This window comes from Stegodyphus dumicola, chromosome 3 (assembly GCF_044657685.1).
Source record: "Stegodyphus dumicola isolate Sdum_Otavi_A_Nest chromosome 3, ASM4465768v1".
Taxonomy (NCBI): domain Eukaryota; kingdom Metazoa; phylum Arthropoda; class Arachnida; order Araneae; family Eresidae; genus Stegodyphus; species Stegodyphus dumicola.
In genome coordinates, this window is record NC_140770.1 from 181,336,887 (window position 1) to 181,408,975 (window position 72,089).

The 72,089-nt window shown below is 33.3% G+C and overlaps 2 protein-coding genes across 2 annotated transcripts in view; both read left to right on the forward strand.

Annotated features, from left to right (window-relative positions):
* Positions 1–18,917: 18,917 nt before the first annotated feature.
* On the forward strand, positions 18,918–36,383 carry LOC118188431 (uncharacterized). The gene is made up of 5 exons (XM_035358871.2): positions 18,918–19,075; positions 26,484–26,625; positions 29,301–29,446; positions 31,720–31,855; positions 36,026–36,383. Exons 1-5 carry the CDS (start codon positions 19,045–19,047, stop codon positions 36,282–36,284), a joined length of 714 nt encoding a protein of 237 aa, XP_035214762.1. The 5' UTR covers positions 18,918–19,044; the 3' UTR covers positions 36,285–36,383.
* A 21,507-nt stretch (positions 36,384–57,890) lies between these two features.
* LOC118188427 (lipopolysaccharide-induced tumor necrosis factor-alpha factor homolog) overlaps positions 57,891–72,089 on the forward strand; it is a 15,397-nt gene continuing 1,198 nt past the window's right edge. The window contains exons 1-3 of the mRNA XM_035358865.2: positions 57,891–58,080; positions 66,007–66,187; positions 69,426–72,089. The exon at positions 69,426–72,089 is cut by the window's right edge and continues 1,198 nt beyond it. Coding sequence (XP_035214756.1) covers positions 58,062–58,080; positions 66,007–66,187; positions 69,426–69,531 — 306 coding nt within the window. The 5' untranslated portion in view covers positions 57,891–58,061 and the 3' untranslated portion in view covers positions 69,532–72,089. The remainder of the gene's footprint in view (positions 58,081–66,006; positions 66,188–69,425) is intronic.

Here is a 72,089-nt window from a genome sequence, read left to right on the forward strand (position 1 = left end):
TATTGATTACACTATCCACAGGTAATTGATCTTGAGTTTATCACAGCTTCTGTTTCTGTTAAGACAGCTCTCAGCTCTTCCGCTGAGAGAAAGATGACGTTTCAATTATTTTCTTGAGGCTTGTTTCCTCTGTTTTCACTATATGTTTAGAGTTTCACTATATGTCTTCTGTTGCTCAACATTGTTGTCCGAAAATCACACTTTCAATTTTTCTGCTGCCAAAATTATTCAAACAACATCTTCCATTGGAGAACGGGATTTTCTAGAGGCATTTCACATTCAAAAAAATCTTTCTGTTCTAGTTAACGATCCTAATTCCAATCCATCTTTGCCTTTGGCCTTTAAAGAAATTATGTTTTAGTTCTGTTTTCACCAACAGATGGCGACACTTGCTTATTCTTGTCCAGTTTTTCTTATCTTATCTAATCATTATTTGCTATCTTGTTCATTTGCGGTTTTGCAGCTGAGAATGGTGTTTCGGTAAAAACCATCGAAACTAGTCCTGTGAAAATTTTGAAAATATAACGCTGATTTTTGTTGTTTGACTACTGAATTAATATTTATTTGGCGTGTTATTGTGTCTTCATGGTAGTTAGCTTTCTTCCATATTTCCTTCAGTTCTCGATTTGCATTCAGAATAAATTGTTGAAAATAGCCCATGTCGTGAAATGAATTTCCGAAGTCCAAACAAAAAGTTTCAGTGCTTATATTGAGAAGTAGTTCCAAACGAATGGCCTTGTATAAATGCGTAGGTACATATTAAAATATAAGGTTTTTCTTTATTCTTTCTTCTAAACAAGAGTCCAGAGAAATCGACGCTAATTACATCGAATGGAGGAGATTATTGAACACAATCTACTGGAAACGGTATGAGGTATTTCTCCCGCCTTCTTGGCATGCCTTCGTGGTGTGGTGGTCTGCACGCTGGGTCCAGAGGTCAGCGGTTCGATTCTTGGTGAAAGCGTTGCATATTTTACATCTTGTCTGCTTCCAAAATACCTAATGTGCCTACACTATGGCCCGAACTGAAAGGGTGGTTTCTGATGACTCTCCACACCAAGGATTTGGCGACTGGGTCCATTAAAAACCCCCAGTCTCCCTTTGAAAGGAGGAGTATATAAGGTATTTATCCCGCCTTCTTGGCATGCCTTCGTGGTGTGGTGGTCTGCATGCTGGACGCGTATTCTAGAAGTCCGCGACTCGATTTCCGGCGAAGAAAGTTGCTCATTGCTCTTTCCTGCTTTCAAATTACCTAATGTCCCTACAACGGATCTGCTGTAACAGGCATTGCAGGCCCAACATTATAGCTTCGGCCTACTAAATATTTGTTCAACGCAGATTTAACGTTATGCCTTCCTCTGAGAATCCAAACTGTGTTTCATAGTTCAGTCAGTGTGCCAGATATTTCTGAATATAGTTACCTTATTATGCGCGTCTATGATTAAGAGTACTGCATACTTAATTCCTCCAGTAATTAACCATTTTTTCATTTTTTACATTGTGATACTTGTAGTCTTCCCTTCATGCATATCTGTTTTTTTCCATCTAGTTCTGGACCGAACTTGAAAGGTGTTGAACTTTTACTTTCGACTGATTTTTGAGTAATTGCTTTCTTTCTTCTTGAAAATGCTTTGATTGGATAGTTCTTATCCAATAAATTTCTGCTTCTGACAATTCTAAAACTGTTAAGAGACCTTTTTTTCTTCTAATAAATTTTTCTTACAATATTTATAAAGCGTTTCATGTAAGCTGTAATTCGATACCATACTTAAATTTTTTATATTATTCTATATCAACATTCGATACAATACTGATAATTTGTTATATTATTCTATATCAACATTCGATACCATACTGATAATTTGTTATATTATTCTATATCAACAGTGGCTTTTTATATTGGCATGATATTACATGTAAATTGCACTGTAGGTTTATCTTCTGTTTTTCTGGTCTTCTGAATTAATTTCATTTAAGTTTCTTTGAGGCTATAAACAATCTAGTAAAATTAGCTATCTTTAGCAGGATCTTACCATTACGTAACGTCTTTCATTAATTTCTAAACCTTATTGCCTGTTGCATGTATATCTACTGGATTGTCCGTTTCCTTGCAATGATTCCAATTTTGAGGATGGGTAGTTCCAATCTGAGAAAAGGATTCTGAGGAGTTTTTTTTTTTTTTTTTTTTTTTTTTTTTTAAATTTCAGCTACGCTAATGGACATAAATATTTTGAAGTCCTTCGCTTTTCCTTTTATCCTGGAACAGTCTGACAAAAAAATAAAATATTGCTCACTATGAAAATATCTTTTGAGTAATTACTACACTCATTAATTCTAATCTTTATAGTATCAGTTTTTTATAGAAAAAACTCTAGTTTTAGGCATGAAAAAACTAGATCTGATATTCTTTCTATCTTAAAATCTGATGTAAGCAACTGCACCATAAGCTCTAGGATTTGATTCACAAAATATGAGTAACTGTAATGTATATTCAATTACCTTCACATTCGTCGGAAAGTATTTCCTTGCAACTTGCAACTGAAAATTCTTTCTGGAGTTCTGTTTCGGAGCACCAGATCTACCAGTTTTCTTTAGTTCAAGGTAACTCTTCATCGCAATGAATTCCATTCCCACAATTTTTGGAAATTCATTTTCATCCTGATAATAGAGACAGAAAGAAAAACCAACCCCGTGGTTAAAGGTTCTTCTAACAGTTCTTGTTATTGTACATCTATATCATCAGAATTCAAAACAATGTTTAATCGGTTTTTGACGTCAAACCTAGAAACAGATTTTTAAGCATCTCATAACATTCCCAATACGTTTGATGAAACATCTGCACCATTTGATGTACGTGTTTCAAAGTCCGAATCAGCCAATAGGTTTCCAAGTTTTACATAATTACTTCTCCATTTTCGAAGTTTCATTCCTGCTTTTTTGATACCATAGTCTGCTTCTTTAGGTTTTCTAAAAGGCTTTTAAATTTAAAGGTGCCTTTCGAGGATTGTTCTATACTCTCAAATGACTGGTTTCTTCTTTACATCTTCTTAAGAGAGAGGTGCCCACTTCTAACACCTCTTTTTACCTGACCTGTCCCAGAATTTCCTACTTGTAGAGATATAGCGACCTTAATGGACTAGGGCTCCATGCCAGACTTGATGTCACTAGTACTCTAAGCGGCAAAGCCGTATATAATACCAGATAAATGGAAAGGCAGTATATAATACGGCCTAGAATATTTATTGTGATAGCTTTAAGAACGTATATATACGTGCATATTAAAGTATGTCAACGAAATTAAGGCAATATATTAAACGAAAAATAATCCAGGTATGAAATACCAGGAGGGGTTTTGCATTAAAATAAAAAACATAATTTGTTCTCATAGTAGTTTTGGGAAATTTATGCTTTCTTAGCGAAAACCCTGGCCTCCCAGAAGGTTAATGCACGCTGAACAAAATAAATACTCTAATTACATAATCAAGTACTATGTCGTTTAACGGCATAAAAGTTTGCATAAATCAGAGTTTTCTTTCTTCGTCAAACAGTAGAAACTTGACGTCATTTAAGAGCTATTTCATTTGCAAAAGTTCAGTATTATGTAAAAGGGTAGATATACCATCCTCAGACATTGTACCATCTTAATACCGTATGGCTTAGTTCTTGGGATCAATCCAAGTTTATTTATAAGCAACTGAGTTTTCTTTCAAAAATACTAATTTTGGTTCACATTTGTAAACTAAAATTTACTTTATTTGGAAGTTAAAGTCTACAACTAATAAAGTCCACAACTCTGATTAAAGTCCACAATTTTGGTTGTCCACAACTCTGGGTTGTCGTTAACACTTTCAGTATGGGTAAAAACGAAGTAAATTGAATCTAATTATGTCATTAAACCGGAAACAAAATCGATAATCTTGAATGATATTCACCCTGAACAAAATGTTTTTGTGGCTAAGATTTTGTAACGAAGTCTTACTGGATATATTTTTATATTTAAAAGTATTTACTTTCTGGCAAATGAGATTCATTTCGTTTTGATTTTACGGCATGTCCTATTACTGTTATTCTCATATTTACGACAGTTACATGGACTTCGTTAATAATTGAGAAGAAGTAAATCTTCCGATCTATACCAGCTTCTTATAGAAAGAAGTATTTTTAAGTAGAACCAATCAGTCTTGTCTACACGACTCCATCAAAAAAAAATACTGTTCGTTGATTTATCGAAAACGCCTGCGTTTATTTAATACTTTCCAAATCAAGCAAATCTTCTAAATAAAGTTACCGAAGTATAACAGAAATTCGGCTTCCAAGATTTATTATAGAAAGAGTTTTTTTCATCTCTACAATTGATTTTATACACTATAAATAGATGCATATGATACTGAAAAGTGATTTAATCGAAGAATAGAAGTTTAATTAAAATAGCGCCCACCTAAATTTCAGGAATATAGTAAAATAATTTTGCAGAAGTTTCCTTTATATTATTATTCACTTTAATATCAAATTCGTTTCCCAAAATATTTTAAAATTTCTTATTCATATAGCTAGCTAGCACTTATACTCTTGCCTGAAATGTGTCACCAATTTCTTAAAGTTCAAAAGGAAAAATACCCTTGCCTTACGAATCTTCTGTAACACAAGTGCACTTCAACGATACTAAAGCATTAAGGCAACTTTACCATACTAAAGCAAAGACACGCTGAAGTTAAAGTGCTTTCTTTTAAAAAAGAAAGAGCAAGAGCAGGTGGCAGATTTTGTATCCGTCTAACATATATTCATATTTTTCTCGACATTTCGGCATTCAAGAGCAAGGATGGATCATATGTGCTTTCTAATAGAAATAAATTGATGACAAAAATGAAACTAAAGAACCTGAACCTCTCATCAAATTTGTTTAAAATATGAGGTGAGGTGCGTAATGAATAAATAAATGTCATATTAAGACACAATAACACGCCGAATAAATACTGATTCAGAAGTCAAACAACAAAAATCAGCGTTAATTCACAAAATTTTCACAGGACTAGTTTCGATGGTTTTACCGAACCATCATCTTCAGCTGCAAAACCGCAAATGAACAAGATAGGAAATAATGTTTAGATAAGATAAGAAAGCCTGGACAAGAATAAGCAAGTGGCGCCATCTGTTGGCGAAACCAGAACTAAAACATAATTTCTCTAAAAGCCGAAGGCAAATTTGGATTGGAATTAGGATCGTTAACTAGAACAGAAAGATTTTTATGAATGTGAAATGCCTCTAGAAAATCCAGTTCTCCAATGGAAGATGTTTTTTGAATAATTTTGGCAGCAGAAAAATTGAAAGTGTGATTTTCGGATCAACAATGTTGAGCAACAGAAGACTTCTGTGTTTCCTTTTTTCTAACATATGCCTCATGTTCTTTGACGCGAAATTTTAAGGCTCTCTTAGTTTGGCCAATGTAAATTAAACCGCACTGGCAAGGAATCCTATAAATATCCCAGGAATTCATATCCGGAATGGGGTCCTTGAGTATAGAAGTTGGAATTTTATTGATGGGAGAGTAAACAACCCGAAAGTTAAATTTCTGCAAAATATGTGCAACTTTATAGCTAATTGATGGAAAGAAGGGAATGACAACAGAATTTTTATAATCTCCTAAAATAAGAGTGTGGCTTTTAGTGTGTTGAGATGAGAATTTTTTAACTGCTTGATTAATAATGTTGGGTGAAAAGCCCCTGTCAATAGCTATTGCTTTTAAATAATTTAGTTCTTCATCAAGGGCTAGTTTGGAGGAGCAAACTTGAAGAGCACGGAAAAAATAGGAATAAAATGAAGCTAACTTTTGTTTAGTCGGATGACATGATTTAAAGTGTGGTGGAAGGCAAACCGATGAAGGTTTACGGTAAACTGTAGTACTGAAGTTGGATGTGTTACGTGTGACCAGAATGTCGAGAAACGGAAGAGAATTGCAAGTCTCAAGTTCAAAAGTGAACTGAATAGCAGGATCAATAGAATTCATTGTTGAAAGAACTCTATTTAAATCATCTTTATTACCTTCAAACAGAGTAAAAGTATCGTCTACGTAGCGGAACCATGCTGGGAAGTTTAAAGTTTCAAACAATTTTGATTCATAATAATGCATGTAGATATCAGCCAGGATGGGACTGAGGGGGCTTCCCATGGCTAATCCCTCAGTTTGCTTGTAATATTTATTTTGGAAAACAAAATGTGTTTGTTTCAAACAGAGTTGAGTGAGAGAAATTAGCTCATCAATTTCGATGCAAGAGAAATGAAATTCGCGAAGTCTGGTTTCTAGACATCTTAATGCACCCTCCACTGGGACATTGGTGAATAATGATTTTACATCAAAAGAAACCATGAGTAAATTACGAGGAGAAATGTTTTTAACCTTTTTTACAAACTCTGTTGAATTTTTTATGGTGTAAATGTTATTGTCTAATAGAGTTGAAAATCTAGAAACTAAATATTTAGCTAATGGATACGAGGCAGTACCTAAATTTGATACAATAAGGCGGAAAAGAATACCACTTTTATGAATTTTGGGAAGAGCATATAATCTGGCACAATTCGCAACAGATGGGATAAGCGAATGTTTTAAGTTGCTTGAAATGATTTGCGAAGATTTGATCGCAGTTTTTATTTTGGATAAGTCCGAAGGTGAAGGATCTTTAGGGATCGGATTATATGGTCCTTCGTTTAAGAGTTTAGTGACACCATCGATGTAAGTGTTCTTATCCATGACGACTATCTGGCCACCTTTGTCGGCCTTTGAAATGACAATATCCGGGTTAGAATGAATCTCGCGCATTGTAGCTCTTTCTCTCGCAGTTAGATTTGGTTTCAAAGGTTTATTATTGAATTTCACATTATGAGCGATAAGATGCCTAATCATTTCTTTCTGTGAATCTGAAACTTTGCTGAACTTGAAAGCTTTTTCGATAGGAGCCAAAATCTTTGGAATCGAGGGTTTACAGGTTTGTGAGAAGTTAAAATTATATTTTAGAATTCTCTCTTGTTCTTCTGAAAGACTAACATTAGAAATATTAACTATTGGCTTGATGTTTACAATGGGAAGATTTTTTGAACTACTTGAACTGGAAGACTGTAAAAGAAGTTTTTCGAATTTAACTGCAAGGGTGTTTTTATGACGGTTAACTGCATTCTTTGTTCTAGACCAAGACTTTTGTTCAAGGGCAGTGAATTTTAGATAAGTTTTAGCGAGTTCCAGATGAAGCTTATAGAGTTCATGTTCAATTTTGGACAATTGTTGACGTGTATCCCTTATCACGGACCGAAGTAAGGCAAGTTTGCAATTTAACAGAATTCTTGAAACGCGACTCGAAGGTTTTTGATTAGATTTGATTTGAATAAAATTGGGGATCAATTTTTTACATTTACATTTAAGTAAAAAGTTAAGATGATTCAGGAATTTTTGCCGTTTCAGGCGTAATTTAGTGAAACGATTAACGGATGAAGGCATGATAAACAATGCAGAAAATCAAACTAAATTAACTGAGCAATAATAAAGTACACACAAAATAGCAGAAAAATCCCTCACTGAAATGAATAGAAAACAAAATGTTTGTAAGCAAAATGCATGAAATCAGACAAGCAAAGCACAATATCCAAATGTACAAAACATAAACATAACTTGAAAATTGCAAAAATGTACTCACCGAAACTCCTACAATCACAAAATGGGGGCCACACCACGTGCAAAAAAGAAAGCAAAATGTAAGCCTGTTTGGGGCTTCTATAATTAAGACACAATAACACGCCGAATAAATACTGATTCAGAAGTCAAACAACAAAAATCAGCGTTAATTCACAAAATTTTCACAGGACTAGTTTCGATGGTTTTACCGAACCGTCATCTTCAGCTGCAAAACCGCAAATGAACAAGATAGGAAATAATGTTTAGATAAGATAAAGCCTGGACAAGAATAAGCAAGTGGCGCCATCTGTTGGCGAAACCAGAACTAAAACATAATTTCTCTAAAAGCCGAAGGCAAATTTGGATTGGAATTAGGATCGTTAACTAGAACAGAAAGATTTTTATGAATGTGAAATGCCTCTAGAAAATCCAGTTCTCCAATGGAAGATGTTTTTTGAATAATTTTGGCAGCGCAAAAATTGAAAGTGTGATTTTCGGACCAACAATGTTGAGCAACAGAAGACTTCTGTGTTTCCTTTTTTCTAACATATGCCAGTGCGGTTTAATTTACATTGGCCAAACTAAGATAGCCTTAAAATTTCGCGTAAAAGAACATGAGGCATATGTTAGAAAAAAGGAAACACAGAAGTCTTCTGTTGCTCAACATTGTTGGTCCGAAAATCACACTTTCAATTTTTCTGCTGCCAAAATTATTCAAAAAACATCTTCCATTGGAGAACTGGATTTTCTAGAGGCATTTCACATTCATAAAAATCTTTCTGTTCTAGTTAACGATCCTAATTCCAATCCAAATTTGCCTTCGGCTTTTAGAGAAATTATGTTTTAGTTCTGGTTTCGCCAACAGATGGCGCCACTTGCTTATTCTTGTCCAGGCCTTCTTATCTTATCTAAACATTATTTCCTATCTTGTTCATTTGCGGTTTTGCAGCTGAAGATGATGGTTCGGTAAAACCATCGAAACTAGTCCTGTGAAAATTTTGTGAATTAACGCTGATTTTTGTTGTTTGACTTCTGAATCAAATGTCATATTAATTCACCAATGGGAAAGAGTTATTGCACTGTAAGGAAACGTGTTTATTTAAGCTTCTTTTTAAGCCAATTTTAAGGACTTAATTCAAGGTAATTTCCTTATAATTATATAAGCAATTGCTACTAATAACTCATGCTCAGATTTCCAAATTAAGAAGTTTAATTGCTTAGAATTCAGAAAGGTAGACAAACGGCCATACTAGACACAAATACGATGCACAATTGTACGAAAGCAATACACTCCGGGATGCAGACAAACGATCACAGCGATATACAAAAGCGATGGTGATTCTCGCAGCGATACATGAAATTTTAATTTTTAATTTTACATTTCCAAATCCAGGGCTTATTTGTTAAGAACTACGCAAATGTAATTCTTGATTTACTAAACACCCATATGCTATGAGAGTGTAATAAAAACTATAAAAAGTAAATTTTTATTTTTATTAAATGTTGTTACGTTTAAGAGTTACCGTTCAGTGCTTCAAAACACGATAGACTTAAAATATTAATCCATATAACAAGGTGCTTCTTAGGCAAAATATGAGACTGCCAGTGAGATCAAATTTTTATATGTCGGTTATACAAAAAATCTATGCAAAAGCCTCATGCGGTAAACATATAGAAATGCCAAGAATTAGGACATGCAATGAACTATCATCATTTCCTGGCTTTATCCAGGCCCATCAGCGGCTGACCGGTAACGTCGCTGAACACTGGTAGTTCGGTCCTAGGTTCGAATCCCTCGAACGGGCTGGCTGCATGGGTGTTTTCGTGGTTTTCCCCATGTGTAACGTGTATACTAGCCAGTTTCTCTTAAAAAGACCTCCACGAAGGCATCACTCCCTTAAGGCAGATAGCCCTCGAGTACTTTGCCGTAATCTAATAAACCAACCAAAATCTGGCTTTATCCACTCGACCATTTTTAGTCCGGAGAAGTTGTAGAGTTCATCATTCTTTTTGTGTAATAGTCTAAAAATGTGAGAACAGTCTTTGTAATACCGCTTTGAAAGACTTTAAATTATCAAATGTAAAATCTTGTAGAGACATTAGGATTTTTTGGGGGGCCGAAGAGATTAAAAATTAGCAATGCCTTCGCTGGGAATCGAACCGCGGACCTCTGCAATAACGGCCCAGCGTGCAGAACCTCTACACCACGAAGGCACACTAGGAAGTCGGAAGAAATACCTTATAAACTTATAAAAAACCAATTATTTTGAAATCAAAAATTAAATGTTTTGTGTTCAAACTCAATAGCATAATGCATTAATAACTCTATAATATATTAAATCTGTAACACATCGCATTATCTATAACACTGGTTTTACTAAAGGGGTTCAATGCTTTGAGATAAACTTTTGATATGCCTAATAATTATAAACAAATCCTTTGGAAATACAAACATCATATTCAAAATACTGAGGTTACTCGAGGGTCCAAAACTCCAAGATTGTTGTCGTCTCCAAACTATATTAAAGAAATGAGATTTATAAATGCCAAAACTGTATGCAAAAATATATCACATTAATATTTCGTATTGACTAAAGAAAAACTCATAATTATACTTAGTTATATTTATAAACGATTCTAAGGTAAAGAAAAAACGAGTAAATCAGCAACCCAGTCTTTTTTTTTTCATCTGAGGTGTTATCTAAGGAAACAATAAAATAATTTAAGGTTATGACTAATAATAACAAAAAGAAGAGATGAAATATATTAATCGTTTCTTTAAAACGCTAATTAATTTCTAATGGCTCACAAATCACACAGATGACAACAGGTTTGATAATTTGATTCGTACGTTTTTTTGAATTGCATAGTGATTTAGTTTTAGAATAGTATTTCTTTTTTCGGCCACATTTTTTAACGTGTTTCGATTTCTTTTGCATTAACTCCTTTGAATCAATTCGGTGCAATATGACAAATTTTAACTATCAGTGATATAATTAATTCCATTGGTTAAATCAAAATTAAATACCCATGTCAGATAATCATAAAGAAAATATAACCGAATTCACGTTACGTAGAAAACATGCAATGAGCCGTTTCAAATCACTCTAATTTAATATCTGCATTTTAGCTGCACATTTTGCGCAAGAAGACCTTCGCATTTTCTATTTTTTTTAAATTTTCAAATTTCCGCTTCAAAATCATTGATTTAAATATATTCGTTAATGCCTATTATTATGGTTAATGGTTACCATTTATGCTCCAATGATCTTCACTCATTATTTGAACATTATTTAAATTAGTGATTAAATAGAAAAATTATAAAAATTACACCTTTTCGTCAGATATTATTTGAGTGGAACTGATTTTTTATCATTTCATTTGTCAAAAAATATTAAGATATTATTTATTGCTAATTGCAAATACCTGGTTTTAGACACTTGGTTTTCTTAAATTTTTTGGTATGAAAGACAAAATAAATAAATTAAATTAAATTAAAAAATTAAAAATAATTTAACTGAATATTCTGTGTAAATTTTTTTAAAAATATTTTTTCGCTGCAGAAAATGCGAGATATTACTAATATCTTATGACAAGACTCGAACAATGGATTTTCCATCTCCTAGCAGGAGGTGTTAACCGGGTTAGCATGCATGGGAAAAATGCGAAAATTCCTGCCATTTTGCCCCCAATGAGAGACTGGGAAGAGGTATAAAGTTAAGTTTAATAAATGAAGGTGATAGCGAATTATCATTCCCCGCATTTTAGTTAGCCACCGCAGAGTCCCTTAAAAAAAAAATTAAGATTCAGGAACGCAACAAATCGCTGGAATATGAACCATAGATCTTTCAGCTGCAAGCTGGATTCTGCTTGTGGGTTGATCACTTACACCACGACAACACGCACGGAATAATGCGATATTTTTTACAATTCAGAATAATTATTCGGTAATTCTTTAATGACGTTTTAGAGAATATTTTTATGCATCATTAGAAAAAACAGCTCGATTAGTGAAATAATATGTGTGTTTTATACAAAAGAAAATATGCAGATTAAATTCATACCTGTTTTATTTACAATTTTGCTACTGCTGTTACATAATAGTGCCCAATACCTGCAAAACTACTCAAGTAACCTTTCATAATTTAAACATAAATATCATTACTGGTATCATTAATAATGGCAAAGTCAAATTTCGGTACGTGTCAGGGAACTTACTAGCATGGCTTTTAAGAGAGAAATAGAGCATTTTTAAGATTAATGTGATGACATATCTCCTTTTATAATTTTGTTATAGCATAGTTTTAAGTCCAAAACTATATATTGAAATATAAAATATATCCTGCTGAAACATTCTGCATTTTAGAAGGGTAAACCTCGTAGAAGGCGTTTATTTATATTATACACGTGATGAAAATACCTGTGACCTATAGAGGCAAATCAAGTCCGTACGTAAATCATCATTGTTTCCAAATCGTATATATCAAATATATCCTTCATGATTTTTTTCAGTATAGAGATTTGCATCTTAAAATAACATTTATTTATACAAGGGCAGATCAAAAAGTAAGTTGAACTTCCAAGTTATGAGCATTTATTAAATTATCAATACAAAAGCTACACGGCTATGACAGCATACAATGTAAGTTCACTTTTCCACATAGTTCCCAAGTCACTCTAAGCATTTGTCCGAACGGACAACAGCCTCCGGATTCCGGATGCATAGAAATCTCTTCCAACGCTATGTACCCAAACAGAGACAACTGCTTTTACCTCCTTATCATTTTGGAATCGTTGTCCACTGAGATGCTTTTTAAGCTTACCGAAAACATGAACGCAACACCTCACAAATCTCGCCAAACGTGCGACTTGCTGCAGCAATTTAAGCGAGAGGTATGGCAACATCCTCCATACAGTCCTGATTTAGCGCCATGTGGCTTTCATGTTTTCGATAAGCTTAAAAAGCGTCTCGGTTATCAGGTTCAATGTTCCTTCTTACCTTCTTCGGGAACATACAAGGACCTGACTCGGAACAGAGAGCTTACTAAAGCTATGTTCACTAATTGTGGTAAGTAGACAGGATACAGACGAAGGGTATACAAAACCCTTTATTTTTCTCTATATACAATAACTTCCGTACTTCGGAATACACTGACCCGCTACTCGGGGTCTAACGTAAAAGTATAAAAATAAAACTAAACTCTAATTTAACTTTAGAATAATAAACGTGGAAGATTGGCCTTATATTAACAGGAAGGCGTATGTAGTACAGATAACTGAGAACACTATAATACGTTTAAAAGTTATCAAGAGGATTAAAACCTCTGGCCTGGAAGGCAGGCAACAAGCAACTGCGTAACTTCTAAGGTAAGCGGCCTGCTTCGAACTCACTGCTTCCTCTCTCTCGCTTGACAAAAAGCCACAACTTAAATACTTGGCGTTCGCCAGACAAACTTTGCATAAAAACCTTAACGCTTATAATTCTGGCCGGAAGTAGAAAATAAGAAGTGATAGTAAAGATTCAAAATAAAAATAAACGTTAGTAAAACTTAAGATCCTTACACGATGAATAACGATTCTGAAATGATGAGGATGTAAAAGCAGCTGTCTGCGTGTGGTTACATAGCGCTAGAGAAGATTTCTATGCATCCGGAATCGAAAAGTTAGTTGTCCGTTCGGAGAAATGTTTAGAGTATCTTGGGAACTATTTGAAAAAGTGAACTTACTGTATGCTGTCATAGCCGTGTTGCTTTTGTATTTGACAATTTAATAGATGGTTATAACTGGGAAGTGCAACTTACTTTTTGATCTGCCCTCGTATTTTACACGGGAAAATAGGCAAATCGAGTTCCTACATAAATGATCCATGCTTAATACCTCAGAGTTGCCAAACCGTATATATACGTTCAAAAATATTAATCATATTTTCTTTCAGTACAGAGATTTGCATCTTAAAATAACAACATTTCTTTGTGTTAAACATGTAAAAATTATCAAAATACCTGTTACCCTGCAGAGGAAAATCGAGTCCATGCATTAATGATCCCTACTTAGAAAGCTCAAAGTTGCCACACCATATATATATATTCGTTCAAAATATGAGTTATATTTTTTCTAACCCTTCGAGCCCTGAAACGGGTTTAGCCCTGAAATTTCAAAGTTCCCCACGATATCACGAATAAGTGGTACTTTTTTTTAAATTTTAGTTAAAAGACTAATTTCTCACTTTGTAACTTGATTTCTTTTCTTTCAATAGACATCCAAATCCAAATCGGATACATTAAAAAGTGGCAGAAATTTTCATGTGTAATGAATAAAGTAGCCAGCTTCCGGACCTGCACATTGCTTTTGTGGGGAAATGCACGGATTCAGGATGAAAAACTTAGATTTAAGGACAGTTAAAATGCTTTAGACACGCAATATATGGTTCATTTGATGTTGAAGATTATAACGACAACTCTGAGTTTCTTCAGAATGGAAGTTTCTGTAGCCTGCTCAATATAGAGGCAAGTGATATTTATTTAACAATATCAATTATTGGCCATATGTCTTCAGAATTTCTAGGCTTAAAAATCTTCAGGTTCTTAACTGAATTTCCTCCATGCAGATGTGTTCCGAACGGGCAGAATACCAGCAACACAATCTGATGCCTAATAACATCCAATCACAACAAAAAGATTGCTAGTAATCTATTATAAAAGTTTAGGGTTTCAAAAGCGTACAGGTTTAAATCTTCTGACCCTACTAGATAAACAAACCAGTTAACGCTATAGTCTGAATTAATATGATGATATACTATGAAAGTTAAAAGAGATTTTTTATTAACTCTTTTAATTTAGCAGCAGTCACTACTTATGCCTACAAAACAATTTTTGCCATTTATGGGAATTTAAAGGTACGCTGCGAAAAAAAAGGGGAGGGGGCAGTTACGTATCTTTCGTTCTACTGGGCCGATTGACGAAATTCAAATTGCATTTTTCATGTTTCGAAAGCGTGACTTAGTATATATATTAGATTTAAATATAACATTATTTTAACTTAAGTAATTTGACCCCAAAATCGGACTTTTCCTGAAATAACATAAAAATTGTTTCATATTTCGATTCTACGACTAAAATTATGCCTAAATGTTAATTTTGTAAAATTTTGTGCGAAATTTATTGAGAAATTAAAAAATTCATCTTGACGAATTTTTTTCAGTTTGTGCCAAGTGTTTTCGCCAATTCACTGGGCGAATTTCTTAATATATGGCAACCTATTTTCCTTTCCCTTCCATTGTACGTGAGCAGAAAAAAAGACACATTGTTCCTACCTTTTTACATTGTGCATGAGAGGAAAAAAAGCGACATCGTTCCTACTTCCAAATAATTTTAACGAAAATCCCTAAACTACATTTGATGTTATTATCGCTTTTAACAAATATGCCAAATTTCAAAACGCGCCAATATATAAACTCACGTACATCTTCGGAAGGTTTGAATAAACAACTGTAATGTTTTGCAAGTTTGCTTAGAAATACATCTACATTAAGAAATACATCTACTTTATGAAATACATCTACTTTAAGATGATAGTAAAAATTTTATAGCTTATAATACAAGTTTTCAAAGGATGTAAAGTTTAGCTATTATGATACATCGTGTATATCTACCATTCACTCCACATCCAGTATGTATTAAAGGTACAATTTAGGACTGGGTTTTTTAAACTGTGGGTTGCGACTCCCACTGGGGTTGCGGGACCTACAGCAGGGGGTCGCCAAAAGTTTTAGCAGTTTCGATATTTTTTAACTTATTATAATAATTTTAAAATTACCAAATATTTTTACACAATGTATCTGAAAATAGATAAATATAAGCCAATACAGACCAAGAAAAAAACGACGCATTCTTTTTACAATATAAAACGTTTCTTTTCCTTGCTTTTCACGTGACGCTGTCTTTTCGTCTGTTACTTTTTTAACATTTTCATATTGTTCTATGTCTTAAAATTAGGAATTAAAGTTAATGACCTAAAATTGTAATATTATATTACAGTACAAGTGGAAAAACTGACAGTTTCATTGACGCGTGTGTCGGATTTGCGCAATACTTATGGGGCCCCACAAAATGTTTGTAAATATTATGGGGTCCTGGGGGTCGCGAAAAACTCTCAGTGATAAAAAGGGGTCGCGACTGAAAAAAATTTAAGAAACCCTGATTTAAGACATAAGGAGATTACAATCACAATTTCAATACAATTTGAAATTCACAAATTAAATTGAGAACATTTGTTTTGATGAAACAAAACAACAGGTAAACATAATGAGATAAATATAATACGCACTGGTACCGCAATATTATAAATGAACTAAATAATAAAGAAATGTTCATGAGCACAAATCTTCTGAGAGCAACGTAAAAAATTAGTGTGAGTAAGAATCTTAAACCAACATAAATGAGCATAAAAATCTTAAATTAACATAAAAAAGTAGTGTGAGTAAGTAGTGTTAGAATAAGTCAAGGATTTGGGAATTCAAAAAGTAATTTGATGTGACGCAAAAAAATCCTGATGTGGAAGTGAAATTGCCTCCCTTCTACTGCCTCTTAAAATATACTTATTTGATGCTACATTTCATTTAAACTTACTTCCTGGAATTTTATTAGAGATAAATTTCTCAAAGCAAACATACATAAAAACTTAAAGCATCTTCATTAAAAATTGTAAACTGCAGAAAAACAAAAACATACCAAATACAGTTAAAACAGTTAAAAAAATTGTGAAGTTAAAATTAGAATTTCTACGGAAAAACAAACCATTCAAACAGCATGTACGAAGGCAGGTTTTTCGGTGCACAAAACTGAAAGTTTACGTTTTGTCCCGTTTGGAAAAAAGGCATTGAACGTCCAGAAACTGACTTAATCCACTATTCTACTGAGTTTTAAATGTAGACAAATGGCGGCCTCATTAACCTAAGCAGCCCTTAAGCAACTTTTAAATTGTTGCTAATTCTACAACTATTGCGTTCGCATTAACTAAAGGCATAATAATCTTAATCGGAACATAAAAAGTACATAATTCGATCACTTTTAAAGCGAAATATGCACAATTTATCAACATATAAGAATAAAAAACTAAGTTCACCGAGCCAGGTAACATAGTGGAAACATATGTATCACAATTTCAATACAATTTGAAATTCACAAATTACACTGAGAACATTAGTTTTAATGAAACAAAAACAACAGGTAAACATAATGAGATAAATATACTCAAATATATATATATATATAAATATACGTATTTATATACTATTAGTGCAGCCGGTTGCAACGAAAAGGGAGGTGCACACTACAATGTCTCTTCTGAATTCATTTTAAATCCATTTGATAATCCTTTTGACAGAAACACTCTTTTATTCTGTCCATACGTATAGATGTCACGCAGAAACTTCGCTCAAATGGTTTCGAGAGCGTTCGAAATTTATTTTTGTTCAAATATGATACCCAAAGTTTTTCGCGGTTACTATACTAGTTACTATACTTGTACAAGGATGTAAAAACGACGATACCTTAAACCTTTTGAATAACGTAGTCTTTGTCGATAGTCTTCTTACCTAACATGGGCACATGGAAGGCCGAATTTTAAATTTCAAATAGGTTTTAATTATCTATTTCATATTTTGTAAAATTTTAAGGAATATTTTATTAACAAAATCTAACATTTGAAAGCGAGCAGTTGCAACACCGTACGGAATAAAATGTACGTGGAAGACTCCAGCGTGCGAGACTGTCTAAATGCTGCTTTTTATATCTCCTAATTTTACTGGTGAACTGAATTTTATGTGGCACATGTGCGAAGATCGTGATATTTAATAAATAAAGTTAACACGCAAAGGATTAATAATAAAAGTACAAAAAAAATTTTCTCTCCACTTTACTAAGGCTGAAAACAGTGATATAAGAAACTGAGAAAAGAATGAAAAAATATAAAAATGTACGCCAACAACTTAGAAGTACATCGGGAATTGTAATTTTTTTTAAATTAAATAAAAATGTTGTTATTTTGCGTTTGAATTGTACATAGCGTAAGTATTGAGAAAGCTATATTTAATAATGCAGCTAAAAAAGCAAAACCAATGGGTTAGCAGTAGTGAGCGCAGCAGCAGACCAATTATACTGAGAGCCCAGGCAGAGCGTAAAAAACTTTAACAAAAGCTTTTGGACGACCGTTAAAATCTGAAACCTTTCGGGCATTTATTTTTTTTCTTTCATTCCCTCCTTTTTGTGTATAGAAATTAAAATATTTTATAAAAACTTGATATTATGCTTTATTTTAGGTATTTTCTTCCTTCTTCCAGCATGCCTCCGTGGTGTAACGGTAGCACACTCGGCGCGTATCCGAAAGGTCCAGGTTCGAGTCTGGGCGAAGGCAATTCTCATTTTTTTGCTTCAAAATAACCAAATAATTCTACAGCTTTTAAGCAACAAAATACGAGCTTCTAATTTAAATTGATATAGTTCATCACTGGGTGCAACGATTTTTAACAGACTGCTTAAAAATGGGTTTTAAAATGTATTAAAAGTAACTATGTTCATTTATGCATTTAATAATAAAGTATTAACATTTTCCAAATGGGCTACTGAGTTTAACTTGAAATTATTTGGGGTTCACATTAAATACTTCTGAAGCCTATTTTTGTGGAGCATGTATAAAAATCCATGATCTTAGTTATTTTGTTTCAGTAAGGCGTTAAATTTACAGGTATGAAAGTTATATGTATGCAAAACTAATTATGTAGCAGATTTATGATACAGGAAATAAAGAACGAAACTACAGTTTTGCTTTTACTCATATAATAATAATAAATGGACTCATTGCGAAACAAGATCCTTTACTAATATTCCCGCAAATTTTCCTATCGCTATATCTCATCTTGTTACATAAAAAACATAAAACATTTCACATAAAGCATATCGCATATCACATAAGCATTTTAAAACACTGTTTAAACATTTTACTTTGTTGTACCTTACTATATTATAAAAAGGTCTTTACTAAAATTCCAGAAACTTAGTAATTAACGCCACTTATGATATTAAACTTAGTAATTTACGCCACACGATATGAAAGTCTGAACTGAACATTTTCCTTTTTGTTTGTGTGCCTGCTATTAGTGTCAAGCTCAAGCTCAGCCCACGCGGTTTCATTGGACCTAGTTGGGAACTGTGAAGGCTTCTGGTGCAATCCCTTCTTGAATGCTTCAGTGATTTTACGTCAGGGAAAAATTATTTTAATTTTCCTTACTGTTTGTAGAAAACCAGGCTACAATCGTATAAAAGGATAAAAGAGTTGCCTAAAACTGATTACGTCTCCTCACTCGTGAATTTGTGATAACTCCTAAGATGAAACTGCTATCCGTAGGATTACTTTTAGGTAAGTGGTATCCAACTATTATAAACGTACTAAAAATAAACTACTTCTGGGAACGTTAGGAATGATTGTTTACCAAATGATCATAAAAAATTATGTTTTGGGATTTATGTTGTGCTTTTCCAAGTACATTTATGCCATAAAATATTTTAGTGCATTTTACATATGACTTTCAGAACCTTACTTTTAGAATATATATATATGCTGGTTCATAGCGCTTAATTAGCAATTCTTACTGTTAAGTAATATTTTTAAAAATTAAATGATTACCCTTTACAGCTCGCTATATTGCTTAAAGTAATGTTATAAACTAGTAAATTAAAAAAAAAATCTGAAGGATTTCAGATTTTATACTACGCCGAAAGGGGCGTTTTTTTAATTCAATTCAACAGCAAAATACAAAATATTTTAAAGAGCATACCTTTAGAATTTCCGACACACAGTCTCGCGAGCTGGAGATAAAAATGTATATTTTCTGCACATTGTTGCCATTGCTCGCTTTCAAAGAATTAAGTTTCTTAATCAAAAATTCGTTAAAGTTTTATAACATATGAAATAGATAATAAAACAAATCCAAATTTCAAATTTGGGCTTCCAGTTGCCCGTATTCGAGTGAAGAACTACGTTATTCAAAATTTGATGGCTCTAGGTAGCGCAGAGTTTTCTCCCTATGCGAGAAACATACATGCATCCGCGCATATTGTTCATTACTTAATATCTTTAAATATAGTGCAGAGCTCTGATATTTGCTAGCAGCAATTTGAAAAGTGAAACGCTGTGTATAATGAACCATCGCAAATTGCCCTAACAAAATTAATATCCCTTCTGTGCAAATTGACCCTTTAAGCTAATTTATGTTGCTATATTTATTATAAAATTGAAGTCTAAAATCATAAAAATGCGTTTATATAGACGAATGACAAATAATAAAAAATTATATCTATTCAGAAATGTAGCATTTTCTTACTAAGCGAATACTGTTAAACTTACCACTCTCGAAAAGAATATTGAATTTAGAATTTATTATAAACTACAACTGCATCAAAATTATTTTGTCATGAGATATTTTGAAGTTCAGGAAAAACACGTAGGACCTCAACAGTAATGATTGAGGTTGAACATGAAATGAATGAGGTTAAAAATGTCTTCGATTTCTTCAAATGAAGAATTTAAGATGTAAATACTTATTAAAATGAGAATACATTTTAAGGAGTTTTTTAACAGAATAAACAAAGCAATAACTAATGCAGCTTTTAAATTTCTCCTGTAGTTTTTAATTATTTGCTCGGTGTGTTCTTTACTTATTTTTAGCAATTTGTTTTAAATTCCATTTTTGATTTAAAATATAAGATTTTATATAATTTTTAATGAGAAAAGTGATTAGAGATCTGAAGCTGGTTGAGAAAGAGTAGACAGAAAAAAGTGCTTGAAACTTGCAGTTCACTTTCAGAATGGACATCAGAAATTTACTTTTTCTCTGCTGACTGTTATCAAATGCCGTACATTAAATATCTATCAATTTATATGATAAAAAATAAATTTTATAGTTTTAAGTACTTCAGCATGCAGCATTTGAAAGCACACCGGTTATTTGAAATGATTGCACACATTTTTAGGAATGCGAACCGAAACCTATAAAAAAGACAAGAGTAACTTTTTAAGCAGTCATCATTATACAGAAGTTAAAATTCCGGAACCAAAATAAAATATGTTACTTTATTTCAACTCATTAAATGGTTATTTCACTTGTTCTTATACTGAGGTTTACGCTGGCTAATAAATCATTATTATTATTTAGAAACTAACCGCTTGGGTATTCAGCAGCTTAAAAAACGTTATTATAAAAACACGAAAATGTATATTGTAGAATCATTAGGATTTTGGAAGTAGGAAACGGGGAAAAAGAGCAATGCCCTAGTCGGAACTCAAACCTGGAACTCTCGAATACTTCCCGAGTGTGCTACAGTTACATCACGAAGGCATTCATAAAGGAGGGGAGAAAATACTTTATATACTCCCCTTTTTGAAATGGTAATTATGACCCAGTCGCAAAATCCTGGTGTTGAAGAATCATCACCCACCACTTTTAATTAGGGCGCCACTACACAGTGATTAGGATTTTTCAAGTAGAAAATGAGCAATGCTCTCGCCAGGACTCGAACCTTGACCTCGCGAATACGTGCCGAATGTGCTACGGTTACACTCCGAAGGCATGTAGAAAGGAGAGAGAAAATACCTTATAATATCATTACTGGAAAATTCCAGCTAATTTAATATCACGAGTGCAACTAATAATTAAACTAATTCAAATTCTGCATTTAGGGCTTATAAATCGTTCTGTCTATAAATTAATAACAAAAAAAATGTGAATAAAAAATTAAATCTGCACACACGATAGCGCACCATTACGTAACTTACCGCGTGGAAGATAAAAATATTATAATTCGTACAGTGGTAATGCATTTCTTTCGGATCACTGAGTTACCTGATTAAATCAGAAAGATAAATATGTTGCGTTTTGCGGTGTGGCAACACACTTCGTTTATATCGCTGACAATTTTGGTTAAATTTGAAACGCAAATATATCATACTTTGTCCTGTGACAATAAAAAGCTTTTATATCGCTTACGTTTTAAACAAAAGTGTCTTTAATTCACACAAAATATGAAACAAATAAAAAATAAATCCGAAGTTAAAAATTCGGATGTTGGGCTGCTCAGGATCGGATGCAGCACTATGTGTACTCAAAATTTTGTGGTTGTATATGCCGCCATTTCTCCACGATATGGTTAATAGCAAAAGCCAAATATATTGCGTTTTTAAAGGGGCAACACACTTCTTTTATATATCTGAGTTTTCAAATTAAATTTAAAACATAAATATCTTACTCTTTTCAGAGTGGTAATGCAAAAAGTTTAAATTGCTGAGTTTTTAATCAAAAGTTTCTTAAATTCTCACAAAATATAAAATAAGTAAAAATTGGGACTTCGAAGTGCACAAGTATGGGTAGATGAAGGACTAAGTATCCTGAAAATTTTGTCGCTTCAGGTTCTGCTGTTTCTGTTTTACAATGTGAGAAACATACAAGCACACATACTTGCGCATTATTCATTACTTAATAGTAGAGATAAATAAGTAGTTCTCTGCATTGCGCACAAAATTCAGAATTTTACACTTTGCGTCAAATCAAGGCGCGTAATTATTAAAATATAAAACTGCTGAAGAGGATGCACATACTTAAACAATATATTTATGCTTTCTGACACTCGGTTTATTTATGAGATATTTTACTATGCTATAGGGAATAGAGAAAATTAACAGCGTTGACAAGCATATTGATATTAATTAACTTTAATGAAATTCCCTTTAATTCTTTATTAATTTATTTGAATGTGACAAAGCATGCGAGGGTATCTGCTTGCTTTAATTCTTTCGTTTGTCGGTTAGTGAGATAAACGTAACTATCAGCTATCCGATAAAATATGCAGTTGGTTGTTATATTAGCTTAATCTAACATGTTAATCTGGGAGATAATTTTTTTTAATATTGAAAATGAAAAAAAAAAATTAGCGTAACTGGAATTTTTATTTACATATTCTAATTCTAACATGGTAAAAATAGACTATGCGAAATGTAATCTATTTTAGTTAGAAAATGAAATGCAAGAAGAAATAGACTGCATTTATAACCAGTTTATAGAGTTTTCTAATACAGCAATAACGTTTGAAAGACTGAATTAAATTTAGCTTTCATTCTGTCATATTAAATTAAAGCGTTTGTTTGTCATTACTAAATAGAAAAAAAATATTAGCATTATGAAATAAACCATCATATTATTCTGTATTTTATAATGTCGCGAAATATAATTGACTTTAAACTACATGTGGGTTATATCCGTTAGTGTAAAAGGAAATTACGAAATTGCGTAATGACATAATTGCATCATATTGCATAATTTTCAATTCTTAAGTGTTTAAGTTTTGATATCACGCTGCTGAATAGAAGCATTACCCATAGCATAAACTCAAGATTAACACATTTCTTGAGTGCTTACGTAAGATACTCTTTTACTTTTTTTATTATTAAAAACAGTATTCATTCAATGAAATGAGTTAAATTTGTATTTGCAAATATAAAGATTTATATATTTTAATAACAAAGAAGAAAAATTTTCTTACTTTATACTGTAAAGGTGAATTAAATCGATACGACTGTTTCGCGGTGGTCTCTTCTATACGGTAGTGAATAATATCAATCATCATAAAATTTTTGGTCTTACATTAATATCCATATCGTTACTGCTTATATTATATTTAATAACTTTTGCCTCTTTTCTAGGTGCCATTCCAGCACATCTAGAAGTTACTTTGTTCAGAATTTACCGACTTAATTATCCGACTTAATTATTATTTGAATCTCCGCTCATACTTACTCATACTCATACTTTCCGAGTAACTCGGCAAATTGTTAGTTTGCGCTTGATTGCAATGCTCAATCCACTGCTTTCTCGAGCTGTTCAGGTGGAGTCGACCAGTATCGTTTGGTGTTGATCAGATTCTCAGCTGATCACAGCACACACGTCAGCATCAGCTGAAAGTATAATTTCAACAACGCATTGTGAATTTTAAATTCTATATTAATGAATTTTATTTCAAATTCATTTTTTTCAATCGATACGGCAATGTGAAGACTGCATCGGCTTAACAGCGGCTGAGAAGTAATATCGTGAAATACTGGTAGTTCGATCAGGATTCGATTCCAGGAGAATTGGCTGGTTGCATGGGTGTTTTTAGGGATTTTCCCTATGTGTAAAGTGTATTCCAGCCAGTTTCCATTAGAAAGACTTCCACAAACGCATCCCCGCTCATTAAGCAGATAGATGAGACTAGGAGTGTAAGTTGCAGTAATAATAAAATAAAAAAATAAAAACGAAATGAAGACTTCACTTGATACTTATATCTTATTAAATTTAAACGTTCCGTTAACATATTGACATCTGTTTTGTGATGGTAAATAATAAAATAGTGTGCAAGTTGTATGTATTCCTAGCATATCTAATTTTTAATGTTTATAAATTCTGTTTGCTATTTTTTCCAAATTGCTGAAATTCTTAGTGCTGCTTGGAAATATTTCGCATATTAGTTGACCAACGAAATTTAAACCTGATGTTTCAGGTGTCAAATGTGCTCTAAATCAGGGCTTCTTAAACATTTTTCAGTCTCGACCACTTTTTATCACTGAGAGTTTTTCGCGACCCCCAAGACCCCATAATAGTTACAAAAATTTTGTGAAACCCCAATAATTATTGCGCAAATCAGACACACGCTTGAGCAAAACTATAAATTTTATCACATGTGCTGTAATATACTACCGCAGTTTTAGGTCATTAACTTTAATTTCTAATATTAAGACATAGAACAATGTGAAAATTTTAAATAAATAAAAAACGAAATGACAGCGTCGCGTGCAAAGTAAGGAAAATGATTGTTTATATTATAAAAAGAATGCGTAGAAACGTTTTCGTTTTTTTCTTGGTCTGTATTGCCTTATCTTTATGTATTTTCAGATATGTTGAGTAAAAATATTTGGTAATTGTAAAATTATTATAATAAGTTAAAGAAATATCAAAACTGTTAAAATTTTTGGCGACCCCCTGCTGCAGGTCTCGCGACACACAGTTTAAGAAAATCTGCTCTAAATTATAGAGAAAGTAATGAAAACAGTGTGATGGCATTTTGAAGGAAACGTTGCTTAAGTCTTCTATATTCTCTTTGTATACCTTAATATATGTATATATTTATATATAGGCAGTTTTATTCCTTTATTACATATTTCATCCGGCCTGCTACATTGAATATGACTACATTGGCTTTTCATGGCTTCCTGCATTGGTTTTTCATGAAGCTAAACACATAAGATGTAGACGGAAATGAATTTGGTGGGTGGTAGATTAAGCGAATCTACGTTTTTTTCGGCAGCTGTTATTTCTATGTGGTTACGAATCAGATCGAGCGGTAGAAAATAACCTCACTGTTCCGATTTTAAAGTAACTGACAATAACATTGCTTAATTTCGAATTCCAACAACAAAAATCAGCATTATCTTTGCAAACTTTCACAGGACTAGTTTCGATGGTTTTACCGAACCATCATCTTCAGCTGTCAAAACGTAAATTTTTGCAACAAACAAAACTTTGGTATGTGAAAGTATGATGGTTTGGTAAAATCATTGAAACTAGTCCTGTGAAAATTTGCAAGTATAAACGCTGATTTTTGTTGTTGGAATTCGAAATTAATACTTGTTCGGCTTGTTTTTTATCTTAATTATAACTTTGCTGTTTAAAAATATCCGTACTTGCACAGATTGTTTATTCTCATATGCAATTACCAATTTTAAATTAAGCAGTTTGGTTAAATGACAGTATTGTTAAAACATAAACTGGAATATTTTATGAGAAACATATGACCTGAAGATAAAAAAATTAAATAATGAATACGTTAAAAGCAAACTGGAAAGCACCAATTCTCAATTTATTATAATTTTAAACTTCATTAAAGCAGCTTGGGAAAACAGCAACGCAGAAAATTATCATAATTCACATATAACTTTCAAAAGCAATTTCAATCTTCTTTATGCACTATACTTATATTTCTCTGATAAGTACTTAATATCAAACTGGTCACTTTTAATAATAAAACGGACAACAATCGACCATTTGCCTCTTTATTACAACAAAGCTTCGAGATTTATCTGATTTAAAGAGATGCTATTGTGCAAAATTAGGCTGTGTTGCCACCGCCCGTTTTCAAACCATCGAGTTTGTTAATCAAAAATTCATTAAAGTCTTACAAAACACGAAATAAATATTGAAAACATATATAACGTCATTCTATGAAAGTATTGAATATTTTAAATTAGTTAGGTTATGATTAAAATTCACTTTTATTTTTCAGATCAATAATTCAAAAGCAAGAAGCGAATATTAAGAACTGTATCTATTGGTTTCAAATAACTTAGCGTGTTCATCCACAACAGACAGATAGTTTAAGAAACATAAATTTCTTATATTTTGCCGAATGGCAACAGACCTCGAATGAAAAGTGAAAAGACGTATTTATAGTGGTTCAATGCAAAATCACATTTCCAGACTAATAACACCTTTTGGGTTAAAAATGAATTACATAAAAATGGCAAAAATAAATCCATTTAAAATATAAGCATGTTAGATATTTTTATAAAAATTAACAACTTTCGTATTTAAAATGATAAAGGAAAAATATTTCCCATAAAATTGAAAGAGTTAGCGATTTGTTAATTTTATACCTGTTCATGAATATTAAAAAGCATTAGATGTTAATTAGGGTTAATATACTGAATTATATCATATAGCCTAAATTTTAATATTTTGCAGCTGTGGCTTCCTGTTGCTTGGCTGAGCCCCATTGCCACACGGTCGAGCTCATGAATTGCTTGGATATTGGCATAAATTGGCTGCACACACTGCCAAAGCGATCAATTCCAACAACGGACTCGGATCTTGATACTATGTGCCAGTAAGTATGCTTATTGTAGCTAAATTAGCATATTAATTAGACATAACGCTCAATAAATGTACAAGAATTGCTCAGCTGTTATAAATTGTTCCTCTGAAGCCAATTATTTCTTTACGCTTTAGGTATCATAAAATGGCTGGGAATTAAATTCACTCCCTTTGTGTAAAATACGTGAAAAATTCACCACCGCTATTTTTCATAAGAGCAAAAAAAATAAAATATTAGTGCTGGAAAATAATAATAAACAATATAATCATACAGTAGGAAGACTTCCTTGTATGGCCTATTAAATGTTATGCACTTTTTCCTACACTTAATTTAAATTTGTTTCCTCGAATTATTCTTACATAATTAAACGACCTTTAAAGAACATTAAAAATCACCTACAAAGTTGCTAATCTTGAAATTAAACATTCCGGTGAACTTTTATCGTACCGTATGAAATTTTCTTGGAAAGTACAGGCAGCAGGAGACCACATTAACATTGAGAATTCGTTATTTGCCATTTTATTTTAATTTGACATTCCAAAACATGAATATTTCGTCATTTAACACTTTGCAGCACAGTCTGTCCGGTCTGTCCATACCTAAAAATTTCCTTCTGTACGCACAGAAAATTGAATGAAAAGGATTTATACGTTACTATAGGTTACTGTGAACTTTCTTTATTTATAGTAAATGGTAGCTCAACACAAACCAGTCCATAAATTTTAGCCATGTTTAGTTTTTTAAGACCCTCATTTTTCAAAGAAATCTTTCAGATTTCTTTAGGGTATAAAAAGGATTGTTTGAAAAGAAATTTCTATGTTATTTTTTTTGGCTGTATGCTAATCTCCTTATTCTACATTAGGTTTAAGTTTTTACCTTAAAATCTTGTCTAAAATCAAACGGCGAACCCTAGGTGTGCCCAGACCGGGCTCACAGATAATCTAGGACAACTGAGAGTATTCTTTGTTTCTCCGCATCTCATCGGTCAGTTCATTGACGACAATTCTCATTTCAGCACTCTTTTCGAAGCTCTATTCAATCAATGTGCCACTTTGCGCACACCCACAGAATTAAAACGATAAGTGCTATCTTCACAAAATTTTACTTGTGCACTCCTCTAGGCCTAATTAGACTGCGTACTTTTTTTTAAATCAAAACTCCGACTTTAAAAGGTAGCGTGCCGGAAAGGGTTAAAACTCTTCTGTACCTGGAGGTATATCACTTCGGATAACAACTGCTAAAATAGAGCCTTGTAAGGACTTTTACGCCGGGTAAGGAGGTGGTCTATATGTATGTAATAGATTCTATAATAATTCGTAATGAAAAGCGAGAATTCTGATGTCGTAGAATACTGAAACGCCGAATCACAATAAATAAGAAATTTGCCAGTGAATGTATTTTTAATCCAAGTTTTATTTCAGTAAACATGTTCTTGCCACGATCAACTTGGCACATTAATTGTGTCTATTCCAAAAAGTTTACATTTTATATAAATCTGCAGTCAGAAAGAAGGAGCAGACAGATTGCAGTACAGCTAGGCCAAAGCGTAGAAAGCAAGTACATTATGTTTAGGGTGAAATCTTAATTCAAACGGAGTTAGTTTTGGTTTTCAATGCATTTTCATTGGATAGTTAACTTAGCTGTAAAATTACTATTGTATGTTTGAATTCCATCCAAATCATCAGAATTACGTAAGAAACAAATGACAAGATTATTCTCGAAATCACGCAGTGCAAATAGAAGTTACAATTTTTAGAATACAGAATGGAATTTAAGCTGCTAATTTTAATCTTTTAAATATTCTGCATTTTTCTTACATGTGTATGTACGTTTGGTACTAGAGCTTGCATGAAAAAGGGAGCTGCATAGTTAGATATTATAGCAGTCCCGTATAATAAATGTGTTTTTCTACGGCTAATCGTTTTTGAGTTACGCAAAATACATAGATACACAAATGTATACAAGCGTACGTCTGACGTACATACTGGCTTCATGAAAAAAAATCCCTTTTTAATCCACTTTAAATCCACTTTACATTGTAAAATGGATTTATTTTATCTACATGTACAGACGTCATGCAAAATAATTTATCTGAATGGATTCGGCAATGGTCAGCTTGGGGGTATTTCCGTTGAAATATGATACCAAAGTTTTTCTCCATTACAATACATTCTTTACTTTGTTCAAAGACGTAAAAATAAAATGCACCAATTTCCTGATATTACTAAGTCTAACGAGGAATATAAGAAATAAATTTAAGATATGATTTACAGTAAAACAAGCAAGGTTGATCTATATAAAATGTCGGTTGCTTTTGTGGAAGTAAATTGCGCATGTTCATATTGCATAAGAGAAAAATGCAAGAAAATTCATGGACTTTTTGATTAACCAAGTTTAAAACTTCAGTGAACTTTGGAAGATCTCCTGAATTCCGTAGTTTTAGTCATTTGTACCCTTAGATTGTTAAATAGCTGCTTCTATTTACATCTAAAGACATGAAGAAGCAAATAGTTTAGAAACTTTGGAACATTCACTGTAGCCTTACCGGGAATCTAATACGCATCATTCATAAATAACCATCTGTAGTATAAATTACTTTAATGATCCTCAACAGAGGCCATGGCCACTATACCGAACATGTTATTTATAGCGCACAATAGAAACTCTAACGAAATGTTCATTTTCAGAGAGCTTGATAAAGCTTTCAACTGTGCCTATAAATTCCGTGACACCTGTATGACCCCGCTGCAGAAAGAAGTTATAGCTCTGGTGGTGGAAGGAGTAATCGGTCTGAAAGAAGATTTCTGCAAGCCTGGATCTGACCTTCGTGCAAGTAAGTTCTTGGAATTATATTATTCTCACACAGCTGTACATAGGAAACTTCATGAAATAAATATATGAAATGCATAAAATATCATAATATTATATAAGGTATTTTTCCCGCCTTCTTGGCATGCCTTCGTGGTGTGGTGGTCTGCACGCTGGGTGCGTATTCCAGAGGTCCGTGGTTTGATTGCCGGCGAAGGCGTAGCTCATTTTTCATCTCTCCTTCTTTAAAAATACCTAATATCTCTACAAATGCAATGCATGAAACGAAACGAAATAGATAATTTAATACGGTCTAATGGTACAGAGAGTACGTTTACTGCCAAACAAGATATTTATAAATATATTTAAGACATTAGGATTTTTTTATGCGGGATTTAAATCAGTAGCATTTTTTTATGCGGGAGACGTGAAAAATTAGCAATGCCTTCACCGGGACTTGAACCTCGACCTCTCGAACACGCGCCGAGTGTGCTACCGTTACACCACAAAGGCATGCAGAAAGGAGGAAGAAAATACCCTATATACATCTCTATTTAAAGGGCGACTGAGGATTAGGAGGCCCATTCGCAAAATCCTGGTGGTGAAGAATCATCATCCACCATATCTTTTAATTCGGGTGCCACTGTAGGGTCATTAGAAATTTTGAAGCTGGAGACAAAAAAAAAAAAAAAAAAAAGAACAATGCCCTTGCCGAGACTCGGACGTGGACCTCTCGAATACGCGCAGAGTGTGTTACTGTTACACCATGAAGGCATGGAGAAGGGAGAGAGAATATACCTCAGAAAACAACTAGCTTCTTATTTGTGTTTTTAAAAGAGAGTTCTAAATGGGTGAAAATGCGAAATTTCAAAGTAATAATTAGCTCAAATAAAGAAAAAACATTTCATAACTGATTGTAGTTTTGTTGAATCTCAGTCCAACATCATTAAAGCGTTGTTTATACAGCAACGAAATCGGTAGAATTGTGTTTGTTGGGCTTTAAGTTATGGAAACAGATATTATTCACGCCTCCAACAAGAATGGACTTAAAATGAAGTCATTAACAGGATTAATTTGTAAAATAAATAAAGAAAGAAAGACAGAATTCAGTAGTATCAAAGAATCCAAATTCAGAGGCGAAGTAGTGCATGAAATAATATTAGCTTTCGAAAATTGAATTTTTGGCCGTTTTAATGTCTAAGAAACTTCTGAAATTTTCCTCCAGTATAATTTCTTTAATGAAGCATTTTCCACTCTGTTCTTGTCGTAGGTGTGGCTAAACTTGTTTCGAGTTCCATCTCTTTTTTCAAAAAATTGATAGTTTCTATGCCAAGCACTAGAATTTTTACAACGTTTACCACCATAACGGTAACAGTTTGGTAACGCCGTCCTAATTTCATAAAAAAAAAATAAATGCTTTTAATTAGGTATATCATGAATTAAACATGTTTTCATTTAAATCAATCAAATTTTAGAAATTAAAATATAAGATTTTATTTTATTGCTTTTAAATCTCTTTGTTTAAATAAATATCAATAAAATAAAAATTAAATTTCAGATTTAAAGTTCATATACCTTTGACGAAGGGCAACACACTGACGAGTGGAAAATTAAGCCATTTTATTTCTGGAAGTATGCTCATTTTGCCTTTAAATAAGAGATTTTATTGATTAAATATGGAAGATAAACAGCTCACATTTTGCTTAATGGCAACAGGCACACCGAAGGAGAAAAATGTTCTATTTCGAGTAGTGGCAGCACAGGGCTTTTAAGTCTTTGAATTTATAAATTAAAAATTTATTAAATTCGTACAAAATATGAAATAGGTAAAACCCAAATTGGATATTAAAAATTTGGACTTCGAGATGCGCGCATTCGAGTGAAAGAAGGTGTGTGTTCAAATTTTGGAGTTTCTAGGCACTGCACGTTTTTCACAGTATAGAAATGTATATCTATTATATAAAAATATGTTACGAGGGGGGTCGTTTTGGATAGGGTCATAGAAGAGTCCTTTATAGTGTAACAATTATTTATTAACAGGTTTAAGTTACACACGGACATTACATTTAAGAAAATTACAGCGCAAGAGTCTGATACAGCCTATCAGGTTAGACACTTGGCTTTTACTGAAGTACTTCTCTGGCTACTCACCAGAGGGCGCTCTTGTTGTTACAATTAGTCCAACAGTTTATGGTAGCAGCAGACATTACATTAAAGGATTAGTTGCAATGTTTTATTTGCTTTAGTCTTTATTAACGTCAAAAATGTATAAACTAACACTTTTGAATATTTTTTCAGAATATTTAACTCATGCATCTTGTCTGAATAAAGTATCACAGAGTGATGACATAAAATCTCAAATTGAGTACATGTTAGCTATTTTAGAGATGTCTGATAAAGTGCCAGTAAAAGACCAACTGACATTCGAATGCTGGTAAGTAAATTTTCCTTTCGCTCGAAATCGATTATAAGACATCAGTATGCAAAGAAATACTTCACAATATATTATAATAATTAATTTTTTGCCAATATATGATTATTATATGAATATTTTAATACGAAAGTATGAGGAAAATTACTCGAAATGAAACCAAGAAACTTAATTCAGTATAGAGCGTTATACTATAACGATTCTGGTTTATGGCGATGATTATTATAAACATATTATAATTAATATAGTTTTTGTGGTGATTAATGCATCATTAATTGGATCTGCTACTCGTTGTTCTGATTAATATAAAATTGCGAAACTAATTTCTTAAAATCCAAACGATAAGTCAATTTCAGCTATAACACTCTTTAAACTGTAGATGTTTCCCAATTAAATTTGTAGCATTGCTTTGCACACAATGTACACTGAGCCAGAAGAAAAGGGACGGTTCTATATATCTCCTGTTCTACTGTGTCGATTGACAAAATTAAAATTGTGTTTTTCATGTCTCGAAGACACGACTTAGGATATATATTAGATTTATATATATCATTGTTCTAATATAAGTATTTAGACACAAAAGCGGATTTTTTTCTGAAATGGCATGCCAGATTTTCCATATTTCCATTCTACGACTCAAATTATGCCTAAATATTAAATTTTGTAAAATTTTGTGTAAAATTTATTGAGAAATTAAAAAAAAAATATCTTGACGAATTTTTTTTTTTTTTTTTTTTTTTTTTTTTCAGTTTGTGCCAAGTGTTTTCGCCAATTCACTTGGCGAATTTCTTAATATATGGCAACCTATTTTCCTTTCCCTTCCATAGTGAGGGAACGGAAGAAAAGACACATTGTTCCTACCTTTTTACATTGTGCATGAGCGGAAAAAAAGTTACTTCGTTCCTACTTCCAAATAATTTTAGCAAAGTGCCTAAGCTATATTTGATGTTATTATCGCTTTTAACAAACATGCCAAATTTCAAAACGCGCCAAAATGTAAATTTACGTATATCTTAGGAAATTTGGAATAAAAACAAACCCTAATTTTTTGCAGGTGTGCCTAGAAATACATCTACTTTAAGAGGATGTTAAAATTTTTATAGGTTATAATACAACAACGTTTTCTAAAAAATTATACAAAATTATTTAAAAATACAAATTTTAAAAATAAATCATAAAAAATTGGCGAATTTTATTTGGATTAAACCTAAATTTGGAATTCTCGAAGAAGGAATCTAGTAAGTTTAATTAATAAATATATATCAAATTCAATTAATATTGCGGAGCTAAATCTTTAGAGTTAATATTTTTAAAAATGTGCGATGTTAACCCAACTTGGAAGTTTGGCATAATAAGAAAATTTCCGATTTTGTGTGAAAATACCTATATTAGAACAATGTTATATTTAAATATAATACATATCCTAAACCGTGCTTTCGAGAAATGAAAAATGCAAGTTGGAATTTCGTCAATCGGCCCAGTAGAACGAAATCTGCCCTCCTTTTTTTTCTGCAGTATACATAATGTTACACAATAATGTTACACAAATAAAGGTTAAAGGAGTTTTATAAGAAAATATGGGCAGCAAAGTACATCGCAAAAATCGAAAGCAGGAATTTTGATTGCCAAAGTTTGAAAAGAAATACAGTTACGTATGCTTTTTATTTAGTATTTGTACACTATGTAACCTATATGTCACTGAAACATTAGTAGGAAATTCGAAAGAAAACATTAGTAGGAAATTCATGTAGAATAGGATATGTTAGTTTCAGTTCGACATAAGCCACTATGGCAGCCTCGAATATAGAAATGAATTCCCTTTTTACACTTTAATGATATATTTTAACAGTATTTTAGATATTCTAAAAATGATCTAAACAGTTCGCAAAAAGAAATATGAATTATAAACAGCTACTAATTGGCATATTAAAGAATATATGAAAGCACAAAGTAGCATACACTAACATAACTTTAATTAATCAGCGGTAAAATATAGTAATTTAATGGTTGGTCTACAAATAAACTGCCATTTTTAAACTCATGGAGTTGCATCATGAACGCATAGACACGTGGTTGGAGACTCATAGATATGTTTGGACTATGGCATATTATTTCCTATATGCATCATTGACTCATAGACACGTACAGTTGCATCATGGCATAGCATTCCCTATATGCAGGAAAACTGGAATGTGAAAACCAGTATTCGAATTGTACACGAAGTATTGTTGTGTTTAAAAAGAAAAAAAAATAGAAATTGGAACAAGCTTTTCTTTCCTTTAAAAAACGCTACCAAGTAATGTAAGAAAGAAATACCGAAAATATGAAAGGATTCAGATTTCAACGTCACACCAGCGAGTTTTTTAAGCTTTTTATACTTGCACCAAGCATTACAGGCTTTAGAATTCCCATTATAGTATCAGGAGTTGCCAAACATATTTTCTTTATTCAACGAGCGGCTATTCTTTCAAAAATAGCCGCTCGTTAGCGGGCTGAAGTCATTATCATAAAAAATGTAATAATTTAATGAGTCTAGTTAGTGTCATTTCATAAAATATTTAATATTTCTGATTAGACATCTAATGATTTTATGCATTTTTACTTAAACTGCGGCTTGGACCTCTCGAATACGCTCCAAGTGTGCTATTATTACATCATGAAGGCATGCTGGAAAGAAGAAGAAAATATAGTTCTAAAGAGTCCTTCAATAACGATTTTTCTTCTGACAGTTCTTTAGGTTTGACATTAATTTCCTTTAGCTCAAGAGTCTCGTGACTCTAATACTGCAGACTAATAGGGTGGGATAAGATAATTAACTCATTCAGGACGGGCGTCCCATATACGCATTCCCTAAGAACGCCTCTTACAGCCGGGCGTCGCATCCACGCATCAGTAAAGATCCCATTCAGAGGACGGGTGAGGCGTATACGCATTTTAAGGTGGAACGTTTTTCTGAAGGCCACTAGATGGCATCCTGTGTCCATTACTTTTGAAATGAACACAGTTTTAGGTTCCTGACTTTCAGTTTGATATATTCTACTTGACTTTGGTATTTTTCTTATCAGCTGTTCGAGGGGGGGCGGACGGAAAGCGTAAACAGAGATGGGCTCTTTAAATCGCTGCGTGCTAATGAAAAAATTCTCGTATCTGATTTATATCCAATTCCTTTTTTTATTTTATTTTTTTCTTCTACTATGTACGGATTTTTAGGGTTACTGTGTGGAGTTTTTTTACGTTTTGCATTGCCTTCAGATATATTTCCGTTCCTTCTTTTTTTTATTTAGGCCTCACCTCCAGTCTATTATGGCGGGAAGGCGCTATTTATCAGAGGAAGAAGAGTATGGTTAGTGAACCATTTACTAACGCAAATGAGAGTACTGATTCATTTTCTAAAGAGTTAAAAAGTGATACTTTTTCTAAGAGTTACAAAGTGATACTTCTCTGTGCTTCGAGATTTACCACACTCGTTTTCATTTTAAATTTTGTTACTTCTTACTGTAAATAGTCTTTATTGTGTTCTTTTTATTAATTTTAAACTTAATTGATGGATTTTTATCAATTAAAACTGTGGAATAATTTGAATAGCGCTTCCGAAAATTATTTTAGAAGATAAGCAATGTTTTAAGTATATTTTCATGTAAAATACAGGAAAAAAAATTTTAAGGGCTAATTTTAACATATATAAGAGCTCAAGTAATAATCTAAAACGATACCAAAAATTACGATGCTAGAAGCGAAACTTTTGTTTTTATGATTTTTGTTATAAAATTAGGCTTAGCGATGCAAACCTCCGTCCTGTACGGTGACTGCCTTCGATTCTCTTCCGTCCCGCACGAGCGTTTTAAACAAAGGTGCGCCTTCGCGAAAAGGTTTTAATAGGGTGCGCAAATTTTTATAGGCTGGGATAAAATAAGGATAAGATTAAAAGTGTGGGATACGTACTGAGTCACTGAGAAACAGCATATTTATGCATTGAAATGAAAATTTCATTGTTCATTCAATACATAAATAGCCATGCTTAAGTAATAAATTACTGTATTTGAATCAGTATTCGAATATACTCAACTACAATGCATTTTACCTGCTTCGCATTTTCTGCATAAGAATATATGTGAATATAATTTACAAAATTTACAGTTGATCACTTCAGTAATTTAATATTTATATTTTCAGTGGCTATGCAAAGGTTACCAATGTTTTCATGAAAATGGGCACAGACACATGTGGCAAAGAGGCAGTCGACACGGCTTCAGAGCTGATTAGTTTAGCTGTTGCACAACTTCCAGATGTAGTCTGCAACGGATTTGACGGCGAGGCAGACGAATGTAAAGCTCTATTACCTCCAGACGGTGCAAAATCATCCGAAGACCTAAAGAAAACAGCACTTTATCAGTTTTTGAGAAATGTATTGAAAAATTGGTTGGTTGATTAAGACTTATCATAATTTGTTTGTAAAAAACTGAGCTCATATTTTGTTAGAAATGAAAAAAGTCTGCATTATTGCTGTTGTTAAATAAAAAGATCTTATTAATTGTTTTTGTTTCAGTTATAGCCAAAGAATAAATATCATGTATAAAAGAAATTCAGCAAACAACAACAAAAAATAAACAGTTTTTTACAGAATTCAGTATTTCTCATTCAATTAATTCAGTTCTCACTTTGCGACAAGTCAAAAATAAATTAAAACTCAAGATGTCTGTATTGAAAATTATGAAGTAAATCTTAAACACTTATTTCCACGAATAAATTCAAGAATGGATTAAGCATGATTTAATTCGCAATAATAAAAGAAGGCGTTATCTTAGTTATTGCGAAGCTTAATTTCTTTAGATTGGCAACAAATCTACTGTTCTGCTGTTTCAAATGTAAACAAGAAATGGCCGCCATGGAAAAAAATATTAGGCTTAGCGGCATTTAAAAAAACTTTTAAATTCTAATCCAGAAGTCAAACAAAAAACAGCGTTACATTTTCAAATGTTCACAGGACTAGTTTCGATGGTTTTACTGAACCGCCATCCTCAGCTGCAAAAGCGCAAATGAACGAAATAGGATATAATGATTAGATAAGATAAGAAAGCCTGGAGATTAGATAAGCTCGTGGCGCCACTGTTGATGAAACTAAAACTAAAATATAATTTCTTTAAGGGCCGAAGGCAAAGATGGATTGGAATTAGGATCGTTAACTAGAACAGAAAGATTTTTTTGAATGTGAAATGCGTCTAGAAAATCCAGTTTTCTAATGGAAAATGTTTTTTCAAAAATTTAAAATTTTGACGCCACTAGCTTATTTTCTGTCTAGGCTTTCTTAACTTATGTAACTATCTCGTTCATTTGTTCTTTTGCACCTGAGGATGGTGGTTCGGTTAAACCATCGAAACTAGTCTTGTGAAAATTTGAAAATATAACGCTGATTTTTGTTGTTTGACTTCTGGATTAGTATTTGTTCGGCGTGTTATTGTGTTTTAACTTTAAAATTGTTGATAGTTCTAAACATATTGCAGACAGATTTACTAAAGTCATAAAAATCTTAATCGGAAGATAAGAACAACATAATTCAATCATTTTAAAGCAAAAAATGCACACTTTACAAACATATAAGAAAAAAAAAAACTGAGATCACTGAGCCGAGTAACAGAGTTGATATATATATATACATATAATTATATACTTTAACATATCACAAAAAATTGAAATGTAATAAACGAAAATATCCCTTAAAATTCAAATTTTGAGAAATTATTTCGGTTAAAATTATGTTAATTAGAATAATTTAGTAGTAGTGGGTATTTTGTCACATAGCACAAATTAGTCAAAAATTTATGTGTTCACGTTTGTCCATGATTGTTTTGATAAAATTAAACCGAATGATAAAAGTAACGACAAGGAAATTTGTTTCGAAATATCAATGGACTTTAATTAATTTAATATAAATACAACAAGAAAAATATGAATATTTACTTTTATAGTATTTTAATTAGAGTGTGGAATCATTAGGTTTTTTTCAATAGATGGAAACATGAAGAATATGCAGTGCAGTCGCCAGGACTCGAACCCTGGTCCTTTCGCATACGCGTGGAGTATGCTTCAAATTGCACCACAAAGGGATGCGAGAATGAGGGAGAAAACACTTTATCAGAGAAAAAGATCATTAATATTTTACCGCTTATAAATCTTGCGCAAAAGTTTATTTTTTGAACTATTTGTAATGCTTTTGGAAATTATTTATACAAAGCTGCACATCTAATCTGAATAGTCATATGACATCCCTGATCTCAGCATTTGTAAGATATTCACCGGTTTGTTCATCCCCTTCTTCAGAATATTTTATCTACTAATGCGTTTGGATTTGTTTCTGAAAGCGACGAGTAGATATATTTTTATGTTATTGAATCTGCAGCCTGAGATATCTCATCAACATCCCCTGCACTGTTAAATTGCTAACAATTCTTGGAAGTTTGAGGCACTTTTTATTCTACGTCTTACTTTATTTTATCGTTTATCAGAAGTTTGGCATACTTAAAACAATTCTTTATTATATTTTTGGAGACGCGTTTCCAAGACTTTAATACTGCATTAAATCAAAATTAAGATGCTTGACGAATTCAAAACACAGCTTTGTCATCTGGTGAATTCTTTGCTCCGGTTTGAAATGCCATTTTATTTTTTATTTGACTGCATTTTTTCATTTTGAAAATTTTGTTCCGTAAAACATTAACCGTCTTGTTAATCACAATAAACGATATATTTTCTACTTCTGCATTCATCGTCAACGCATTTATATTCATCAAGAGATTGTTCATACAAACGGAAACCTTTGGCTAGAGTAAATGCGTGAGTCTCGTATGTTTTACTTATCATTTCAAATGAGACTTCTGTTGTTTTTCTTGCTTTACAGACAAGCTTTATTTTTTACTCAGTATTCTTAATCTTAAACACAGTAATCTTTAAACACAACAATTAAATATTAATTGTAAAACTAAAACAATTCCTCCTAGCTTTGACTGGGAACACCCTAGAGGACGAGTCTGAGGGTCTCCCTTTCCCCCCTTATCGCAACATCCCCGGGCACATTCGGCTCAATTTGTATTTTAAGCGTCTCCATGTTGCACAGACAAGATAGATTTACAAATATTCACGATTTTTCGGGGTTCGAACCGGGCCTTTCAGTACGGCAGTCAGCGTCATTAACCAATTTTCCGTCTGGGCAGCATGTCGACGAATTCCCTGTTGAATTCAAACGATTTTCCAGCAACGATGAGCTGACTGTACTTTTTTATGAAACAATTTCATATCGCATGCAATCTAAGCTATCATTTTATTAAGCACTAGTGTGGCTGCTAGTCTCAAAACTCACTTTTTTTGTTCACATCTCTTTTTAAGTGCTGCTACAAAATATTATCGGCATATATTATTTTTTGAAAAAATAAATAGCGACTGTAAAAAATAGAGACACGATTAAAAGGATTTCGCACAAACGTTATTTCTAAGTATTATTTTTAAAAAGGTAATAGCGAAAACAAATGTACGGCAATATTTATCCCATTAATCGGAAATTCTAAAGATACCTAATATAAAATATTTTCAGCCTCCCCCAACGCCAGTTTATTGCCCTTTGGTGAAACATAAGATATTGTTTCTTTTACATTCAATTTGCCTGTTATTGATTAACAAACTAAACGATTTAAAACCAATAAACCCGGTTTTTATCTATTGTATTAATTACCAGGTTAACTCGTAAAAATGACTCTTGCTGGATTTATTAAAACTTTACATTTTAATGCAGCTATTTTTATAATTTTTATATGAATATTTTAGACATGCGACGGAGGACGTGGGCACCACCCCTCTACCAATACGGTTAATCGGTATAGCGCCACGTCCACCTTTATCTAGATAACCATACGTGTTCATTGTGCTAATATACTAATATATAAACATACATACAAATTTGGTACTTCATACAGTGGCGTTAAAGCTAATTAATGTTAGACACTGGATAATACATTGCCATGTTACAAGGTGTATGCAAAAGCATGGATACGGTAGCATATATACATAACGTGTGTACTCATATGTTGAGTACACTGTGATCTTTTGAAGCATTATCATTAGATTACAGAAGACATGTACATACTGAAATATTAGGTGAGCAATGTTATGCTGGAATAAGTAATTAGTACAGTGAATTAAAATTTAGACCCTAGATTAGTACTGTGTGGTACAGTGTCTTGCTACTGAATAATTTGTACTGTTTCCTAAGCACATTAACCAATGTACAAAGATATTAAAACATGTGTATTAGGTACACAGTAATTAGTGGATACCCAAGCGTTAGGTAAGTGCTACTTTAACATACATTAACAATAGGTACTTAATACAATGCTGAACAGATATTTGGTGCAATTAATTTTAGAGTGGGGCTCTAGTTAGTTCTTTGCGATACTGTGTCGAGTTACAGGATAAAATGCGCAGATGCATAGTTACATTATCATATATACAGAACATAAATTCATATACATATATACAGACATTTTGTATACAGAACATAAATTCATATACTTATATACAGACATTTTGTATACAGAACATAAATTCATATACATATATACAGACATTTTGTGTACAGACACATTAGGTACATGATTATTCAGGGCGTAATAGATGTATATTAACTATACAGTGCCAAGATATGTGATAACACTAGTAGATACATGGGTACAATTACATATATACAAGGACATACACAATTACATATAGACAAAAGCATATATGTGCTTATATTTGGTACATAATAGTAATTGGTGACATAAACATTTGGTACTTACTTCATATACTTAAACTCTAGACCCATAAAATAATGTTATAACTAGTAATAGGTGCTTATTAATTTCATAATAGGACACTAGGTTGATATTTTGCCTTACTGTGTCACGTTACGTACAAATGTATGCGGGTGCATGGGTACAGCTTCCTATTTACAATGCTATACGTTTTCCTATTTACAATGCTATACCTATTTACAATGCTTATATCATTCGATTCCATAATCAATAGTTACATGGCACATTTATATACATGAGCAGATGGTACAGTGTAGAGTGCCGTTGAGGATAAATGATGCAATTAATTTTATAGTATTTTAAAAATAATGCATTTATACGCAATTATAAGGTGCATAATTGTCATTGGGTACATATACATTAGGCGCATAATACATATACATATTCATATATTAGTTTCTTAATACAATGCTAGGGCAAGTAATTGGTGCTGTTATTTTTACATGTAACATGATGCTGTAGGCGATTGGATGGATAAACTAATATATATACTAATATACATATACACAACTTTTAGGCACATAATAATCACTAGATTCTCAGACATTAGGTACATGGTATACATATACATATATAAACAGATGGTTCATAATACAGTGCTATGGAAAGTATAAAATGCAGTTAATTTTATAGTAAGATTCTAGTTTAACACTATGCGAAACGTCTTCATGTTACACAGTGTTAAATACTGACGCATGAATACAGTAATATTTCTACTTGTTAATACTATATATGTAAAAATATACAAATATTAGGTGCATAATTAACATAGGATACATAATTATTGGATGCACTATGCATATACGTACATAATACATAAGATTAGTACAATGCTGGAACAATTCATTGGTGCTGTTAGTTTTAGTGTAAGATCCTAGTTTAACGCTGTGTGGTACAGTGCCATGCTACAGGATGATATGCGCCGAGTCATGGATTCAGTTATATACATACTAAAACACGTATACACAATTATTAGGCACGCAATAGTCATTGGATTTATAAGCATTATATACATGGTACATATACAGACGATACATAATATATAAACAAATATATATATAATATATATAATAATAATGCTATAGAAGTTAGTTAATGCAATGGATTTTTTAAAATTAAGACTTTAGATTAACACTATGCAGTAAAGTGTCATGTTGCGTGATGTTATATTCGGATGCATGGTTACATTATCATACATACGAGGATATATATACATAATATTAGGCACATAGAAATCACTGGGCTCACAATCTTAATGCACATAGTACCTTAGTCTCGTAGACTTGAAAGTACGTAATAAGGTTCAATTGGTGCTATTAATTTGATGATGCTAAATAATATTAATACAATAATGCAGCAATGATTAATACAGTTAATGATCAATACAGTAACATTTATACTAGAACATATATATACAAATACAAGGCGCATAATTACATTAAGTGTAGAATCATTGGGTGCATTATACATATGCATAACATAACTACATGGTGATGGTACTTAAGATACATTTATAAACAGGTACAGATGGTCCTTATTTACATATTGCGGTACTGATAATAGACATAATTCGTTTGGTTGGCATAATGCAAATTGATTAAATAGTTGATTCTTGCTATATTACTAGGAGTGTTGGATACTCCTTCCGATAATTCACAGTTACTTTGTGGTGTTGGTAGTTGGTGCTAAACTCTGTATTACTATTCGTCTATATGGCTGACTAAGTATGGCACAGGTCTGTGTCAAGATGGCCAGTTTATCCATTAAAAGCCCTATTTTTCTAACCAAGTGCCTCTGTTTTATCAAAAACTTACAGAAAGCTTGTCGATTGATCGACGGGAGGTTGATGTGTAGCCCTTCTGTAAGGGGACAGGAGGTCAGATAATGCTCCGGAGAGCCAGTCTGTCCACAGGCGCACTGGCTAGTGTTACTTATCCCGTGTTTGTTAAAGTACTCGGGAAACGGTCCGTGACCCGTAATGTATCTTACCAATTGCATGTTTGCAAAATTTTTGGTAGTGTCCACGTAGCTAACATGGTAATAAGTCCGTCGGCCGGTATCTCTGTTATCCCATGTCTGCTGCCCTTTCCCGATTGCCTTTAAGCGCAATGTTCTTTTCAGATAAGACACTGGCCATGGGATGTTGATTTGTTGAGATGTTGCTCCTGTGGCAGCTTCTTTGGCTAGATGGTCAGCCAACTCATTGCCGTGGTGGCCGGCATACGCTTTGATCCATTCAAGTCTTGTATGGAGTTGGGAATATTTTCGCAGATCTTCCTGTATTCCCTGAATAATATCGGATGGGTGGTCAAGGTTTCCTATTGCGTATAGCGAAGAAAGACTGTCTGTCTTTATTGTAGCGTTGCGGGAGTGGTGGGATTGCAGGTAGCGGATTGCTTGCGCAATTGCCACTGCTTCTCCCTGAAAAACGCTATTAAATTGCCTTAGTTGACCCTTCCATTGATCTATGACTGTATCTTGCAGCATGACCACATAGGCACTTCCGACGTTTTCGTCTATCTTCGACCCGTCAGTGAAGATGGTAATCTGTGCTGGACGGTGGGCCGTAGTTGGATTGGTAATTATGTTTATTCCGGTGCCTTTGGCTGCTGGATGGATTTTCAGAGGGCAGCATTTAGCTTCATAGGCCTCTGGATTAAAATATTCTTCGTCTAATGTGACAGGTCTTTTAAGCTGCAGGACGATTTGTCTTGCTGCCTTCTCTTCGACACGGATGTGTATGGGAAGGAGGCCAGCCAGCACGTTGATCGCATCTGAAGAGGTCGTGCGGTAGGCTCTGGTGATACCTAATGCAAAGGGTCTTTGAATGGTAGAAAGGTGTTTAATTTTCCTGCTTTGCATTGGGTGAGCCCATCCTGCTGCTGCATAAGTGACTATCTTTTCCACCACTGTGGTGAAGAGAACCTTCTGAATATGAGGATTGAGGCCCCATTTGTGGCCATGAAATAATCGCATTTGCTTCGCTATTGTCACTGTTCTAATTTTGATGTCCTGGATGTGTGGTATCCAGGTCATCTTGTGGTCGAAAGTAAGGCCCAGATATTTTAGTTGATTGAATATTTGTATCCTCTGATTGTTGATCTTAATGCTTGGTCTTCTTGAAAGAGAACCTCCCTTTTTAGGCATTAATAACACTTTGGATTTGTGCTCTGCAATTTTCAGTTTAAGGTTGTCACATAGGGCGTAGAACTGTTGGCACACTTCGTTACAGTGAGTCTCTAATTCTCTTCGGGTTCGACCTTTCACTATTAACGCTGCGTCGTCTGCGTAGGCGTAGATCTGGGTGTGCGCTGGCCATGTAGCTGTTAAGACTTCGTTGAAAGTTAGATTCCACAGGCTGGCCGCACCAAAGGTTAGTTATTTGAAAAGTGAAAAGGATAGCATAAGTGACTTGAAGTCAAATAGAGATTCAAGAATAATAGCCTGTTTGGGCTTATAAAATGCAGGGCAACATTTAGCGCTGTATCGTAAACTCGAAAGATGCACTGCTTATAAAACGTTTGCTATTTGCTACTAACGTTGTATTATCAGGTTCAATGTTCCTTCTAACCTTCTTCGGGAACATGCAAGGACTTGACTCGGAACAGAGAGCTTACTAAAGCTATGTTCAAAACTGTGGGAAGTAAACAGGATACACAAGAAGGGTATACAAAATCCTTTATTTTTCTCTATTTACAATGACTTTCGTACTTCGGAATACACCGACCCGCTACTTGGGGTCAAAACGTAAAAGTATAAAAATAAAACTAAACTCTAATTTAACTTTAGAATAATAAACGTGGAAGATTGGAATTATAATAACAGGAAGCGTATGCAGTACAGAGAACTGTGAACACTACAATACGTTTAAATTTATCAAGAGGATTAAAACCTCTGGCCTGGAAGGCAACCAGCAACTGCGTAACTTCTAAGGTAAGCGGCCTGCTTCGACTCACTGCTTCCTCTCTCTCGTTTGGCAAAAAGCCACACTTAAATACTTGGCGTTCTCCAGACAAACTTTGCATAAAAACCTTAAAGCTTATAATTCTGGCCGGAAGTAGAAAATAAGAAGTGATAGTAAAGATTTAAAATAAAATAAACGTTAGTAAAACTTAAGATCCTTACATACTTCCCGCCAGAGTTAATTAGTTTGAAACTGAGGTCTAAAACGACCTTGTTGAAAACTTTTAGCTCTAGAATCTAACGCGAGGCCAATCTTTTACAAATATGTTTCGCTAGAAACTAGAAATTTAAAAGAAAGAAATTTGTTTTTACAATAGCAGCTCCCAGGATACACAATTTTTTCATCTGTACTGCATCTAAACAGGAGCTTTTGTTCAATTCTGGTTCCTTCCAGAGATCTGGAAGGAAAACTAGTTTAATGAAATGTTACACAATGAAATGGCAAGTAACATGTATAATTATATTTCACTTAACATTCTTATTTCATTCATGACTATTTTAATTATCTCTCCCCGTGCTCCCTGACATGTGTTGTAAAAGAACACCAAACACGAATGTGTTTCAGTCTACGTGTTCCACACTTCCTCCTACAATCAAAACACTAACGTGTTAAAATTCAACATAACAAGACCGCTTAACACATCCTAATTTCAACTCTAAACCCTGAGGTACTATTCTGAAAGTGTCTAACTCTGAAGTGTAGCGTCAGGGAGCCTAACTACATCATTCAACCTTTAACACATATTCACCATGATCTAGACTTTTTACAGTCACACAAATAAAAAAAATTTTAACATTCACTTTTACCATATCACGGTATTTCTTAACATTTAAAATAACAGTTCACATTGTATATAAGAACATATCAACATGCCGTTAATTTTACACATTTTGAAAACATACATTAGTAGTACATTGTTAACTTCTATTCTTTTCAAAGCAAGTGCCAATTCTTTCTACATTGAAATACTACATTTCAAAAAGTCTTTCAGACTAAAACTTCTTTCTTGCTAGAATGTTTTAAATAAAATTTATACAATAACTTTTTACAATATTTGAGTCTTTACACAACGCTATTATACATCAACTTTAGTTTTACGCGCGAGTAATTGAAAAATATAATACCAAAATCGGTAACAACTCATTTCTCGCCCTTTTGGCGATAAAGGTAGACCCCGCATGAGGTAAAACTTCTTGAAATCTGCCACTTGCAGTAAGAATGAAAGATTAACTTAAGTTTGCAAAGTAACATAAAATTTTACTTATCTTTGTGATATTCGGACATCCTTTTCTGGGCCCAGTCCTTAAAGGTATTGCAGATAGTTGTGTGATTTATCCTCCTTCTTGTACGGGCTCGCCCATCAGTGCCTTCCTCTGGAAGCTTCCTTTTTTCACCAGTTCGGTCACCCTTGTTCGGTCACCTGCTTGTGGTCTTGGCCGTTTGATGGCAGCTGGTCTTGGCGGAACAGGGAAACTTCTTTCGTGTGCCTGCTTGGACCTCGTTGCTGGCCGTTCAAATTTTCCTTGTAACTTTTCCTCCGCCGCTGATGGCCCTTCCGCAGTTCGGCGACATTTGCTGCGGAGAGACCTGTCGGATGAGTAGATCTTCCGTTTTAGAGCCGGGTTATAGTTGCCGTCATTTCTCCTGGTTCTCTTCACATACGTCGTCCTTCTCCCTTCTTCATTCTGGGGGTGTTCGTGAACTCTCTTTTCTGGACGGTGGAACGGCTTCTTTTTCTTGCTACCTTCAATTTTCCCGCGGGGAAATTTTCTTTTCACTTGCTCTTGCCTCTTAATGGCTTGCCCTTGTACTTGTCGTTTTTCCACCTCTGGAGCTTGTGCCTGCGGTGTCTGCCGTGCCGGATCCTACAAAAGATCTGAAAATATTTGCATTTTATTACGATCAAAGTAGGGTTTGATTTGATCAATGTTTGCGGAGCAGGTTTCACCATTTCTGGCTTTTAACACTACTATAGCGTGAGTTATTTTTTCTATAACATATGGTCCTTCAAATCGTGGAAAAAATTTGGCAGTTTTATCTTCTGGTGCTGAAGAAAGTGAATGCTTAATTTTTAAAACTTCATCCCCTAATTTATAAGTTACTCCCCGTCGTTTCAAATCATAATAGAGCTTCTGTTTTCTTTGTGCTACTTCCGTATTCTTCTTTGCTTCCTTAATTAGTTTTTCTATATCACCCATTTTAAATTCTGGGGCTCTTTGTTGCACATAAAATAATTTATCTAACGGCGTTATAATTTTTCTGCCTAGAAATAACTCAGCAGGAGTTTTGCCCGTTGTATCATGTTTTGCGGTCCTAAGGGCGAAAGCAAATTCATTGACATAGTTATCCCAGATTTTATGAAAATTTTTAACATAACTACGGATAATTTTCACTATATTTCTATTGACCCGTTCCGCTATATTTGATTGCGGCCGAACGGGACCATTTTTAAATGACGTATGCCCAGTTTTTGGCACATGTCTTCAAATATATTACTTACAAATTGAGGACCATTATCCGATATAACTTTTAGGGGCGCCCCGTATTTTAAAATATATTTATTTAAAATAGAATCAGTAACTAATTTCGCGGAGGCTCGTTTTAAGGGAACAATTTCGGTCCATTCAACCATAACAAGGAGATAGCGACTTTTATTTAACTGACTTTTTGGGAAAGGGCCCAATAAATCGATGCCAATTATTTCATTTGGAAATTCGGATTTAATACTATTTAGAAACCCGGCCAGGCGGAAATTAATATAATTAACTGCTTGACATGTTGGGCAGGACTGGACATACGCCCTTGTTAACTTTTGCAGTTCAGGAAAGTAGACTGCCTCGCGTACGCGTTAAATAGTTTTACGAATACCAGCATGAGAAGCTAAAGGGCTGTCATGGAGCTCCTGCAGGATATTTAATCTAAGACTAGCTGGGATAACAGTTCGAAATTCGTTGTTGGAATTCGTAGTTTTTGTATAGAATAATAGACCATCTATTAGTTCGTAATGGGCCGCCCTATTTCTTATCGCCACAATATCTTGGTGGCTAAAATTTTCAGGATCCTTCAAATACTCATAAATGCTTCCAAACTCAGGATCCTTACCCAGTTCGGTTATTACAGTTTCTCGGGAATTTATTGTACATGCTGTGAGCATTGCCACCTTTACGGTATTACCTTGTCATCTATTTTAATTCTTGATAGGGCATCTGCTACGATATTTTCCTTTCCGGGGGCATGCTTGATTACCAGATTATATTCTTGCAGCTTGAGTGCCCATCTTATTAACCTTGGGGATAAATTTTTCCCTGAGTACAATCTAGTTACCGCCGCATGATCAGAGTACACTGTTATCGGCGCCTTTCCAAAATAGACTCGGAACTTTTGCACTGCTAACAGAACTGCAAGTGCCTCTCTCTCGGTCGCGGAATAGTTTCTTTGTGTTTGATTTAAAGTTCGCCTAAAAATGCCACGGGCTGCTGATTTTGCGAAAGTACCGCTCCTACCGCATAATCCGAAGCATCCTCTGAAATTTATAAATTCTCATCCTTTTCAGGAAATTTCAACACAGGGGCTTGCGTTAATGCTTGTTTTAATTTTTCGAAAGCACTATTGGCTTCGGCCGTCCACGAGAATCTTGCCTTTTTTCTTTTTAATTTTAACAATGGCTCCGCGATAGCTGCAAAATCTTTTATAAAGGACCTATAATATGAACAAAGTCCTAGAAAAGAAAAGAGCTTCTTTGCCGTGTTTGGAGTCGGATACTTTTGTACAGCGATTATTTTTGATTCGTCTGTCTCTATTCCTTTCTGAGATATCTTGTAACCTAAATATTTTAATTCAGGGGCTGCAAATTTGCACTTTTCGACATTAACTTTTAGACCGGCCTCATTTAATAAAGAAAACACCTGTCTTAAATCCTGTACATGTTGGTCGAGATTATCACTAGTAATAATGATATCGTCTAAATAGATAAATGTGGACTTTCCAAGAACAGGTCTTAACACAATGTCCATGCATCGCTGAAATGTTGCCGGGGCCCCTGAAAGGCCAAACGGCATACGCAAAAAAAACCAAGTGCCAGACTTGGTTATAAAAGCAGTCTTAGGCACGTCCTCAGGCCTAACCCCTATTTGAAAACAACCAGTCTTTAAGTCTAAAGTCGTCATAAATTTGGTTGATGTTATGTTCCTTAGAATTTCTTCAATGATCGGTAACGGATATACCGGATATTTAGTTATGGAGTTTAATTTACGGTAATCAATAGCGAATCTCCACCTTTTTGGATGCGTCAAAGGATAGTCATTATTTTTCTTACATAAAACCACCGGGCTAGCATAACTACTTGAGATGGGCGTTATGATCCTTTTACGTAGCATATCGGTGATATGCCATTCTATAATTTTTTCCTTATTCTTATCATACCGGTATGGTTTTTGGCGAACTGGCATTGCATCTCCGGTGTCAATACTATGGTTAGTAATCTGAGTAAATCCTGGAATATCACTAAATAACGAAGCAAATTCACTTACCACTTGTCGGATTCTTCCTTGCTCGTCATTAGGGAGGTGGTCAAGTTTTAACATTGGCGGTTCAGCCTTTTCTGCACGGACTGGATTCATTGTCAGCTTAAGGGACGCTTCATTAAAATCTAGTGTTGCTTGTGCGTCTGAAAAAAAATCTATTCCTAAGATTATATGTGCTTGCAGATTCTTTACTATAAAAAACATCACCTTTACTTGTATACTTGTATATAAAGAAAGGTATACAAAACCCTTTTTTTTCTCTATTTACAATGACTTCCGTACTTCGGAATACACTTGGGGTCAAAACGTAAAAGTATAAAAATAAAACTAAACTCTAATTTAACTTTAGAATAATAAACGTGGAAGATTGGTCTTATAATAACAGGAAGCGTATGTAGTACAGAGAACTGTGAACACTACAATACGTTTAAATTTATCAAGAGGATTAAAACCTCTGGCCTGGAAGGCAACCAGCAACTGCGTAACTTCTAAGGTAAGCGGCCTGCTTTGACTCACTGCTTCCGTTCTCGTTTGGCAAAAAGCCACACTTAAATACTTGGCGTTCGCCAGACAAACTTTGCATAAAAACCTTAACGCTTATAATTCTGGCCGGAAGTAGAAAATAAGAAGTGATAGTAAAGATTTAAAATAAAATAAACGTTAGTAAAACTTAAGATCCTTACAGTATGACGTAAGTGGAAGAAAGCGATGTTTAATAATGAAAAAGACAACACATGTTGTGCCAGTAAGAGCGAGTCCAACAGGGGATAGATAAAGTGACCCTTCTGATTCAATGTTAAAACCTGAAACCTTTCAGATTTTTTTTAGTCCAAAGTAGCCTCAGCTGAGAAGGGCTGTTTGCCTCGAAATGGTATTTTGCGTTGAATCACTGTAAAAGGCTGAATCACTTTTCAAACTGTTGCCACCAAATATTATCGCCCTGTATCATTTTAAAAGAAGTTAAATAATGTCCATGAATGTAAGTATGTGCTCGCATTGTGAAAAAAAGACGGTACGTAGAGCCATCAAATTTTGAACAACTGAGCTTACGCACCTGGAAGCCCGACGAATTTGTATTATTATCTTTTTTATATTCCGTAAACCTTTAACGAATTTTCGGTTAACAAGCTGAACGATTTTAAACTAGCAATGGAATTACAGAAAAGTATTACCTCCAGCGCGGGAGAGTGTCTGTCGGAAATTCTAAACATATGCTGTTTTTAAATAATTTATTCTATTGCTGTTGTATTGAATTTTATGTGGTATAAGTGAGAAGAACATGATATTTAATAAAAGAAGATAACACACAAAACGTTTGAAAAACTCTCCTTTGAATGTAATAATCTGAAAGCCTTCAGATTTTATTAAAACTTTTTTTTTTTTTTTTTTCAGTATTAACAGGTGTTAATTGATAAATTACATTTATATTTTAGTTACTTTTATTACTAATTCTCAATAAAATATATCATTTTCAATCAGTTCCCATTACGTATTTGATGCCGCAATGAACCTAATAGTTATAAAAGGCCGTGATAAATGTTGCTTAAATTATCATAGATATAATTAGTATAATATGGGAAAGCTAACTGGAAAGAAGAAAGCTTCTTTCGATAAGAAACAGAGTTAATTACTCGAGATCGTTTATGACACTTCGTGAGAAACAACGGCCCACAAAAATATCTAGATAACAGAAATACTCTAGGAAACCTCTCTACTATAAAACGAAAAAGCTGAGTTTTCGTGCAAGTTCGTTATTAAGTTTTTGTCTGCACGCATATACAGAGGATCTTCTAGATCATAGAAGCAGGAAAAGAAAACTGTTAACACCAGTAAAAGTTTCTTCAACATGAAACAAAGCTAAACATGCAAGTTCCTAATTCAGCTTTTAACAGAAATTTTTAAAGTAGTTCTTCCGATCTTATTTAATAAAATGACGGTTTTCAGCAATATCACTTAATTTTGAAATTAGTTTCAATAAATAGGTACTTATTAGTAATTTTTTTTTTGTTGTTGTTGTTGTTCAAGATTTCCACCTCTACTTTAATTCACGCAGTTTACATTTCTTCCTCTCAACTATAATGTTTGCTGTAAAATTTGCATAAACTGAGCGACTACGAAATGAGACATAAAATTGTAGTGCTAGTTTTGAAATGTCACAAAGTCATTATGTTGAATTTCGTAATAAAGAGGTTCCCTATGATAATATGACCACTTTGTAAGGTATGCCTCCCGCCTTCTTAGCATGTCTTTGTAGTGTAGTGGTCAGCACGCTCGACAAGTATTCGAGAGGTCCGTGGTTCGAGTCCAGGCGAGGGCATTGCTAATTTTTCACATCTCCTACTTCAAAATATCCTAACGTCTGTACAGTGGCGCCCGAACTAAAACGGTGGTGGATGATTCTTCCCCCCAGGATTTGGCGATTGGGTCCCCTAATCCCCAATCACCCTTTGAAAAGGGGAAGTATATAAGGTTTTCTCCCGCTTCTTAGCATGCCTTCGTAGTGTAGTGGGGAGCATGCTCGAAGCTTATTCGAGAGGTCCGTGGTTCGAGTCCCGGCTAGAGCATTGCACATTTTTCACATCTCTTGCTTCGAAATAACTTAATGTTTCTACAATTTTATCCCACCCATGCGTTGAAACACACAGAAAAAGATTTTACTAAACAATGTTGTTTGACTGAGGTTCCCTGCATTTTTTGCCGAACTGTAGCAAGTTTAGGATCGAAACTTTATTGGCAGTTAGAATACGTAGAATTACAATAGCACTCTTTAACCCTTGTTTGTGCGTTGTTAGCATTGATCGTACACATGTGCTCAATCGTTTCACTCGCGCGTAAATTATTTATATTTGTATTTTCCTGTAATTCATGAGGTCCTACTCTTAAATACCACAGTAATTAAGCAAAGACCATGAGTGTCATTCTTTGAAGATAATCTGTGAGAAAATTTAAAAAGTGGTTAATGATTTAGCTGGTGAAATTGTTGGAAAATCTGAAAGAGAAATAAAGCACGAATTGAAACGCTAGTTAAGAGTAAAAGACTTTAGGTCACATGGAGTAAGCAAAATTTCTCACAAACAAGACACAATAGTTCTTATAAAGCATGTCGAAGTAAGAAGATTCTTTGTATGCTTTGATTTGACGGGTAGCAGATGCTGAAACTTGCCATCAATTTGCTTGAACGATGAGACAAGGAAACTAGATCAATTTTAATTGAAAAAGAGAGAATATTTTCTGAAAAAAGAAATAATTTTTCAGAGGAAGAATTTTTTTAGAACATATAAAATGATAATTATCATTTACCTATTATAATACCTATTGTACAAGATTTATTCCTGTTGTGAGTTTTCATTCTGCTTCATAAAACTTGCCATCAATTTGCTTGATCAATGAGGCAGAAAAGCTACATCGATTTTAATTGAAAAAAAAAAAAAAAAAAAAAAAGAATTCGTTTAGAAAAAAAAAGAGACTTTTTTAAAGAAAGAATTTTTTTAGAACATATAAAATGGCAATTGCCATTTAATTATTATAACAGGTATTGCACATAATTTATTCCTGTTGTTTTTTATTTTGCTTTATAAAAATTTCAAATTTAGTTAAGTATTCAAAAGTGTTTAAGAATGATATTGCACAGCTTAAAAATTTTAAAACTCTTAATAGTTGTAATTTTAAGTTCAAAATGACCGCTCCCTTCTGTATAAATCGAAATCCCATTCATACATAATTGTTTTGGTCTAAATAATTTTGGGTATCGGAAAATCTAGATTACTAGTAATTAGAGAAATCTGGATCTATCAGTCGGTTCAGAAGGAAAATAAAGTCAAACAGTTAATAATCACAACAAGGAAAGCTTCCGTAAAAATGTAATTAAGTTTCGTATGAAAGAGAACAAAGTTTCAAAGCGGACATTAACTTTTTACTTACCTTTTAAAATACTAATACAATTAAAATCCGAAATTATTCAAGCAGGTGCATGTTACTTAAGAATACATTTTAAAGGAAGTAGTCAACGAAATCTTTGCTAATCTAAAAATACAGCAATCCAAAGAAAAGGAAAAAAAACATAGATAGCGGACTTTGGATCTCCAGAATTGTAATTAACAAACTACACTCATGCCCATAAATTAAGCATCATTCGGAGTCACGCGGAAATCGAACTCTAAAATAAATATATCACCTGCGAAATTACTAAACACATCTTCAAGAATCATATGCAAATTTCAGGAAGTAACCAGATGACGCCGATGGTACGTCACAATGACGAGAGTGCAAGAGAGTGATATATAAGGAATATAGGCAAAGAAGTAAAATTGTTCGCAGGCGCTTTATAAGCATTTCAGTGAATAACCGAATAGTTATGACACAAAGGGCGCATTTGGATGATTTTTTACGTGGTAGAATTATCCGCCGTCTGGAATGTGGGCGTACTCAACTGGAAGTATCAGACGAACTTGGAATTGCCCAGAGTATCATCTCCAGGCTTTGGCAACGATTCTAAGATAATGGTAATGTGAGTAGACGTTACAGCATAGGTCGCCAAAGAGTCACAACGCCGAATGAGGACCGGTATTTGGCAGTTACTGCCAAAAGAAAACAGGCGGAGCACAGCCTCAGACCTGTTTCGTCAGCTCTCTTCAGTCACTGGTACGACAATTTCAAGGCAGACCGTGTACAGACGCTTAGGGCAGATTGGTCTATATGCTCGTAGACCTGTTAGATGCGTTCCACTTACTGCAACTCACTGTCGCCTGCGGTTAGCCTGGAGTAGAGAGCATGCATTGTGGACACCGCAACAGTGGGCTTGTGTAATGTTTTCGACGAGTCCAGGTTTAGCTTGCAGTCTGATTCTCGCCGGACTTTCATATGGAGAGCTCCAGGTACCCGTTACCACCAAGAAAACATCATTGAACGACACCGTTACGGTGGTGCAGGAGTGCTCGTTTGGGGTGGAATTATTCTGGGTTCCAGAACTGACCTGCATGTTCAAATTGGAACCATGACAAGACAAATCTGTCGGGAAGTCCTTCTGGAACAACGAGTACAACATTCTGAGTACGTTTGTTTCGGGGCGCCATGGGCGCAGAATTTGTGTTTATGGATGACAACGCCCGTCCTCACCGTGCAAACATCGTAAGCGAATGCCTTCAATCGGAGGATATCACCCGTATGGACTTGCCAGCATTCTCACCAAACTTGAATCTAGTAAAGCACGTGTGGGGCATTCTTGGCCGACGGGTTGCAGCACGTCAACCTCCTCCTACATGTCTACCGGAACTTCGGAGAGCATTGCTTTTTGAGTGGTGTAATATCCCCCAAGATCAGATCAATAATTTGATACTCAGCATGCCTAGGCGTTGTACGGACTGTATTGCATCGTCTGGGAGACATACAATGTATTGACAATCATACCAACCATGTAATATTGTTTTTTTTTTAAATAGGTTGTTTTTGTAATTTGCTCCAGGGAGAAAAAATCGCTAATTTTTTTTAATAATATCAAGCATATAGCACTTTTTTTTTTCTCTTTACCTTTTGTTTAATAAATAAGCTTTACAAATAAGTCAAATTTGTTTTGCTTCTAACTCTTCCTTTGCCTGATTTTGCATTATCCTTAATTAATGGACATGAGTGTATTTGATGGAAAATATCTCATTAATGAAATGTATCTTTGCTAAACTTTTCCATATCAGATGTAATCCTATTACAGAAAGCAGAAGAAAGAAGAAAAAAGGATCTTTGTTCTACTAATAATGTTTTCTAGGCATACAACTGCGAAAATTTAGTCTGTGAGCTCTATTTCTGAGGACAGATTTATTCGATTTGCTCATTGTATAAGGTTACAGACATTTTTATAATTCTCCGTTTTGAGAAGAACTCTTTTAAATTGCACTCTGCTACGTCATAATTTGATGATTTTAAATATACTGCAATTAATGGTTCTAGCAAGTGTGTCATAAAAGTATTTAAATAATTATCATATTCCTCTACATTTTCTAGCATTCTCTAAAATGAATTAAATTACAAATGATGTAATTTTTATTAACTTATGCCAATTTCGACTTACCTTTGGGAATGCATTTCCAGAAACACCTAAGTGAATTACTAAAATAGCATAATATTATTGAGCTGGAGACTTTGCTCTCTGTGCTATAATCTCGGGGATATTTAAGTAGATCGATAATTAGTTCAAAGACTTCACTTAGAAGTACTGAGAGATCTTATGTGCAGCTTCGGTCTTTGTGTGTTCTTTGCACTGCGTTGTGTTTAACGTTATTAGTAGTTTGAAGTGGTAACTACTGATTGTGTTATGTACTGAGAAGAGCTGTGAGAGTGTTTTCGTGGGAAGTTTCAGAAATATAAAATGTTTCTTTTGCGATAATAAATTTTATAACGCTCTCATCAGCTCTGTGGGCATTCACTCCCTTACGAACCCGTACGCATGCATCAATACATGTAGGATAATTCTTGCATACGATATAGAACGACTCATACATTTTTGGGTGTATGGGCACTGAATGATGAAATAATTATAAGGAAGAGTTTCAAGAATATTGGGATATCTAATACTCCTAAAGATTCTAAAATTTTGCACGTAGTAGGACAGAGCGATCGGTGACGAACGATAAAACCTGTGAGGACTGCAAACTGTAGTAAATGACATAGGCAGCAGTTCCAGGAGCATTAAATGTTTTGAGCCTAAGCAGTTGCAGTGGACAGTAATAAGATACAGAGATACAGGGAAATAGCAAAGAAAAATACTTATTAGTTACTGTAATGTTAGCGTCTATGTATTATTACTGAAATGAAGATTTCTTTTAACTAATTAATATTTTGATAATAACGGCCATGAACACTTTTCATTTGCTATGTTGTTATTGTAATCGCATCCTTTGGAATTTTAATTACTCTAACTTTCCTTTCTTGATTTTTTACGATTAATTAGCAAAAAATAAGAGTGCAATACGCAAATGAATATGGTGTTTTAAAACACCGACCTGCAGTTCTGCCAACAGGTCGACCTGAACGATATAGGGCTAATTGGAGATTAACTACGAGTCCGAATTCTATGAGGCGGATTCGAATTTCAAGTAAATCTTGCTTATTTTTGTGTGTCCTTCCTCTCCGTCTGAACCAAACTCTTTTGCAAACTGAATGCAGTGCGCTGGGAGGTAAAAGGGACAAACGACTTACGGCCATTCTGGATGGACCTTTGAGAAGCAGATGTGCAGGTATTTGATAGAGGGGTAACATTCATCAGCAGTAAATGTTTTGCTATGCAGTAAAGTTACCAAACAGCCACCAGATATAATATTGCTAAATGTAATAGAATACTCAGTTTATAGAAGATTGTGTGATTAAGAACAAGCAAAGTTTAATTGCAAATTGACTCTAGGTTCAAACAAAAAGACTGAGATTCAAATGTAGGCGAACAAGCTGGATGCATCAGCGCTTTTGCTATTTCCATCAAATATAAGTTCAATTTTCCTTAAAACGTTCTCCAAGAAGGCATCCCTTCCCTTACACAGAAAGTCATAGTGAGCTTTGTCATAACGAAATAATACAATCGAATTCAAAGACTCTTTACAATTCGAGGATTCAATGTAAGTCGTCGTAGGACATTTTTGTTGCAAATTTGTAAATATCCTACTGTAATTTTTATTTACGTATCATTACTCAGATTCTGAATCATATCAGCAAACTACAACGTATTAATGGAAAGTAAAACGCAAAAGCACAGCATGTCTAGGGAAATGTAACGAAATAATTTATGTAAATCGATACATTTCTAACTAGGAATTAATAAAAATGTGCCATCTGAATGTTTTAGTCCGTTTGGTCTCTATAAAGACCTTAGGTCACATGTCCTCTCGATGGAGATTAGAGTCTGAAAATCTAAAAATATTGTGCCTGAAAATCTCTTCATTAATCTGTATTATACATTTGTAAATTTGAAAGCACAACGTTTCCGTAAATTTGAAATTTGCGTAATTTGGCATGCTCCTCTTCGATACATTAACATAATTATTTAATTGTAAATTTAAAAATTATTTAGTTGTAAATTAATTAACATAATTATTTAATTGTAAATTTAAAACGAAAACCACTAAATTATAAAGTAGTGTATTATTTGCACCAAATGTAATAAATCATTTTATTACATTTGGTGCACACAGGTTTTATCACCAAATAACATTGGTGATAAAACCTCACAGGTTTTATCACCAAATGTAATAAATCTATGAAACAATTCAATTGTTTTTACTAAGATGTATCATACTAACATTGGACAAAAGTTATTAACAGAAGCTATTGCTTTTCAAAATTTTGATTTCTGGGTAAAATTACTACTGTGGTATTTGTAATGGAGAGCATTTCAGTTTTGAAATTAATGATTTAAAATACAATATGTTATCAAAATTTAATTCCCTTGCAATTCCTTGCTTTCTCCTTCATTTCCTTTCCTTTTGCAAGCAGTTGAACGGTCAGTGCAGTAAGATATTTTTCCGTAATTGCAGCTGTCAAATTGGTGTCACATTGTAACCACATTTATCGATTTAAATGAGAGAGAGAGAATAAAATATTTTCAGACGCCTGTGTGGCCATTAATGACCCTCAAACTAACGTTAGCAAATACTGAAACGAACGTTTATTAACTCCTATTTTCACTCCTTACATATATATATAAGCAACGTCTATTCAATCTTAATAGAGAACGTAAACAAGAAAGCACGATCATGTTTGTGGAGTGCCGCCACTCTGTCTCAGTTTCCATGGCAACAGGGCAGTTCCCATTCTCCCATTTCTAAAAAAGAATCAAACGCTGGTTTTAACACGCATCTTCCATCCTTGATACTGACATTTCTTTGCCACATACAAGCTTTCCCATGGGGGACGTCAAGGAAAGTAAGAAATTTATTTATCTTTTTATCCTTACCTTAGAACATAACTCAATTTTGGCGATGCTTTGGCGTAATGAAAGTGAATACATGGCCAGTGACGTAGCTGCTCGCTTCCAGCGCACCTTTATCGAGCGATGTCGTGCAGTCTGTGGCAGTCTCGACACGAAATTTTGTTGATTTATTCGATTGAGTTTGATTGTTGTGACTGCTAAACGTGTGAAAGCTTAGAAACATAGCTCGATACTAAATTGTATAAGCGTAGAAATGAGCAAATGGCTGAAACACTAGTCATAATGCCGTTGGAAACACATGTGGTCAATATTACGTAATTCGCTATACATATATGCATTGCATAGTAACAAATATGTCGATTGTATTGTCTAGAAAATTTTATAGATTTAAAATTAATAACCTATTTAAAGTTTTAAAGGTACGATCCTAACCTAATTTCATTTTCTACAGTGAAGAAATGTCTAAATTGGGTATATTGAAATGGTTTATGTTGCATGTAATCGTATCTGTACACTTGGAATAGATTTAACATATATTTGTGATCATAAAACTGCTAAATATTATACTATAAAATATTATATCAAGTATATATTAATTCTTGAACCTATCTGCGCAGTAAATGTACTGTATCTAGTAAATAAATGCTCCTGCTCCATAAACTGTCCATTCGTAAGCAATTTTAGTTTTGATAAATAGTAAGAAGTGTTATTAGAAATATGTCATAATTGTAGCATGTTTTGTCTTTAAACTAGGTCCATATGCCAAGTTACAACATATTAAAGAGGACAGCTGCTTCAGGCTTTCATTTAATGAATTGTTAATTTTCTCAGATTACTGAATTTGTTTGTTAATCTTTTAACATTGCGCCGATTATTGTCCTTTAATCATTACTTCAGCATTTAACTTCCTTAATGAGTATGGGTGGGAGAGAGAATGTCTGTCCTTAGCCAAAGCTACGAACGCTTTATTAGTCCCAGTTAAATTCTAAATTTTAATCAAGAATATGCTAGATGACAGAATCCGAGGATCTCGTAAACCTTCTTTTTCCCTTGCTACCAGTCTAGCGAATTAAATTTGTGGTTGATGGATTTTAATCACTACATCAAAGACACCACATATTTGATGGATTTTCAAGCCTTGCCAACAAGATATTACACATTTACAATAGTTATTCATGTTCTTTTCCTGGATTCGAACTTGAACTCAAAAATATTATGGCGGTCTCAATTAACCACCATTATATAAGGACGGCGAAAGTCTATTTACTACGTATTAATTCGCTTGCATATTTTCGTCCAACATTCATGAGGTTCTTTCGATTTTAATAATAAATGATGCACTTAAATACAATATAAATATAAGTTAAATACGTAGAATTAGTTTTGTTTTTAGCATAGCACAGCAAAATGATGTTTTAATAAGCATAGAATGGAATATTTTGAAGAATTTTACTAATTTTAATATTTAAAGAATTTAGATATGTGTTAAATTTAGATACGTGGAGATTGAGATATATTCAGATATGTGTTAAATTAATTTAAGGCTTAGATATATTTAGATATATTTAAGATTTAGATATATAATAAGATAATCTTAGATTAAAATAATAATCTAAGATAATCTTAGATTAATAATCTTAGATATAATAATCTTAGATTTAAGATTTAGATAAATCTAAAATTTAGATTTAAGATTTATATATATTTAGATATGTGTGCTGTAAATGTGTTAAATTTAGATATATTTAGATATGCGTTAAATTTAGATATGTGTGAATTTACATATGTGGAATACATTTCAGAGCAGGGATGACCAACCAGCGGCACGTGTGCCACAGTGTGGTTCGGCGGAATTTCAGTGGCACGCGAAGACTTAATTAAAAGATTTAATAATAATAATAATATCGTCTGTATTAAGTCTGTCGATAGATACACGTTACATTAGAAGAATTACATAAATACATTAGAATAAATATAATAATTCAGCTTCTCAGCAAGAAGTTAATTGTTAACCAACTGAAATCCAAGTCGAAATTATTGACTATTCTGAAAAGCAATTATTTCAACTGCAATTGACCCAAACAATGTTGAATTTTGTAAAATTTTGCCAACAAGCAATTTTCCAAATTTATACCATTATGCTGTCAGATATTATCATATGTTTAGATAAATATATGTTTGTGAACAAATGTTTTCTATTATGAACATAATCAAATCAATATATCGTTGAAGATTAATTGATGTGCATCTGAAACACCAAATTTTGTTACCATCTTCAAGAACTAATCCTAATATGAATAACTTTGTAAAAAAACGCATTAATTTACTACAGGCTGTTTAATAGTTATTTAGAACTAAATGTTTCAAATTATTTATATTTATTTTATACATAAACCTGAGTGAAATTTTAAAAATGTGTATTGACAATAAAATCCTAGATTGTACGTTTGTTTCATTTATATTATTTTTTAAATGTCTATTACTCAGACTTACACAAAAAATGTGCTATTTGAGTAAAAATCCCATAATCAGACTATAAGTAATACTTTTCATCTTTTTAAATTTTTTAGTATTGTTGGAAAAGTTGGAAGCGGCGCACGTAAACTTTTTCTTAGATGGTGGCCCTCTTCCCAAAGAGGCTGGTTTCCCAACTAGAGATGCAGCGGCCGAACGGTAAAGACGCTGAACACTGGTAGTTCGGTCCGAGGTTTGAATCCTGCGAACGAGCTGGCTGCACGAGCGTTTTCGTGATTTTCCCCCATGTGTAACGTGTATACGAGCCAGTTTCTCTTAGAAAGTCCTCCACGAAGGCATCCCTTCCTTTAGGCATATAGCCCTCGTGTGTTTTGCCATAATTAAATAAAACAAGCAATCCAAACTAGAGTTGAGGCCGATTTGTCAGCTAAACACATTTATAAATATTAATTCATTTCTTGTTTTTATGTTTAACACGATGTGTTAAACAGAAAGTCAAGTGCCGTCAGTTTCTTAAACACGGTATGGATATGTATAGATACAAATGTTGCAGAGCACTCTTTAAACTAAATAGAAATTATAAAATTGATGCCATAATTCAATAGACAATTGATTCAATAGACAGGACAAAAGAGTAACCCCCCCCCGAAAAAAAATTAAACCCTGAAGTTTTTTCGTATTTATAATCTTTAAGTAACTAAAAGAAGGAAACTCGTTTTCAGTGTCAGAATCCAAAAGAATAAATAATTTGCATTAATATCTAAAACACGATGAAATATAATTCTTTAATATTTAATTTTTTAATAGGCATATTGAATGTCCTTAGCAAAGCAAATCTGCAAAATTAAACCACCATTCTGATAAATTTAGCTTTTTGCGATACTGATTTATAGAACATTTTTTTTTTCTAATTTTATAAATGAAGTTCTGACATACTTCGGAAACAGTATTTCTGATATTAATTCAATTGCATCATTTGACGATTTAAATATAGTGTACATTTTTATCATATGCGAAGATGATCTTAAATATATATTAAAATTAATATTAATAAACCTTGTTAGAAATGTATCCATATTTATGTAATATCTTTCAAGTACAGCTGATATTCCTAACGCTAAATAATATGTTTTTCTTCTGAAAAGAAGCGTTCGACTTTTCGTTGCTTTTGTCATTAATAAATAAAGAGCTTTGTATGTTACTCCGATAAATATTGTGGTTAGAGGTACCGATTGCTATACCATTGTTCCTGGGTTCGAATCCCGAAGACGGACAGGGTGTTTCTACGTATGTAAGGTCTGTGCATCATGGGGTGCTTAAAATACCTTCGAATATAGTTTAAAGAGTCTGTGATAGAAAGGTGGGGTAAGAAACTATTGAACCTCGGTTACAAATGATGGAGGAAAGAAAACTCTCCGCTTTACCTGAGATTTAGCACAGTTATAAAAATCACGAATTCACTCAACTCCTAATTCATCTGAAACAATTTTCTGATGTAATGCTTTCAAATATAATATGGGGCAAATTTCTAATAAAAGCCAAAATATGCAGGCTCAAAAAATGGTGAGAGTGACAGGATTGTAAAGATAGAGGAGAGAAAACATTAAGTATTTCAATGTTTCGTGCCAACAGATATTAATTTGTCAGCCTGTTAGCATTTGTCAGCATACATTAATTTGTCAGCATGCATTAATTTGTTACACACACATTATCCAATAAATGGGCCCAAATGCCTAAGGAAACACTTTACCGTTTATTCTGAATTCCATTAATGTTAAAACATATATCGATTACATGCGCATAATATATCTCTATCCACTGCATTCTCACACTCAGAACTAATTATGTATGCACTGACTGTCTGCCTATATCCATATTGCACACTGCATTTACTGTATCTACATATTTGTATGATGTACTCTATTTTCATTTCATTGTAAGCATTAGATTCCGGCTTATCACTTTACATCTCTGTTTCCAGTATTTCATTGTTTTAGTACTTAATCCGTTCAGGAGCAGCGTCACGTATACGCGACGCAACAATTTCACTCCTACCAACCCAGCGTACCGTACACGCAAAATTTCTGTTCCTTACCAGCCCAGCGTACCGTATACGCAAAATGTTTGTTCCTTACCAGCCCAGCGTCGCGTATACGTGACGTTAAAACGGAACTATTTATTTGAATTTTTAAAAGCCAGTAAATGGAGCTAAGTGGTAATTTTTTTCACATGGATTGATTCATACGGCATTTGACCTTCATATACTTGGCATGAGTTTCTGTTTTGTGCTTCTGGTTTTGATAGATTTATTGAAATAAACAAACTGAAAATCACGGCTCTTTTAGTGCGCCAGTGAATTAAAGGGTAATAGGCGTTTTTGTTTATTTCGTTAGGATTTTCTTTCTTTCTTTTTTTTTTCTATTTACTTTGAGACTTAACATAAGCTTTCTTGGTTTATTAAAAAGTAGCATTACAACATTATTACAGAAGGGGAAAGACTGTCAGGTTTCTAGACGCGTAATGCATCTTGCTCGCATTTCTCAGGAAAGAGCCAGCGTTTTTGTTTTTCTTACTCGATTTAATTGGTCTTTATATATACTGCCTTGAGTGGTCGTATATAATGACACAGGCATTATATTTTTGTATATAAAGTATTTACTTTACATATAATGCATATATTGACGTTATCAGTAATGGATATCCCGCCAATGGGAGGGGGTCTTTCCTTGATCACTTTTCGGTCATCGTGGACGCTTTCGTTTTCGATTTAGAAAAATAGAACGTTTTCTAATATAAACCTGATGTCACACAGTCTTTGAGGATGAAATATTTCTGAGTGTCTTTTGAAGAAGTTTTGGGACATGTGTTAGGGTTATATTCATTCCGTTAGCCATAGCTAAGAGACCTTACTTAAAAACTTAAAAATTTGTCCAAAACACTCCACCTTTCCGTACGCAACTTCAAAAACTCAAGTCATAATATCAAAATGCTGATAAATGAATGATTTTTTATACGATTTTTTTCTGTAAAATTAGGCTTAACTGTTAAAAATGCGCGGGCCGGTTTCGACGATCCATTTCAGCGAGTCCGGTTCCGTTACTGCGCTTCGTTCTCCCTCCTTAAGGGGTTAAATACATTGCCGACTGCGCTCATTTAATAAAATCATCCTCTTATTACGTTCATATATCTAGAAACCAAGATACATATATATACAAATCAATATAAGAGTCACCGTTTAATAAGCTCATCTCCACATCTTATAAAGCTCAGATCGGTTAAAAATAAATAAATAAATAAAATAAATAAAAAAAAAAAAAAAAAAAGGAAATCTGAAATCCTTAATATTTTATATTAGGCCCAAAGAGGCGTTTTCTTGTTTACACCGTTTGAACTAAAAATTTTTAAAAACAACATATTTTTAGAATTTCTGATAGACAGCATAAGGAGTTTAGAGATAAAAATATTTTTTTTCCTTACAGTTTTGACATTTCTTGCTTCGAAATCGTTGAGTTTGCTAATCGAAAATTCGTTGACGTTTTACTAAATATGAAATAGGCAATAAAACAAATCCGAAATTCCAAATTCGGGTTTACAGGTGCCTATATTTGGGTGGAGAACTACGTTATCCGAAGTTTGATGGCTCTTAGGTACCGTTGTTTTCTCACAGTGCGCGAAACATACATACGTCCATGCAGATTCTTCATTATTTAATTTCTCTAGGCAAAAATAATATAATAGTATTATTTAGGGAGATAATGTTTAGTGGCAAGAATTTGAAAAGTAGAATGGATATTTGAACTGACGCAAAATGCATTTTCCAGACCAACAGCCCTTCCGGGCTATTATATTTGGGCTAATAAAAGCTGATTCTTCAGTGCGAGGATATCTTATTTTTACCCGTCAAAGCTGCTTTTTATTGTGGGCGGTGACTTATTTATTATTCAGTTATCGATGCGCTTAAATAAAACGTGTAGGACAGAAATGTTTCTACTCTTTCCTCTTTTTTCTTGTCAGACATTGTTTTACAAGACACATAAAAACTGTTTTAAAAAAAGGTAACTTATTTAGAAGGAGAGGAATTTCAAACTTTAGTTAATGTTTTAGACATCGGTGAGGAAGTAATGAAGATTGGCTTTAAAAAATGTGTCGACTGAGGAAAATATTGACACAACATGTAAAAAATCTGGTTTTATTACTGTAGATAACGTTTAAAAGTTTTTGAAAACTGACAATAAAAGTGATACGGATCAATGCAATGATACGATAACATCTATTCGAATCCAGAAAAGCACACAAATTCTAAGAAAAACTATTGAGCTGAAAGGTACTGCTCAGGAACTTCGCCAGCAGTTTTACGAAGTTGAGAGTACAAATGTCAAACTTGTCGAATAATACTAAACAAATAAATAAAAGTTTACCAAGTATATATTTATAAATATATTCTTATAAAAATAAATTTAAAAATAATGTAAGTTGTTTAATTTTATCATTAATTTTTAATCATTATTTTAGGTACTAACTATTAGACTGGTTATCAGTTTATTATCTTTTTATATAAATTTAAAACTGATACCAGTGTATACAGTACACAGATCTCCGTCTCAGCCACTTAGTAAACTCAAATATAATTGGAACGAAAGTGATTTTAATAAGCGGCGGGTAGAGTAATGTGTTTCCTGTCTGTAAAGTTTAGTTGTTTTTATCTGCATTAGTATTATGACAACAATTTTTCCCAAATAGCCCGTAATAATAGACCCTGCACGAATTATACTTTCATTGTCCTTTTATGTCTATTTCTTCTTTCTTTTTATTGAATATACTTGTATGAATTTTTATTGATATAAAATACGAAAGAAAACCATTAAAAATAACAAATTTAATTCGGCAATTGCCTTTTAATTTCTAATTTAAATTTAGATACAACCCCCTTCAAGGAATCTGCATTGCATCATTTAAGTCATTAGTTTCACCTGAAGCGATCCGCAATGCTGTGAGTTCTTCTCCAGTCTCCATTTAAACTGAAACAAAGAAGTCAAGCTTATAAATACCCCAAATTTTCAATACTCAGCTTCTTTTTATGCTTTTCTTGCTTGACTAACTTGTATCTCGCTGTTCCTCTGTCCACTGGTCAAAAATGCCATAACTGTACTTAAAATTGTGGGATGCAGATTGAACCTATTGGGATGAATGATTTGCAATGGGAATGTGATTATAAAGAATTGGTTTGTTCCAGAATAGAATGTATTTGATCTTCACGACGGCGACATTTGAATGCAAGTCCAAAATTTCATCTATGCAGCAGATTCAAGCTGTCTTCTATAACCACCCCAACCACGAATAGAAAATAATTGATGCCTTCTGTACCTCTGGAGAGGGTTTCGGTTCGTCGCATATTTGCAGTGCCCCCATGAATACTTTTGTAACATTTTTTTTTCTTCGTATAGAGTGTGAAGCTGACAAAGGTTTGACACTACTTGTCCATGCTTCCTGCGTCGAACGAATGGCATTTGGTCGAGATCCAGTTGAACTCATATGCAAGAACTGTGGCCAGCGAGTTGTCACCGAAATTTCTAGGCATAATGGTGTCTGTTCTTTCTTTTCTGTTTTGGTGGCGCTCTTCTTATGGTGAGTATGACCTTCGTAAGTTTTAAGTATGGCTAATTTTATGAATAAAACTACTTAAAAACATAAACTATTTAAAAGCCTTGTAAATGTATCTACCCTAAATATTAGCAGGTTAAATCTTATATATATATATATATATATTATGAATGCAATACAACAACAACAATAAAAAAATCTGAAAGGTTTCAGATTTTAAATTACGTCCAAATGGGCGTTTTTTTTAACGTTTTGTGGGTTACCTTTATTAAATATCATGTTCTTTGCACTTAAACCATAAAATTCCGTTCAATAGCAATGTCGCAAAATATTTTTAAAATGAGCCTATCTTTAGAATTTCCGAAACACAGTTCCGCGCGCATTTCTGTAGACAAAGAATTCTTTTTTTTTTTTTTTTTTTTTCGTAGAGTGTTGCCATTGCTCGCTTTGAAATCCTTGAGTTTGTTAATCAAAAATTCATTAATATGAAACGATAATAAAACAAATTCCAAATTTCAAATTAGGTCTTCCACGTGCCCATATTCGTAGGAGGTTTACGTCATTAAATATTCGATGGCTCTACGTACCGTTGTTTTATCACAATGCAAGAAATAGACATACATTTATGCAGATTTTTCATTATTTAATTTCTTCAAATATAATGCGGGACTCTAACATTTCGTGGCAACAGTTTGAAAAGTGAAACGGACATTTGTAGTGATTCAACGCAAAATCTCGAAACGAAAACAATAGTCCTTCCAATAAAACTTCTTTTGACTAAAAATCATTTTCTAGAATAATGGAAAAATAACCTGTAAAACAATTAGTTTTAACTGTTAATATACTATCTATATACATAATACATAGTTAGGAAAAATAAGAAAAATAAAAAGTAAATCAAAACCATTTCTGGTAAAGATTTTTTACAAAATTACTATTTCATTTATTCATAACGTTTATTCATTTAAAACATTTTAATCTAAAATTTATCCAAAAATTGAATAAAAAAGGATAAATCTTGATTGTGTGTTCTCTAGCTAATCCGAGATGACGACCAATATATATATATATAAAGAAGAATGTCTGTTTTTTTCTTATTGCGATTAACTCAGTCTCTGCAACAGCTATCGTCGCTGCAACAACTTTCTACAATTATTTTCTGGGTATTGGGAAAGGTTGACGTTCACAGTTTTCCAAAAAGTATCTGAAATCATAGATATTAATTAGAAACTCTTAAAACGCTAATTTTCGTCTTCATTGTTCCGATTGGCAACAGTTTCTCATGCTGTAGACAAAAATCTGCTTTATTTCGAGAAGTGGGGCTCTCAAATTATAGAGTTGTACAATGAAATAAAAATAGCCATTGGCAAACATTAAATACTTTATTCCCGATTCCAAAAATTCTTGGAAAGCTATTTTCCTATTGCCATCTGCGTACGACTTGAATCAGTCGAGATATTACTTTAAAACTCTGAAAACACTAATTTTCGCAATCATTTTTCTGAGTGGCAACAATCTCGAGCGTTGGAGATAAAAATGCTTTATTTGGAGAAGTATTTCTACTGCTCGCGTTCAAACAATAGAGTTTGTTAATAAAAAAATTATTAGCTTTACAAAATCTATAAAGATCTATGTTGTGTGTTTGTTCGCATTATTAATTTCTGATCAATTATGATCAAGGTTTTGCCACATCTAATCGACTAAAATTCAATATAGGTGAAGTATTGGATGGAACTCGAGCTTTCACGACCATTTCATTAGAAAAACAAAAATTATTAAAAACTGCGCGCCATTCTTGCTGATATAATGAGAGAGAATTAGTTTATTTTTCTATATGGGTTTCATATCGCACGGCCTGAAAAATGTCCGAGTATGAATCATATTTTTTCCGTCTTTATTGGGGAAGGATTATAGCGGTATCGTTCTCTCTGTTGTTAGATACATTACTCTCAATCTAACGTAACTGGCATCGAGTGCTTCCGCTAGTATTATATAAAAATCAGAATTTCTTTTCATTTTTCTTGTCCATTTGGAATTGGATATTTTTGTTTAAATTTTGAACTTTTGTGAATTAGTTTTAATATTTTTTAATTAACTTTTAATTTTTTATCTTTTTGAAAATTTTTTCGAGAGGAGGGGAACGATATTTTGTCACTACATAGGTTTGGTAACACGTTAGTCTGTATCCCAAATATCTGTAGAGTTTCATAACGAAAAAAATTGCAATAAGAAACACGGAAGTGTTAAAATGATTGATTCAATAAATGAGGGGAATTACATAGATAACATGGATTCGTTAAAGATTTGGTTGAATATAAGAATCGTTTTCTTTTAGAAGTGTCTTCAATGATGTTTTGTCATTCAAATATATTTTTTGAGATTTTACAAAAGAAAATTTAAACACATCCTTCCGTTATAGGGAAATGATATTTGGTAAAATGCCAGCGCACAAGAGACAAATGAATTGTCTTTAAAAAAGAATGCATGTTCTGAATGTGTAAAACGTGAAATTAGGCGACTTTCCTTGGAGAGTTTAGATAATGATAAGTATCCCATAGATATGGTTCGCCCTTTAAACTTGACTTTATGACCAATTTGAAGGAAGAGAGCTTTCTTTCTTACAATGCTAAGTTTTCCGAAATATTGCTAAATATATTCAGTGCCAGCTCATACTGCAGACTGCTTGATTTTGTAAAGCTTAAAATGAGCTGATTGCTTTATATTCTTCTGCAGAGTTTTAAATTAAACCTGTACAGGAACTAGTACCATATATACAGTAAATACCAAAAATATTGAAAGCTTATAAGCGATACTTACAAGTTATCTTACTTCAAGCACTGAGAACAAATAATAATCATATTAGAGTAATGCAACAAAAGAGATAATAACAAAAGAGATTAAATACGCTTAGAATGTTATCTTGTTGCTGTTGTGGATTAATGCTTACTTGTCTGACGTATAGCCCACGAAATTCCTTGTTGCAAGGAGCGCAGGATTACGCCTGCCACTGGCAACAGCCCTGACGACTTTCCAGGTGAGAGTGCGATGTAGCTCAGTTCCTTTCCTAATTGTTGATGGAGAGCACCCTGGGGGAATGATTGCGAGAGTATCCCACCCTTCTTTCTCTACCACCAACCTCTCGAGAGGACTTTCGGCTCGTCGCATGTTTAGAGTGCCCTCATGCCGCATAAATTGCGAACAGCTTCTGTATTTCTATTTATTAATTAGTTTACAATTGTGTTTCTTATTTTCCCCTTTCTAGTACACCTTGTGCCTGGGTGCCTTTGATAGCTCCAACTTGCAAAGACACTCTACATGCTTGCCCAAACTGTGGTGCTACCATTGGAGTACACAGATACTTCAAATGAAGCAAATAAGGAGTTGTTTCTCTTCCAAGGAGATATTTGTAACACTTCTTTTTCTTCAACTATTTATATCTGTATAAATATATACACTGATATACATATGTTATACAACGAACAGGATTTTGCCCTGTGTGTCTCCAAATGGATAATGTCTTGTCATTGCAAGCGATATTTCGATATCTGTGTTCTTGAATGCAATGATACGCATATTTGTTATTGATGTTACATCGTGTCGCCAACACTGTTGTTATTTACTAATAAGTTGTTTATTTCTTTGGATGTAAAATACAATGGAAACATTTCAATTTTTTTCAAATATATCCTGTTGTAGAAGATATATGAATTTAAAAAGTAATTTTTCAGTGAAATAGAAAAGTTGAAGAAAAGCATCATAAAATGAAGTCTTTTTAACTTCTTTGTAATGCTTTAAATGACCTTTTTGCTTAATATTATGCTCAAATTAATATTTTTGGAAGTGAAACCCGAATCTAATTTACACATTCTTTCCTAAAGTACAAATCGTTCCAGAAATATCTGCTCCTTTGCATCACCCTGAAACAAACATGGGTTTTAGGATCATTAACTTACGGTTAATTTGAAGATCTGATAATGCAGATTTATTTAAGTATTGCTCAAGCATGTCACAAATAATAATTTACGTTTTACAAATAAATATATGACGTTTTCTATTTCGTCTACATTTTTTATATAAAAAAGTTCTTATGAAATAAATCATATTATATATGTAAAAATTATGTTAGGAAAAGTAACGTTTAGATTAGTAAATTTTGGAAACAGGATTTTGGAAGAAAACTTTTTAATGTCATATTTGTCATTCAAAATGAAATTCATAATTCTCCTAGTGAACCACTTAATTGCTAGATTTACTTTGTGCTAAATGTAAGAATGTTATAAAACTAAGCTTTTACCTGTGCTAAATATCTATAAACCAAGCAATTTCTCTACTAAACAACTGCAGTTTTTCGCTGTCTGGAAGCGCGCAGAATTTCAGAAAAGCTATATTATATCCTTGCAGTATTGAATTTAATATCTCAAAAATTTTACTAGTCCGATAATTACATTCAATTTTGACAATTCTTATCACATGATTTAAAGATTTAAGGGGAGTCGGAACACGCTATACTGACAATGTTAAATTGGCCATTTTCAATGCACTTTTTCTCAAAATTTGCATTATATACACGTTTGAAATTTTTTGTGTAATTAAAATACATCTGTCTGATGATACTGCAATGAGCTTTTGAAACATTTTGAGTTTTAGAGTAATTTATAGAATATTGTATTATGCATAATAAAATTTAGCAATTTTCTCACAAAACAAATTGTGAATTTTTGTTCTGGGTTTATTACAAAAAGCTCATTCCAGTAAATATTAGGAAACGTAATAAATAAGCCATAAAAATTAACATACCTGTGAATAGAAGTTCCCAAGAAAAGGTACATCGAGTATAAAAAATCACATTCGGAGAAAAACGCATTTTCATGTAAAATCATCATTAATCAAAGCGTTCAATGATAAATTAAAACTAGATTTTTTACTGTTCTAATTTTCATAGAGATTAAAGTATGATATGTTTAGAAAGCTAAAAGTGTAGAGAATTTGAAAATGCCCAAATCACAGTTTTGGGAAGAATGTTGGCTTCCAACACCCCTTAAAGCAAGCTTTATAAAATTCATGTAGATGTACCACAAATGCCATGTCGCTTTTATGAATAATTAAATTCGTTGATTAATTTTAATTATGATCAATAACACACGAAATGTTAAAGATAAAATCTCACAAAAGGGTTCACACTTAGGGGAGATTAGGTTTAAGCCTTTCGCAAAAGGACAATATACAAATATCTATTTATACCTGCTTAAAGGTAATATGTCTTTCCTGTCAAACAAATATAAAAAATTCATACATATGTTCATTTTGACTCTTCAGCCAAAACGAGCTGGTCATCAGACACCTTATTCCCGTGCTCTTAGATTCATCGTGCTACCAATCAATAATTCTTTCCAAAGTCTCTAAGTCTGAATTCAGTTGTTTTTGGTAGAACAGTAATGTACTACTAGAAACATTACACTTGGTTTCTAGAACTTCCAGCTTCAAGTACTATGCAAAACCAATTTACAGTTCTAGAAACCAAATGAATTACAAGAAAAGGTAGAAAACATTTATGTTTCAAATACTGCATTCGAAATGAAAGTTAATGCATACAATTAGGCTTGTTACATCTTTTTCGGCTAGAAAAGAAGATTCTTTCCACGTTATCAAGGCCATACTAATTTTATAGATGCTTTTTTGTAGACAATGCTACAAAAAATATTCCTAAGTATATATATTTTTAAAATATACACACATGTATATAATAAGTATGTATATCTTAAATAATAAGAAGCATAGTAAGAGGCTAAATTTAAAAGCAAATTTTAATACCCGTCTTGCGCTATAGCTATAGGATTGAACTAAAATAGACTTAAAATTTCTAAAGTTGAAAGTAAATTGGAGTCAAAGCAAGGTTATTCCTCAACAATATTAATATTAGCAATCG

Coding starts and splice junctions, on each gene's coding strand:
- LOC118188431 (XM_035358871.2), top strand. CDS start 19,045: ATGAAACTGCTATCCGTAGGATTACTTTTAG. Junction 29,447..31,719: donor TGGATCTGACCTTCGTGCAA/GTAAGTTCTTGG, acceptor ATATTTTTTCAG/AATATTTAACTCATGCATCT. Junction 31,856..36,025: donor CAACTGACATTCGAATGCTG/GTAAGTAAATTT, acceptor TTATATTTTCAG/TGGCTATGCAAAGGTTACCA.